Here is a 68,157-nt window from a genome sequence, read left to right on the forward strand (position 1 = left end):
AATAAGACCCAGAGTCTCATAACATAGTATTAAAAAGTATGCAGCCCAAAATTATTTGAAATACAATTAACTAGGAAAGTCTGACAAATTGTCAAGTGAACAGACAACTCATAGACTTCAACCCTGAGATGATCCAGACATTAAAGTAACAAACAATGGCATTAAGGCAGATATTATAAACATGCTCCAAGAATTAAGGACCAACACTTTTGAAACGAATGGAAAGATAAAGGTCTCAAAAGAGAAATGGAATCTACAAAAAAGAACTAAGTGGAAATCTTAGAGGGTAAAAATAACTGAAATAAAAAATTCAGCGGATAGGCTCAGCAACACAGTAGAGATGAAAGAGGAAATAGTCAATTAACTTGAAGGTAAATCAATAGAAGTTATCCAATCTGAATAAGAGGAAGAAGAAAAGGGCGAAAGAAATGAAGAGAGCCTCAGTGACCAGAGGGACTATAACAAAAAGGCTTCATTCATGTCATCAGAGTCCCAGAATGAGAGGAGAAAAGGAGTGGTTGCAGAAAATAAATTTGAAGAAATAATGGCTAACAACTTCCAGAGAAGTCTCACTTTCAGAATGGCAGTATGGGGGACACTGGGGGCCCATCCTCTAGCGAAACGAAACTAACTGGTGAAAACTATGGCAAACTCAGACTTCTAACTTCAGCTCTCACACATACAGAGCTTGGAAGTTGTCACTCCCATCCTCACAACAAGAAAAGGGCTCAGTGAACTGAAAATCCATGCTTAGATCCATCAGAGAATTGAGGTCATAGGGCAAACAGCCATCCTGAAATCTGGAGAGAGAGAAACACATAGAATTATAGTCAAGGTCATCTTCCCTGAAGCAGAGGCTGCTGGAGCCGGTGACTGGCAGGAACATTTAAAAGGTAATTATGACAAGTTCCTGAAGACTGGAATGTGGACTAGCTTGAGAGTTAAAGACTCCTGGGGACCCAGTCTTAAGGCCTGTCTACCATTTTGACAAATGTCCTTGGGGAAAAGATGATTCATACTGACTGGCTGAACTCTGAGTCAGGTCAAGTAAAGACAGCCTTGAGAATGGGGTCCTCCAGGGAGCTAACAGATCGCTCGAACAATGACACTTCTCCGGGAATGAGGCTTTGAAGTTGTTCTAATCAATCCCCTTCTGCCGACCTTCTGTGGCTGCCAGGCTAACGGTTTTCACCAAGATTATGGGCTTTTGGTTTTCAAGTCTACTGTGGAGCTGGAAAGTGGGAGATGTGTAAGTAAAATGTCACAAAGCTGGGCTTCCCTGGTGGCACAGTGGTTGAGAGTCCGCCTGCCGATGCGGGGAGCGCGGGTTCGTGCCCCGGTCCGGGAGGATCCCGCGTGCCACGGAGTGGCTGGGCCCGTGAGCCATGGCTGCTGAGCCTGTGCGTCTGGAGCCTGTGCTCCGCAATGGGAGAGGCCGCAGCAGTGGGAGGCCCGCGAAACACAAAACAAAACAAAACAAACCAAAAATGTCACAAAGCTTGCTGTTCTGACCAAGATTCAGCCATTTTTTATTGAATAAACACACCCCCAATCCCAGCCCCGGATTGCTGCAAGCCTTTGGTTAATTTCCAGAGTTCTGAAAAAATTGGTTCGGACAATTTTTGCCGGTTTTCTGATTGCTTTTATGTAGGAGAGAATTTTTGGAGGTCTTTAATCTGCCATTGCCACTGACATCCTTCTGAAGAGCTTTTAAAATGTGAAAATGTCCTATTATAAGTCATAAATGTGTTCTGATTAACCAGGTCACTTGTATCCAGGGGAATCTTAGACCAGTTAATTAGGAATTGAAATTGTTAGGGGAGGGGAGGACCCATCAGTGGGCTATAGGAAGAAGTCCAGGGAGCGGTAGGAAGAAAATAATATCCAGAGATGGACGGTGGGTGTGTGTCCAGGCAGGAATGCAGTTTGGAGCCATGGTCAGAGGGCAGCAGGACCAGTGTTGAGAGTCCCAGGTGTGTGCATGTGCCCGTCTTTATCCACCTTGATTCTTGGGGCCTCAGCCCTGGGGCACTCTCAGTCCCGACCTAATGCTTGCCCAGAGAGGACATGAAGGTAGTTAATGCCTGGGTTCTCTGCAAGTCAGATCCTAATTGCCGGTTTCCAGTCTGGAAGGTCCTTTCTGTATTTCAGGTCTTTCACAGTCATAGCAATCATTCAGCTGCTTACAGAATTTAACCACTCATCCTGAGCTCAAAGATCTTCTACTTCTGTGAGTGTGGAAGACGTTTCCCCTCTTAAATCCTCACCAGAAGACGCATGCTGGTTTCCTACAGTAAGCCTTCTTGCAGTTCTGAACCACGGGACTGTCGTCCCCTGACGCCATGTTGGTTGGTGGCAATGGCAAGTGGAGATAGTGGTGGGTCCGGACACGATGGCAGGTGTTTGGCAGGAGCTGAGAAACACTAGCCTGAATCTGTTCATTCTCACAGGGTCAGTGGGGTCTCTCGATGTCTATGATGTTTCCGTCCTTGATTTGCCTTTTTGTTACTCTGTGACCTTGTGCAAGTCATTCACATACAACTCAAGGCCTCAGCTGTGGAGTGAAAGGGTGGGGCTGATCCTCTAAGGACCTCAAACAGTGAAAGCACATTTATTTATTATTTATTTATTACTTATTTAAAATGAAACAGTGATTTTTAAAAAAAATTATTTTTTTTATTTATTTATTTTTATTTTTGGCTGTGTTGGGTCTTCGTTTCTGTACGAGGGCTTTGTCTAGTTGCGGCAAGCAGGGGCCACTCTTCATCGCGGTGCGCAGGCCTCTCACTATCCCGGCCTCTCTTGTTGCAGAGCACAGGCTCCAGACGCGCAGGCTCAGTAGTTGTGGCTCACGGGCCTAGCTGCTCCGCGGCATGTGGGATCTTCCCAGACCAGGGATCGAACCTGTGTCCCCTGCATTGGCAGGTAGATTCTCAACCACTTCGCCACCAGGGAAGCCCGCATATTTATTTTTTATTTGAAGGGACAATGTCCCCCAGCCTGGGTAGCCCTTCTTCTTCCTTCTTGCATCCAAGTTTTCATAAATCTAATCTGTATTCACAGTCTCAACTTCCTTACATCCCTTTCTTCTCAGTTCCTTAAAATCAGGTTTCTTCCTCTAAAAATATGATTCTCACCCAGGGCATCAATAATCGTTTTGTATGCAACTCAAATGACCCTTCTCTGTGCTTATCTTTCCCAAGCCTTTCAGCAATGAACATTCTGGACCAGTTTGTCCTTCCTCCTATACTTCCTCCTTGTCATCTTCATCACCCTCTTGCTGAGAGAGCAGAGAAGAGGCCAGTATGACTGGGTGCAAGTAGGCAAAAGAGAGGTGGTAGAGGACGTGTATCTATCAGCCTCCTGGATGTCTCCCTCGAGGTCCCCCAGGCACTTTCACATAGCAAGGCCACAGCTAAAAGGCATAATATTCCTGCTGAAATCAACTCGTCCTCCCATATTTCCAGTTACCTTTGGGATTCCCCACCTGAGACACGGACGGGAGCCTCACCTGCTCCCTCACCTCCACCCTTCCAGGTCCACCTCCTGAACATCTCTCTAATCTACCATTTTCACTTCTTGCGTGGTATCTTGTGTATCATCACTTTTGCCTGGAGTGTTACATCTACCCAACACCCTGTCCACCCATCCTAGGAACCCCAGAGCAGTCTCTCTGAAATCCACACCCATCTGAACATCTTCCCATCCTGCCTAAGACCATTAAGATTTCCAATGTAAGGTCCAAACTCTGTTCTACAGCTCCAACCACTCAGGCCAGGGCACTTTCCCAACTATGAGCCCTCCAGCGATGGTGAAGGATGACAAGGCACCTTGTGCAGAGAAAGGACAGCTTTATTTGGTGACGAACGTGGAATGTGACATATGCTTGGTGGGAAAGAAGGGGAAGAAGTTTCCTTGGAGAGGAGGCTGCTCTGGTTTCCAAACATGGCCGTGTCATGGTCCAGGACACGGGCCAGCCTTCTGTGAGCCCTCAGGTGCTGGGCAGGGCGTGGATCGAGCAGCAGGAAATGGTTCTGTTGGGACAAGACCCCAGCCGGAATGGAGACTCGAAGTCCCTGAGTCTTGCTGGTATTGGCCCATCCTCAACCCCCCCCTCCAGAGGGTGGGGAGGAGGCTGAGACCCTAAGGCTGTGGTGATCTTGACCCTGAGGCCCGGGGTCAGGGGGCTTCTTGTGCATGTGCTTGAGTGAGTGTGTGTCTGTGTGTCCATTAGTGCGTGGCACGTTTGCATGTGTGTGTACATGTGTGCGTGTGCTGACATGAGAGTGTGTGCCTCTGTGTGTCTGTCTGAGTGACCATATGTGTGTTCGGGCATTTGTGTGTGTGTGTGTGTGCACGTATCCACGACCATGTGTGTTTCTCTTTGTAGCTGTGTTGCGGTGCCGCCTGTGTCTCTCCACCTCTGTCAGCATTTCTGTGGACTTCTCTGTGCATCTTGGTGTATGTCTATGTGGCTGTTTGTCTCTCTCTTTGGATGTCACTGTCCCAAGCCCCCTGCTGCCCCCACCAGGAGAAGAACAGCCAGCTCCCAAATCCTGCAGAGTGGGTTGCAATACTCACTCAGCTCAGCACAGGCCAGGTCCCTTCCTGGAGGGCTGAGACTTTGATTCCAGCCCGTACATCAGTGCGTCTGGAAAATGAAGAAACAATAACCACAGACCAGAGTGAAGGAGCCCAGGGACCTCCACAGTCCTCCGGAGGCCTGGGACTAGGGAATGGGAACTCTGAGATCCAACCACGCTCAGGCAGGGCTTGGAGGGGACCGTACCGCCTCCACCAAGCAGCCCAGCTGTTCTCAGCGTCAGGGCTGATGTGGGGAGATATAGTCTATGCCTCAACATGATCTGGATAATTCAAGGCAAAGAAGAAATCGGAAATGGGGAGAGTTGAGGCTGGAGGGACCTAGCTGTCCCACATGTGCAGGGACAGAGCTCCCTGGGGGAAATCCCTGCTCCTGCAGTGGGGAGAGAGGGCTTGGAAGCAGGTACTTACTGACAGTGGAATGTACTAGAGTGGCGTCCAAGTGATCGAGAGCCTCACTGACCAGAGGGCACACCTGACCCAGGGGCAGAGAGGAGAGTTAGGCAAAGTGGCACCTTAGGGAGAGCCTGGCAGCAACAGCATCCCCAGTATGCATTCTCTGGGGAGATCGTCCATCATTTTTCTGTATCTGAGAGTGTCTGATTCGAAGCAGTCCCACGGATGAATGTTCACACATCCACACGGGGTGGAAGGAGGAACTGAAGGCATGGGTGAGGCGCCCAATCACGCAGTGAACTGTTGTTCGCTCTGTGATCTGGCACCTGCTTCTGAACAGGGTGGACTACCCTGGGAGGGTGAGTTTCTGGTTATAGGAGGCATCGAAGCATAGGCTGGGTGGGCCTGGTCTGCAGCCATAGTGGGGGTGGCCTGGGAGCTTCTTGGGGCAGAAACCCTTCTGTTTCAGCTGTAGTGTGGACACACACAGGGCCTGGCCCAGAGCAGAAACCAATCAATACATTTGGAAGGATGAAAGGAAGAAACGTGGACAGATGGATCAATGGACAGATAGACTGATGGATGGAATTTACTTATTAAACTGAGAGGCTCAGAAAAGCTCACCCCAGGGGCTTCTTTTAGCCTGAGAAGCTCTAAAAGCCAAAGGTCAGGAGCCCCCTCTTGTACTCACTTACCTTGCCCTGCACCAGCCCAGGAAGGACATTATTCAAGATCCCAGTGATGTTGTCAATAAGGCTTTCACTGGGGAGGGCGCCCAATCTGAAAGAGAAAAGCCACGGGCAGTGCAGGGGCCTGAGGCTGGTATGGAGAAGCACTTGTATGTGCCCACTGCAGACTCAGCACCGAGTAATGGAACCTGGCCTCATGCATCCACACCCACACGATCCACAACAAGGGGCACACCCAAAGGGAGTGCTACACTGCACAGCAGCGCACATACCACGTACGTGTAGAATAAACCCACAGTTCCAGGACACAGTAGGTGTTCAATAAGGCTTTGCAGAATCCATAGATGAATGAACAGTGGTTAGTATTTAGTTGCCATGAGGACTCAATGAGATGATACGTGTGATGCACAACACATGTGTTCAGTAAACGTGAGCCATGATGGGGACGACTCCTGTATATTATCCCTGCCTCCATCTCCCTTGCAGCAGTAACTGAAATAGTAACCCAGGCAGGCTCCATAGCTATTTTGCCCTTTACTGGCACAAAGCATGTCACATCTATTATTTTAGAGGATTCTGTCAATAATGCCAAAGTAGCTCCATATTGCAGTTATCTGAGAAAGCTGAGACTCAGGTTGGGGAAGCACTGTTCAAGTTCACACAGGAAGCCCTCCATCTCTTGCCACACCCCTCAGGTAGATGGGGCTTGAACTCAGATTTCTTGTTGCCTAATCCAGTACAGAATTGGTCAGCCTGGCCTAAGAAGGGATAAGTGACCATTTACCTACTCATCCATCCTTCCATGCATCCATCCATCCATCCGCCTATCCACCTTCTCACCCTTCCACCCTCCCACTCATCCATTCTCCCATTGTTCTATCTTCCCAACCATCCATCCATCATCCCATCCTATTGTTTCTGGACAGGAGTAGCCACCCCTCTGGCCTCACCCATCAAGCAGGGAGATTTGCAGGATGCCAGGGGAGAAAGTGCAGTTGCAATGGACGAGGTGGAACTTCTCCTGTTCATCTTTCACAGCTAAGAGTTCTGAAGTGATGTTTAGCTTCACAGCCAGCTTCAATGGACTTCCAACCAAGGGCCTGTAGAGAAGACACTCTGTTGCAGCTGGTCTCACCACATCCCAAGGCAGAGGAGGCTTTTCTCCTTGACAGAAATGCCAGCCGTCTTGCCCACAGCTGTACTCATCTCATTTCCCAACAGAGGAAACCAAGGCTCACAGAGGTTAAATGAGTTTCCCAAGTGACTCAAGATCACTCAGCATGGCAGCAAATGAGCTGAAGTTGGAGGCTCAGGTCTGTTAGACAGACTCCAACACCTTTTTTCTTTTTGACTACCCAAGATCATCAGGGTCTCCTCTGGTGAGCCATCCTCCCATTCCCCCTTGGGACACACTCACATTTTCACATGGAGGACCATGGCCAGAGGGATGGTGACATAGAGACAATGGCCATCAGGGCTCTTCAGGAGGACAGGTTCCAGCAGCTGGGGATCAGTGATCTTCAAACTGCCCAGGGAGCAACATTGGGGGGAGAAACATTAACTCCTCTAGTTCTAAATCTAGAAACCACACCTAACTCCACCTTACCCGTCCCAGAGTGGGAGCTACCCATGAGATGGGATGGAGGAGATAGGAGGGGAGTCTTGCAGCAAAAGCCACATGGGTTTCCAGTCTCACATCAATTTTTCCCAAACTCTGCCCTGGGTCAGATCCAGACACACACATGGCCCTCTCCTCATCTCAAGTCTATAAGGTATTCCAGGATAGAGACCGTGTCTGGGTTATATTTTCATCCTGTATGCCAGCTCAGAGCCTTACAAAGAAAGGGCCCACTCTATATTGGTTGACTTTGTAGGCTGATGAGCCGGGGGGTAGATGGATATGTGGGTGGATGCATGGAAGAGTAAGTGGTTAGATGGAGGGAGGATGGACAAATAGATGGATGGATGGGTAAGTGGCTATTGGAGTCTGGGCAATTGGAGTAAGTCCTTCACAAACATTTATGGTAGGAATCACTCATCCTGCCAAGTTCTTCAATGGCAGGTCAATCAACAATGTTTATCATGGAGATGGAGAAGCAGGAAGTCAGGGAGAATGGAGAGAGGGTGGAAGTAAGTCTCTTCTCTGAGCCAGCCACTGAGCCAGGTGATCTACATCTTTTCAGTCCTCCCAACAGTTTTTCTCTGTGGGTACCATAATCTTCGTTTTACAGATGAAGAAACCAAGCCCAGAGAGACTGATTGCCTTGCCCCAGGTCACCTAGCAAGTACGTGGTGAATATAAAAATCAAACTCAAGCCTACCTATCTGTCTTCTAGTCAGGGGCAAGCACCTGGGTGGGTAGGAATCATGGGAATAGCTCTGACCCAGTCCTATGAAGGATCTAGGCTTTGCCAGCTCACTGGCATCAAACTTTCTACTATTGCTCCTTGCTTAGAGAGCTCTCAGGTGGCTCCTGGATTGTTCATCTTGGATTGTTCCACGGACATCACATAATGATGTCACTGAGGAGAGTAGCTTACACTTTCTTGCTTACATCAAAGGCCACAGTGTTCTAAGGGATTTCACAGGTGAGGAGAACAAAATTACTATAATATAGTGGAAAAGACCTTGGCTTTGGACTTAAGTCAGTTAGAGTTAGAACCCTCACTCTGCATCACTCCTGTGGTGTGATCACAGGCACCTTTCTGTGCCTCAGTTTTTCCATCTGTAAACTAGGGATTATTAAATTGACCTCAGAGGACTATGGTGAGGATTATAGATGATGCTGGGGACTCAGGACGCGCTTTAGGACTGGGGGCAATTGCTAGTTCAAGAGGGCTGGTGTTCCCTGCCAGACTGTGAGGAAGGTCTCAGCCTGAGTCCTGGCCTCATGTTCAGATCACCCCCCACCCCCCTTCAGGGCCACTGCCTGGGGCTGTTAGATCTCCAACAGGGGTTCTCCGGTGGGGTCCAAGGCCCTATTTTAGAGCTACTCACTCAACGATGTTGTTCAGGAGAGGAGTCAGTAAGGGCACTTTCCCAAGCAGGCCCCCCCGCAGGCGACTGGGAGAGTTCCCTCCAGTCTTCAGGATGTCCGAGAGCGGAAGGTTTTCGAGAATGTCCAATAGATCCTTGGAGAGCAGGCCATCGCTGAGAGCTGGAAATGGGTATGGGGCCCTTGGGGGTCAGATCTGACAATTATGGGTCCTCAGTCCTTGCCCCCTTTTATCTCTCTTCCCAACCAACCAACCACACACACACACACACACACACACAAACACAGACATACACACACACCCCTGAAGGAGGTTATCACAGACTCTCACTTACCGCTTGTCAAGCTTCCAGCAAGATCTGTGGGACTCAAGGCCAGGGATGGAGTCATAGGCAAGGGCAGTGTCTGGTCCGGGGGCAAGGTCAGGGCTTCCAGCAGGACCATGGTCTGGGCCAGCAGCCCACAGAAGACAACAAGGCGCCCAGTTTGAAACATCTTCTCATTCAGTATCTGTGGAAAGAATGACAGGTCTACTGTGGCACGAATACAAGTGAGGAACCCATCCACCACCTGCCCCTGCCCCTGCACACCAGGGAGTGAATAGCAATAACTAACACGTTTCCTCTGAGCCAGGCTTTGGGTTGAGTCCTCCACACTCAGGCAGTGGAGGGGCGGGGGACGGAATGGGCAGATCTCACCTGGCTTCTCAGACGTCCCAGCAGATGTCTTGGTCTCCTCTTCCCTGCTGGCTACTGCTGAGGAGGCAGCCTCTTTTATAGTGTGGGAATCCGGAAACGAGCAGTTGAATGATGGGTTTCGAGATAACTCAGAATTCTGCAATCTGGTGGTGTCTTTCAAAGTAAGACACCAAAGTAATAATTACTCTCCAAAGTAAATAATTGCCAATCACATTAGTAGGTGGGACAGTTAAGCCGTTTGATTGACAAGTTAAACAGAAGAAAACTTGAGATGGGGATGTTACTCAAGACTTCATGGTTTCACGTGTGGGACTGAGGCTGGGGACCCACGCTCTGAGGTGGCCTGAAGATCACATTTGGAAACACTGGGAGAGGCAGCCGGTGGAGCCCAGGAAGGGACCTCAATCTCATATCCAGGCCTTTTCCATTCCTGGTCCAATTATTCTTCTCCGGTTGGAGGGCTCTTGCTCCCAAAATGTCAAAAAAGAGTCAAACTGTCTCTGATTTCCCTATATCTGGGGCACCCCTCAGTTCCAGGGCAGGGGTGTCCTGGTTTCTGAACCCTAATTGCGTGACAGTCACATGCTGGGGGCCACACATCCTCACAGAAGCCTGGAGGGAGGGGTTGCTGTTCCTCCTTTGCAGAGGAGAAAACTGAGACCCAGTGTGGACAGGTGCCCAAGGACACAGAGAGGATGGGGCAGAGTTAATGAGACAGGCTGGGGCCTGGGACCTGGGACTCTTTGCTGCAGTGCTTGCGCCTGGACAAATGTCTCCTCAAGCAACAAAATACAAACAAACTATAAGGGACTAAACATAACCACGTGCATGGGCAGTTGGGGCAAATTATGGACAACAAGATACAAAAGGACCTAAAACCCATCTGCCACTTCTGAAGAGCCAGGAGCAAAAACAGAGTACTGCGCATGCCCCCTGAACTCAACACCACCAGAGGGGTGGGCAAACTACGTAAGCCACCCCTCTAGCCTGACCCCTGGACGCACCCCTACCCTCACCCCATAGAAGGAACCAGGTTGCCCTGCCTCCCGGGGGGGGTGAGCAAGGGAACCTGTTACTAGTTTTCACTACCCCGTGCTGCAGCAGGGGCCCCCATAAAGGCTTGCCTGAATTTCTTGTCTGGCCTCTAGTCAATTTCTGTTGATTAAGGAAGGCCAAAAACCCTGGTCAGTATCATTAGGACTCAACCCATTGGATAATAATAACAATAAAACCAGTGTCAACAGCTAATACTTGCCAAGCTCTTGCTGAATGCCAGGTGCGGCATCGTTTTTCACCTCCAGCCCCTCACAACCCTGTGTGGGATGGGAATGAGTACGTCCATTCTACAAGGGGGAAACTGAGGCTCGTAGTGTGAGGTGACATGTCCAGAGTCTCACAGTGGGCATGGGGCCTAGGCGTTCACGCTCTAGTCCTTTCTCTTAATCACTGGGCTGAGAGATGAGGATGCCTTGGGCACGCTCTGACCGTTTTGCATCCCCATGTCTGTGAATGTCATGCCTCCCACTTTTATAACCTGGAAAATGCTTTCCAGTTTCCCAGGCCTGAGGGATTGTGTGACATCCTGGTCTCTACCCTTACCCTTTCTTCTTCCCTTCCCCAAATGAAGTAATGAGGCATTTGTTACCACCACTTGGGCCTTTGGAGTCTATTTTACAGGTGAAAAAACGAGGCACAGGGAGGTCCAGGCCCTAGTCCAGTGAGAGCATATTAAAAGCAAAAGCGGAGAGAGAAGGGCGAAATGCACATTTATGGACTACCTACTCTGTGCCAGGTGCTTTCCATACTTGAACTTCATCTTTGTCATGAGTGCTTGATATTGTTGAACCTCAAATGTCAGATAAGGAGACTAAGGTTCAGAGAAGGTGATTACTTCCCAGGGATACACAGCGAGTGAGTGGTGTCAGAATTCTCCCCTGTGTCTGATGCCCCTGTAATCAGTGAGCCACGCTGCCTTCCCCTCATGTCAGACCTTCACTGGAGCTGCTCCCACTTCCTGTGAGAGTCTGGCCGATGCCTCCAAGGGGCTGGGCCATGGCCTTGAACTCAATCATCCATTCAAGCGCTCACCAGACTCTTCCCACAGCTTGTATGTTGTCAGTCATCCTCAAAGGGGTCCCCTTTTATGTTATCTTGGTACAACTCTTGTGGTTTGGGTCAGGTTGCCACTATTTTGGGGGGAAATGGAAGCAGATAAGCCAAAGAATGGATTCAAGTCTGTTACTGGACAGCTAACAGCTGCTGGTTTGAAGCTAGGAGGCTGCATTTGTGTTACGGCAGAAAGGGGATGGATATGGGCGCATATTGCCCTGGTTCAAATCCTGTGACCCTGGGCAAGTCCCTCCAAACCTTTGAACTTCGGTTTCCTCATCTGTAAAATGGGAGGATAATATCTACCTCACAGGGTTGTGGGGGATAATGTCTGGGGATGGGGTATGAACTTCAGTTCATAAACTCATGTGTCTACATTTTTTTTTGAAGATTTTTTCTGATGTGGACCATTTTCTAAAGTCCTTATTGAATTTGTTACAATATTGCTTATATTTTATGTTTTGTTTTTTTGGCCGCAAGGCCTCTGGGATCTTAGCTCCCCAACCAGGGATCGAACCCGCACCCCCTTCATTGAAAGGCAAAGTCTTAACCATTGGACTGCCAGGGAGGTCCCTACATTTTTTTTTTTAATACATAATCCCTTCATTTATTTATTTATTTGCTTATTGGCTGCGCCATGCCACGCAGCATGTGGGATGGTTCCCTGACCAGGGATCTAGCCTGGGCCTCCGCAGTGAAAGCTCTGAATCCTAACCACTAGGCCACCAGCGAACTCCCCTACATATTTTTTTTCTAATGTATGTATAGTTTAGCATTTCACATGCCATTTTGCTGAGTAACAAAAACTTCCCCATTTCCCCCTGGGATTTTATTTCTGTTCCAGGGGCTTTATTTGTGCCAAGGCATCTGAAGAAGGCTGTCCTGTCCCTGTTTTGACTGGAAATATAGAAGCAGCCATATGCCATCTGACCCCTTGATGCCAAGATGCTGTGCTTCCCTCCCGTCCAAAAGGCCCCTTCGAATTTAGTCTTTACTTTTTTTTTTTGCGGTACGCGGGGCTCTCACTGTTGTGGCCTCTCCCGTTGCGGAGCACAGGCTCCGGACGCGCAGGCTCAGCGGCCATGGCTCACGGGCCCAGCCGCTCCGCGGCATGTGGGATCTTCCCGGACCGGGGCACGAGCCCGTGTCCCCGGCATCGGCAGGCGGACTCTCAACCCCTGCGCCACCAGGGAAGCCCTAGCCTTTACTTTTTACTGGACACCCTTGCTGGACACCCAAAATTGTTCTGTGTCTCGATTCCTTGGGTCTCAGGCAGGATCCCGGGGGACTGCCGCAGCCCATCGGCCTGGGACTACTGAGACCTGCCAGTTAACTTTCTCTCCCTGGGGTCCTGCCACCTCTCCTGGTTCTGGAAGGGAATGTGGACACAGAACCCCTCTGTTCTGGAATCCCGCACGTTGACTTGGGGTTTCTGTTGTCCTCCTCCCACGTCAAGGTTTGCCTGGGGAGAAGCAAGGCCATGAGACACTTCTCAGAACCCACTAGAACTATTTTCTCTTCAATTTCTCTTGGACCCTCGCACTCCACCAACCCAACATGGGAAATTTTCTAGTCCTGAGGGCAGGAAACCTTGCTTCAATTCATCATGTATATGCTATTCTTAATGTCTCCTATGCCCCAAATTTTGAAATTGAAAAACCCAGGCTTTAGGAATTCCCTGACAGTTCAGTGGTTAGGATTCAGCACTTTCACTGCCGTGGCCTGGGTTCAATCCCTGGTGGGGGAACTAAGATACTGTAAGCCGCAGGGTATGGCCGATAAAAAAGGGAGAGAGAGTGAAAAGAGAAATAGTATCTTATAACTAAAACAAACAAACAAACAAAACAACTCAGTCTTTAAAAAAATTTAACCTACAGTAAAATTGACTTTTTTTGGGTGTATAATTCAATGAGTTTAACACATGAATAGTTGTTGTTTTTTTTGCGGTACGTGGGCCTCTCACTGTTGTGGCCTCTCCCGCTGCGGAGCACAGGCTCCGGACGCGCAGGCTCAGCGGCCATGGCTCACGGGCCCAGCCGCTCCGCGGCATGTGGGATCCTCCCGGACCGGGGCACGAACCCGTGTCCCCTGCATCGGCAGGCAGACTCTCAACCACTGCACCACCAGGGAAGCCCACATGAATAGTTTTATGTAGCCACAATAATACAATAATACAGAACAGTTCCATCACCCCCAAAATACACTCATGCTGCCCTTTCATAGTTACCCCCTCCCTCTTCCCCTGCAACTGGCAACCACTGATCTGTTCTCTGTCACTGCTGTTTTGTCAGAGACCCAGGCTTTGTAGACTCGAAAGCCTTCTCTCTGCTTCTGCTGAAGTTGCCCTTCCTTGAAACACAGGTACTGTTTGTTCCAGTGCCCTGAGCAGGGCAAGGGTCATGGGGCATCAGGAAGCATGGACGGACACCCAGCTAACATTTCAAGACAGTGTTTTCCGCATTGGCGACATCAATGCCTCCCCAACGTGTTTGTCAGAAACTGGAGGTCATGCCCTTTTCTTCCTACGTATCAGATTATGACTGTGTCTGGAAGCCTTTACTGGTATCATTTTGCGAATCAAGGGATCCTTTTTTAGGTACTGAATTGAACTATGGTTTAAAATAGACTGAAAATGTAGTGTTTCCCCTCTAATAAGTGGTTACTGTAAAGAAGAATGGGTTAGTTACAGATCGAATAAGGAAGCTACCTCTTCTCTGTATATCCAGTGTTTGTGGTTCTCTGTATATCCATTTTATATTATTGCTAATGAACATGGGTTCACTGGTGAAAAATCGAGAAAATACAGATGAACTAAAAGGAAAAATTAACATCTAGAGTCCTGCCACTTCCCTTTTTATTTTAATAAATATCCATCCAGTCCGGTCAGAAAAACCATGAGATCCATTTCTAAAGGGCAGAGTTCATTTTATTTTTCAAGGGACTCTGAACTATGCAAGGTCGTTTTTCCAGAACTTGGGGGTGGGATGCTGGTTCTCTTCCCTGGGAGTCAGAACTCTGTACGGAAGGGCTTGGAAGTTACAAGCACAGGTGAGCAGGGCCTGGAGCAAGCTTCTGAGTATTTGGGGCTGAATTTCTGCTTCAATTACCGCCCCCAACCCCAGACCCCAGTATCATAATAGAGGTCCATTGTGAAACAAGCTCCTCCAGGAGAAAACACAATGAGTCCACAGCTCTGTGAACCTCAAAATGAAAAGAAAACAGAATGCGAGAAACCCAAGGAGGCCCCTTGAGAAAGGCACCCCTGGAAGGATCAGGAAGAGGACAGACAAAAGCTGCCTTCACAAGGGAGCAGGCAACCTCGCTGGAGGATGGGGCCCAGCCCTCCCATGTTTGCTCTTTGAATCATGAGCCGGAAAACCCCTGTAAACTCAAGGCTGTCAGGGGGAATCATTCGTGTGAACATGGGTGTTTAGGGTTGCAGATCCCCAGTGAAGCATTTCGGATTAGGGAGTCTGAATTGAAAGATGGAGACATGAGTATCTCTTGCCCCATTCTCATCTTTGAGCTGTTGACACTTCTTTGTTTGAGCTTGTCAATCTAGCAGAACGCAGATTTCAACATTTTTCTCCCAGTGTGGGGTTGTGGGTGGGATAGGGGTGTTAGAAGGAAGGGATGGAAGACTGAAGTGGGGATTCAGAGTGGTCAAGGCTGTGGGCTCTGGAGTCTGGCTGCTTGAGTGCAGTCGGCTTGGTCATTTCCTGGCTCTGTGACCTTGGGCAAGTGGCTTGCCCTCTCTGAGCCTCAGTGTCCTCATGCATGAATAGGATAGCAGTTTTGGACTTCATGGGGTTTCTGTGAGGATTTGATGAGATGCTGGATGCAAGCTCCTAACACCAAGATTGGCACATGCAGAGTGCTTAGATGTATGTGCTACTATTATTGTGTGTGTGTGTGTGTGTGTGTGTGTGTGTGTGTGTGTGTGTGTATTTCCCCTTGATTTCTCAGTATGCTCTCCCTTTCCTTGGGTGGAGGAGGGCAGGAATCTATATTTAAGAAGTGAGTAGTCATTAATCAAATAATTAACCATGAATTAAATGACTTTTAATAAGTATTGCCCATGGACCTAGCAGATGCTAAACATATTGCAAATGTCTTTTCATGTACTCCTACAAACATCCTGCATGGTAAATAGTTTTTATTTTCAAAAAAAAATTTTTTATTAAAGCATAACATACATAAGAAAAATGCACATAAGTGAACCGCTCAATGAATTTTCACAAACTGAACACCCTCCCCATAACCAGCACCCAGATCAAGAAACAGACTGTTACCAGCCCTCCAGAAGGCCCTCCTACTACGTCCAGTCACTAACCCTCTCCCTGAGGGGTAGCCACCATCATGACCTCTGACAGCACGGGTTAGGTTTGCTGTGTTTGAGCCTCATATAGATGGGAGACGTGTGTTTCAGGGCCTGGCTTTGTTAGGTGTGTGAGATCCATCCACGTGGTTGTGTGGGTGTAGGTTATTTTCATTACTGTAGAGCATTCCGCTGGTGACGATCCCACAAGGTATTTACCAATTCTATTTACCCATTCTTTTGATGGGCATTTAGGGAGTTTTCGCTCTGGGGCTATTATGACTATGGATGCTATGAGCAATGTTGGACATGTCTTGCGGTGCCCATGTGCATGTATTTCTGTACCTAGGATCGGGACTGTGGGTCAGAGGGAGGAATATGTTGCCCTTCAGGGGATGTTGCCACGAGTTTTACAAAGTGGAGATGCGACTCATCTCCCTCCAGCAGTGTGAGGTCCCCGCTGCTCCACATCGTGTAAGATTTCTATTCCCACTTTGCAGGGGAGGGAGACCAAAAGGTAAAATGCCTTGTCCCCGATACAGCTAGGGAGTCATAAGACGAGGACTCACCCATTATTTAACCATGGGTATTTGCTGAGCACACATTTGGTGTCAGGCCTGTGCTGGGGGCTGGAGGGTCATTGGTCACCCTGACGCACATGTTTATACCCTCCTGGAACTTCTCGTTGGGCTGAATCAAATTTGAACTCAGATCTGTTTGGTGCCAGTGTTTATACTTTACCACTCTGTCACCGTTCTTCTTCACCCCCTTGGAGCCCAGCAAGGTTCTGGGCACATATTAGGTGCTCAATAAACATGGGTTGAATGAACAAGGGGATGGGAACTCTCAACAGGGCCCTCCCCACACTGATGAGCACATCCATGGATGGGCGATTGGCTGCAAATTACAGGAAAAGAAAGAGTGTTTTCTCTGGCATTTCTGGGCTGATGAGCAAACTCAGGCATATCCTGGGTTTGGGATGGACTTTATCAGCCATCAGCCAAGTCTCAGGATGGACCTTCATCAGGTCTGACTTTTGGAACTCAAACCTCAGGGCCCAGGCAGAAGGACCTCTGTACCCTTCAGAGCTAGCATTTATTGTGGAAGAGGACAGGATGTCCACAGGGCCTGTGGTAAAAGTGGGACATCAGAAGCCCCACTCTGAGGGCGACTTGTAGTCTCCAAATCTGGAATCTCCTTCTGATTATCAGTGGGCAGCTAGGGGGCGCTCAAGTCTGGCTTGTGGAAGTCTGGCTGGACTCAAAGTTGGTTGAGTTCATGAGCAATGGCCTGTTCTGTAAGGAGAAGAGGCAGAATCAGTCACCAGGTGTCTGCCCTCTGACCCCCAGGTCCACACCGAAGGGGTCTCTCATCCATCCATGCTGACCAAGGCCTGGTGCCGGGAACATTCACATTAAAACTCTTCAAATGATATCTAATTATTCAGTTCTTGTGTCTTCCACTCACTGTGAGCTCCCTGAAGGCAGGGGCTATATCTGTTTATCTGCAACTGGGATGGGGGAGGGCTTGGGTGTGTGGGAGGGCAGTGCTCCCTAAAGGATTGAGTGGAGATCTTGGGAGAAGCTCTGGTAACCTGGAGGTTTGGGTGAATTGGCGGGGCACAGCCTGCTTGGTAGGGGTGCCCTCTGCTGTCCCAGCTCTCTCGGGGGATAGTGAAGGTCATGGTCATATGGTCACCTCTGAGTGTCCTCAGAGCACATGCAGACACCCCTCAGCAGGCCTCAATGAGAGCTGCAGCGGGGACACCTCTTCTGGCCATTTGCCCGTCCTGAGTCCTCGCCCCGGAGGGACACAGGTGCTCACTCACCCATGAGGCTTTTCAACAGTTTCACATCCAGCTGCCTGAGGATTTCATCGATCAGAGGACATTCCTGGGCCACCAACACAGAGAGAAGGGTCAGACCAGGGAGTGGGAAAAGAAAACTGGAGGGGCTGTGGCTGGAAGCCACGGAATTTCCACAAGGAATCATGGCAAGTGGCTCCCTTGTACTGAACGCCAACTACCCACCAGGTGCTATGCACAGCACTTCCGTGCTTTGCCCCCCTGAATCCTTGTGGCTCTCTGTGAAATGGGGACTGTGATGGTTCCCATGTTACAGATGGGGAAACTGAGGCTCAGGGAGGCTAAGTCACTTGTCCAAGGACACACAGTCAGTAGATGGCAAAATTTAACATCTTAATTTGAGATTTCTCAGGTTCTAAAGCCCAATTCTTTGCTGAAATGCCAGTATATATGCCCTGACCCTCGGACTCAAGGATGCCCAAGGTGAAACTACTTTTCTGAAACTTACCTGACTTTCTATCAGGTGTGGGATAACTTTTTCCAGGTTGTCTCTGAGGTTGTGGAAAAAATGTTTCATCTTTGGTGGGATATCTCTAGAAAGAGAGATAGATATACAGAACAGAACAGATAAATATAGACAATACTAATGTCAGGTGCCGTGTGTGGAGAACATCTCACACAGCCATTTAATCCTCAGAGAGCCCTACGTGAGAGGCATCATTGTAAGCAATAGTCAAAGGCGCAGCTCAGAGAGGTGATGTGCCTTCCCCAAGGTCACACAGCTAGTTAAGTGCTGATTAGATTAGAACCAGGTCAGTAACTACAGTCCACAGTTTTCTTCGTGGATGTCTGGCATGATCTAGGCATTCAGTGAATCTCTGATGAATAAATGAATGGATATCCACTGATGACCTAGTTGCTTTCAGCATTCTGGAATTACAGAGAGAGATCAGACACAAATCTTGCCCTTGAGGGACTCAGTCTGTTGGGGTTGACACACTTGGTCAGCTAGTCTACAGATGTTTATTTAAGTCTATTTTTTTCTGTCTTGTTCACTACTGTATCCCTAGCATCAAGCATGTTGTGCCTAGCACATAGTAGGTTCTCGGCAAATATTTGTTGAATGAATGAGTGATGAGGAAGAGCTTTAAAGAAGGAAGGAGGGGCATCCAAGCATAAGGATCAGCATATGCAAAGGCACGGTGGTATGAAAATGTATGGCATATTGATGGAGGGGGTTCTTCAGAGAGATTTGAGGGCAAAGGGCTGCAGAGTGGGGTAGGGGACAGGACAAGTAGGGCCTTGAGTGACATCCAGGAGTTTGCTCTTCATCCAGAGGGCACTGGAGAACCATTGGAGTGTCTGGAGCAGGGGCTGGCTGACATGGCTAGATTTCTGGGCTAGAAAGTGATTTCTGCTGCAGGGGGAGAACAGAGTGAAAGCGGTGAGGTCTGAGTCAGAGAAAGTTGGAGGAGACTCCCACAGTGGTCCAGGAAGTGGACTGCGAGCCCAGTCAGTGGCTGTGGGGATGGACAGAAAGGGAGCAGGTGAGGGTTGCCAGGAGGTCATTGATGGGACCTGTGGAAGATGGGCTGTGGGGGGTGAGGCGGAGGAGGAGTCTGGCTTCTGGGAGGGTGGCAGGGCCACCTCTGGGATGGGGATGCAGGAGGAGGAACAGATCCTGGGGAAGATCCTGGGTGAGATCTCTTTGGGGCTCACCCAGGAGGTGGTGGAGACCTGTGGCTGCAGCCAGGGCCAGTCAGGAAGGGGCCCAGCCCTGGGGAGGGGTGGCTGGGATCTTACTCATCGAGGACGGTCATGCGGACGCTGCTGGGCTCCACGCGGCAGTTGCCTATCACCAGATCCCTCCGGCCAAACTCATCTTTCTCCAGCCAGAACTCCACAGCGAGGTTCATGCGCGCGTGTGTCTTTATGATCTGGTTATTGAAGGGCCTGGGGACGAGAGAGAGGAGGAGGGGGGAGGGGCAGGAGACAGAGAAAGAATAGAAGGAGGAGGAAGCAGCCAACACGGAGAGTGGCTCTTTCAACACATCAGCACAGTGGGGCTCCACGTTGCCTGGATGTTAAATTCTGTGGTCAGCGATTAAGGAGAAAAACATTACTAGCCAGAGCGCCCTCTGAAAATCCTTTAAATAGACCAGATTAGGGGGCCTTCGGAAATTCAAAAATTGAGAGTTAATCTTATTCTAAAATCTTTACAATTTAGTGGAGCCCTCCCAGAGGCAGTAGATGTTAAAGGGTAGTCTAAACCGGAGGAGGGAAGGGTGATGCGATCATTAAACTCTCTTTTTTTTTTTTTTTTTGGCGGTACGCGGGCCTCTCACTGCCGTGACCTCTTCCGTTGCGGAGCACAGGCTCCGGACGCGCAGGCTCAGCGGCCATGGCTCACGGGCTCAGCCGCTCCGCGGCATATGGGATCTTCCCGGACTGGGGCACGAATCCATGTCCCCTGCATCGACAGGCGGACCCTCAACCACTGCGCCACCAGGGAAGCCCCCTGTTTCTCTTTTTAAAAATCGTTGTAGGGAACTCACATAGGTTTAAATGAGCATATGATTTGCCTCCACTGACCTGTGATCACCATCCATACTTCAGCTGAAGAAACCAAGGCTCAGAGATGTGAAGTGACTTGCCCAAGGTCACACAGCAAGTGAGTTCGGAAACCAGGAATTGAAACCAGTTTGCAGCAGAAAGATCTGGGTTCCCCAAATTGCCGAAATCCACCCCCTCCCCCCACTCCCAGGTTCCCAGTGAAGAGGAACAGTGCCCTTCAGGCCCCGCTTCTGTATGACTTACAGTCTTGAGTCAATGTCAAATTCAAGTGAGATGTTTGCCAAGAACCACTCCTTATGGAAAGACATCCGGATCCCACCATAGTCCAGCTGAATGTTGGTGATGTTGGCGCTGCACAAGGAAAGAGCAAAGACCCCTGCAAGGGTGAAGGGTCTCAGACCTCAAGGCCTTGGGCGTTACAGACAAGGCTGGCCTGTCTCCTAGCAGTCGGATTTGGAGTCAGATCCTTTTACAGATGCTCTGAGGGCAAGAGCTCCCTGCAGGAGCCCTGGGGTTACAAGCTGTCCCTGAGCGCCCCCCAACAGCTCCACACAACTGACTTGTGAAACCCATAGCCAACTGCGGACCCAGCCCCTGGGCCTGTTCTCAGAGCCAGCCTCCCGCTCTCAGTGGATAGCCCCACCACTTTCCCAGGGGCCCAGACCCAAACCGTGGGAGCTGTCTTCGACTTCTCTCCATCCCTCACGGCCACATTCCACTCATTAGCAAATCATATTGGTTCTGCTTGCAAAATATATCCTGAAATGGGCCACTTCCCGTTACTCTGTTGCTTTCATCTGGTCCAGGTCACCATCACTTCTTGCCTGGAGATGCTCTAGTTTCTCTCTGGGCTCCAGGCTACGATCTTGGCCTCTCCACAAACGATCTCCATGTGGCAGCCAGAGGGGCCTTAACACTCCCCTATCACTCAGTGTTCTCCACTGGTTTCTCACTGCTCTTGCAATAAAATCTGAACTCCGCATCACAGCCCCTCAGATCTGCAGGGTCTGGCCTCACCTGCCTCTGCAGCCCTATCTCCTACCACCCTCCCCTTGCTCACCCAGCCACACAGGACTTTTCCTCCTCCTCAAATGCATCAATCTCCTTCCTACCTCAGGGCCTTTGCACTCACTGTGCCCCCATGACCTCATGTCACTCACCTCCTTCTCTTCATTCATATTTCTACTTAAGGGTTAGGAAGGTCCCCCGATCAACCCTCTCACTCTCACCCCTGACCTGGCTAAATTTGTCTTCATGTTATATCCCTCCATCTGAAATCAGTTATTTACTTTTGTGTCCTATCTCACTAACTAGGATGTACGATCCAAAAGGGCAGGAACTGTAGGTCTATGTAGAGCTGTATTCCCAGTACCCAGCCCAGGTGCTGGTACACAGTAGGCGCTCAATGAATAACTGTAACACTTGTTAAAGGAATGAATGAAGGGAAGTGACTGTGACTGCACACAGCAAGGGAAACCCTGCTGGTGAGTACTGGAGCTCATTCAAATGGAGGGAATGAGGGATTCAAATCAGAGAGAAGGTAGGTCAAGGCTGGGATCATGGTGTTACATTTGAGCAGCTTTGAGACCAGGCAGCTGGGGAGGCCTGCCTCCATTGAGAGGAAGGGGGGAAAATGGAGGTGGAGGACAGGCCCAGTTCTGCGAGGCTAATTATACCAATGGCTACGCATCCACTACGTGCCACAGGGAAAGCTCCTAACAGCTCCAGGACGCAGGGATAATTACGCCCATTTCATTGAGGAGGTCTCAAGGCTGGAGCTCAGGGAGCTCAAATGCCTTGCCCAGAGTCACACAGCTTTCAAGCAAGAGTGGGGTTCAAATGTCTGACTCTAGTCCTGGGTTCCTTTGGCACCCCAGATGTTTATCCAGGCTGTGCTCTGGGTACCCATTTTATAGATGAGACCAGAGTAGCCCAGCAATTTCCCCAAAGTTGGTGGCAGAGTCAGGATTTATTTATTATTTATTATTTTATTTTATTTTTTTTGCGGTATGCGGGCCTCTCACTGCTGTGGCCTCTCCCGTTGCGGAGCACAGGCTCCGGACGCGCAGGCTCAGTGGCCATGGCTCACGGGCCCAGCCGCTCCGCGGAATGTGGGATCATCCCGGACTGGGGCACAAACCCGTGTCCCCTGCATTGGTAGGCGGACTCTCAACCACTGCGCCACCAGGGAAGCCCCAGAGTCAGGAGTTAAATGCAGAAACTTTTGCTCCCAAACCTTCACCTTTAATTATTCTGCTGTGCTGCCTCTCCCAGTGACCCTTTGTGCTGGGCCCCTACTCATCCTTGTGCTGGGTGTGACATCTCCTTCCAATCTTCCCTCCTTTCCTCTTCACAGGCCTCGTACTGCCATGCCCTCAAGCTCTGCCCTCTTAGAGCTTTATCAGGAGTCCCAGGGCCAGTGACGGGGTTCAAGATCTCACCTGCCTTCTTGATGCTGCTGAAGGCTCATGCTGCCAATTAGCCAGGCCACCATCCCCGAGGCCGTCTGCCTGGAGGCATTCAGACTGTCCAGGAAGCGGATGTTCTGGATTCGGCGCTCTGTATTGCACTTCATGAGGCCCTGCGCAATAACTGGAAATGGATATGGGACCAGTGACATTGCACGATGTCCTGGCAAAGGTGGGGGGTTTGGAGCCAGGAGGCCCAGGTTGCAGGCTGGCACACCGGCTTCTTGCTGAGTGATTGGTGTGTCATCCCCCTGCCCCCAACACTGAGATCCACATTCTTCATCCGTGAAATGATGCTTTGCAGTGCTGGTGTGACACACCTGCAGAGGGTCTGGCAGGCAATAGCTGCTAAAGAGAGATATTATGGTTGAAATTTTGCCCAGTGCTGTATCTCTGAATGTGAAACACAGAGCCTAACGTACAGGACCTGGATCACAGTAAATGTTGGTTGAAGAGAAAAAGAGGTGGGCAAATAAGGAGAGAATAAATGGAAATCCTCCCCCACCATGCTCGGAATAAACTGCAAGGCTGGGTGGAGCTACCAGTGGAAAAGAATGAATTCCAAAAAGGAGGGAAATTTGAAAAGCTATTGACTTGTGTGAAGTCCTAGCTCTCTGGACCCTAGACCCCAGCTGCCCAGGTTGGGGGCCCAGTTCTGACAAACCTCAGAGCTCACCTCAAGACACATTTATTGCACTGACTCAACCCTCTAGGTGTTCAGGCCCCACACTGAGAACTATGTATTACTGCAGAGCCACAGAAGCCATTGTCACACCTCACCAGTATCCTCCAGGGCCAGCCCCCAGACCCCCTTTCAGCACCCCATGTTTCTGCTGCAGGTGTCTCTGGGGCTTCCCTGGTGGCGCAGTGGTTGGGAGTCCGCCCACCAATGCAGGGGACACGGGTTCGAGACCCGGTCCAGGAAGATCCCACATGCCTCCGAGCAGCTAGGCCTGTGCACCACAAGTACTGAAGCCCGTGCACCCAGAGCCCGTGCTCCGCAACAGGGGAAGCCACCGAAATGAGAAGCCCGCACACCGGGACAAAGGGTAGCCCCGGCTCGCCACAACTAGAGAAAGCCCACACACAGCAACAAAGACCCAATGCAGCCAAAAATAAATAAATAAAATAAAATAATTTAAAAAAAAAAAAGAAAATGTCTCTGGAGTCATAGATCTGGGTTCAAATCCTAGCTCTGCTACCTCCCTGAATCTTGATTTCCTCATCTGTGTAATAGGGCAGTAATAATACCCATCTCATAGGATACTTACTAGGAATATTGAGACATTTAGCCAAAGGATATTTACTGAGCATCTACTGGGTATCAGGCTCAGTACTGGGCACTAAACACACAAACCATTTTTCTATCTAGTAGGAGAACATACAGTAAAGAAATAGTTTCAAGGATGGAGTGAAACTATAGGTATGCCTAGAACTCTTAGTGGTTCTTGGTTAATGATGATAGTAACACCTGGGAATTGGTGAGCAGTAGACACTAGTAGTTGTCAGTCCAGTATCCATCCATCCATCCATCCTCCCATCTATTCTCCATCTACCTGTCTATCCAATATCCATCCATCCATCCTCCCATCTATTCTCCATCTACCTGTCTATCCAATATCCATCCATCCATCCTCCCATCTATTCTCCATCTACCTGTCTATCCAATATCCATCCATCGATCCATCCATCTACCCATCCATCCACTCATCCATACATCCTCCCATCCATCCTCTTATCTACCCACTCTCCCATCCACCCATCCGTCCTATTCTTCCCATCTGACCCCTCTTTTGATTCAGACACTCTTTTCAATTCTTGGTCCAGATGAGGCTGTTGATTATCATTGCATGGTGACTCTTACAGGTACAAAGTTCGCATATGATCCAAGTTGGTTCTATCAGACTAAACAGACCCTATGCTTCATGTTTGAAGGGAAGGTTTCTTTCTCTTTCTCCTACTGGAAAGGAACAAGACAGCCTATAGCTCCAATGGCCACTGGCCACCATTTTCCTATCACACTGTGAACCAACAGCCTGTGGATGAAACCATGACGATAACAGAGCTAAAAAAGGATGAAATTCAGTTCTGGTTGGCAGCTTTGAGCTGCTGATTGAACCAAACCTGGAGCTTGCCCTACCTATGACTTTCAGTTGTGTGAAATACTTTTTTTTTTTTTATTGTTTAAACCAGATTGACCTGAGTTTTCTGTAACACCCTAACAGATACGTGAGAAGTGGTTGTAGAGATAAACATTTTCACAGTTGAAAAACACTTTGCACATACTTGCCTTCATTTAAGTCTCAAAAGCAGCCCAATGAAACAGCATTCTAACTGCACCTACTGTACAGATGAGGATACCTGGAGCCACAACCACATGTGAATATATTTGATAACCTAAATGCAATGCATACATTTATGGCAAACCATAAAATGCCAAGTCATGATGAGGGGAAATGGGAAACATCGATAACTTAAAACCATTAAGAAATAGAAACAGGGCTTCCCTGGTGGCGCAGTGGTTGAGAGTCTGCCTGCCGATGCAGGGGACACGGGTTCGTGCCCCGGTCAGGGAGTATCCCACATACCGCGAAGCGGCTGGGCCCGTGAGCCATGGCCGCTGAGCCTGCGTGTCCGGAGCCTGTGCTCCGCAACGGGAGAGGCACGCGTACCGCAAAAAAAAAAAAAAAAAAAAGAAATAGAAACAGGTGATCTCATTCCCCAAAAGTTTTGATCTAGATGGTTTTATGGAAGACTTTTACCCAACTTTATGAAAAGGTAATTGTGAAAGAAAATAGAAAAAGAAGATGCAAAATTCATTTTATGAGGCTAGTACAACTTGCTTCAAGAACAGTACAAGGAAAAGATATTACACATCAATTTTATGTATGAAAAATTTGCTAAGATCCTAAATAAATTACTAGCTAACAAATCTAATAGCTAATAGTACATTATAAAAATATCATATTACATTATAAAATATAAATTTTAGTTTGATACATTATAAATACATTAATGTATATTATAAAAATAATACATGATAAAAATAATAAAGTACATTATAAAAATAATATAATAGCAGATTATAAATAGATAATTATAGTATGTTATAAAAATATCATATTTATTCCAGAAATGCTAGGATGGGTTCAACATAAGAAAATCTATTAATACAGTTTATCACATTAACAGAGTAGAAGAAAAAGATGGATTAATTTTTAGATGCAGAAAAACATTTGTTAAGGACCAATACTGATTTATGATTAAGAAAAATTTAGGAAACTAGAAATATAAGGGGACTTTCTTAACATGATAAAAACTATATCCCAAAAACCTACAGAAATATACTAAGTGGAGAATTCTAGATATATTCCCATTCCTATAGGAGGCCTTGGCTATAGTGCAAGATAAGAAAAAGGCGCAAGAAGTATAAGGTTTAGAAGAGAAAAGATAAGACTGTCACTATTTGCAAATGATATAATCCTCTAGATAGAAAATTGAACAGAATAAGTAAGACAAATTATTAGAACTAATAAGTGGTCAGTAAGACTTTTGGATAACAGATTAAGTTTTAAAAATCAACCGCTTTCCTCTCATCTGTACCAGCAATACCAACTAGAAAATATAATAGAAAATTAGGCAATATTTACTGTGGCAACAAAACCCATAAATTCTCTAAGAATCAATTTAACAAAACATACTTAAGACATTTACATAAATTTAAAATTCTATTAAGGGATCTAAAATATAATCTGAATAAATTGAAAGATATATTACTTTTGTAATTGCCTAACATAATACTGCAAAAATGTCAATTGTCATTAAATTAATAAACAAATTCAGTGAAACCCTAATTAAATTTCCAGAAGATTTTTTCTCTTTTTTAAGGAACTCAACACAGTCTAAGATTCATTTGGAAGAAGAAAGTTCTATCAGATAAAATGGTATTTTACAAAGATGTAGTATTTAAAATATTATGTTTTGGGTACAGAAACAGTTACACAGACACAGAACACAGAACTCAAAAGGGAATCCATGTGTTTGGAAAGTTGACCATTTAGTAGGTGGGTTGAATGGACTCATAAGGAGGAAGTGAAGCTGAATCTCTAATTTACAGATGTAAACATACATAAAGATAGCCTCCAAATGGATTAAAATCCTATATGTGAAAAGTGAAACTGTAAAGCTGTTAGAAAAAACAGGCTGGAGACAAGGGCTTAAGACTCATCAAATATAAACCATAAGATGAAATGTTGATGAGTTTGAAAATATTCCTGTTCAATGAAGTGTCTACAAACAAAGTTAATAGGTGACAGTTTGGGAGAGATGTTAGCAATGCTTAGACCTGACAAGGGACTAATGTCAAGAATAAATTAACATCTTCTCAAATCAAAGAGGATTAAAAAAATTGGAAAGCAAATAGAAAAATGGGCAAAAGATAAGAACAGGGAATTCAAAGAAGTCAAAATGGCTAACAGAATTAAGACGTGTTGCTCAAACTTCTCACTAATCAAACTAATCTCACTAATCAAGCTAAAACAATTAGATATCACTCAAACACACATCAGACTGGCAAACAATTAGAAAGATGCTGTTATGTACTGAATTGTGCTCCCCCCACCCCAAATCAATATAGTGAAGCCTTAATCTCCAATGTGACTGTATTTGGAGATGGGGCCTTGAGGGAGGAGTTAACGTTGAATCAGGTCATAAGGGTGGGGCCTTAATCCGATGGGACTAGCGTCCTTAAAAGAAGAGGAAGAGACACCAGAACATGCTCGCTCACCCTCTGTACACACACAGAGGAAAGACCCTGTGAGGACACAGTGAGAAGGTGGCCATCTACAAGCCAGGAAGAGAGGTTTCACCAGAAACCAACCCTGTGGGCAACTTGATCTTGAACTTGCAGCCTCCAGAGCTGTGAGAAAATAAATGTCTGTTGTTCAAGCCACCTGGTCTGTGGTATATTGCTGTGGCAGCTCAAGGAGGCTGATACCAGTGGATTCTCTCCAGTGTTGGGAAACAAGGGATACAGGTATGCTTGTTTGTTATTGGAATGAGTGTAGACCGGCACAGCCATCCTAGAAAGCAATCTGGCAGTCTTTAGTTAAATTCAGTTTGCACCTGCCTTAGAGCCCAGCCATCTCCCTTCAGGGTATATCCCAGGGAAATTCTCCCGTAGGTTCTAAGAAGGACACGTGAGAATGTTCATTGCTGTGTAGTTTATAATAGTGGGAAGTTAGAGACAACTCAAGTGCTCATCCCTAGGGAAATGGCCAAGTGATGATGAAGTGCATGTATTTCATGGACTTTTCTGTACAAGTCTGAAGCAACAGATGTCAACAGCACGGTGTCCAGTGAAAACAGTAAAAAAAAAAAAAGAAATCTATATAGCTTTACCATTTATGTAAATCAAAACACTGTATGTTTTACAAGGATATGGGCATTTAAAAACACATATATTAGGGAATTTCCTGGCTTTCCAGTGGTTAGGACTCTGTGCTTTCACTGCGGGGGCCCGACTTCAATTCTTGGTCAGGGCACTAAGATCCCACAAGCTGCGCAGCACCACCCCAAAAAAGCCAACACCTATATTAAACAAGCTGCAATGCCTGCCAAGGAAGAGGGGAATGGGAGTGAGAAAAAGAGGTCGAGAGGAAAATAACATAAAATGAAACACAAGAGGGGTCTTGCCATGGTCCATGATAATGATGATGTGCTAGGAACAGGCATATGATCAACTCAAACTCAATTTTGTGCACTTCAGGTCTAAGAAGAAAGGAAGAGAAGAGGGTAAGTGACCAACTCCAGGTCATCTAGCAAGTCAGTGGTGGGGTCAAGTTAATGCTTTCCCTACCCTCCCTGTGACAGTGGGCAGAGCATGGGCTTAGCTTACTTCTCGCCAGACCCGATTTGCTGTCTCTGTGGGTCTTGGCCAGGCCAGGCCAGGGCTGCTTATGGAGTGCCAAGGGCAAGGCCAGTGAGCTGAGGAGGACCAGGAGCCTCCAGAGTGAATGCATCTTGGGTTCTTGGACCTGTGGGTATTAAGAAAGGTCAGATGGTACCCACGTGGATGGCTGCAAGGGTGGCCACCTGGATGGATGGACTTATGGTTTTCTGTAAGAAGACGACACTGAAGTTAGCCCCCAGCATGCTGTGGGGAGGTGTCGTGATGGGCTCTGTCAGCTGCCACTGGGGCTTGCTCACATGGTGAGGGCAGCAGGTGGAACCCTGTGGGGAGGCCAGGGATCCAGACGGAAGTCTTGTTGCTTAGAGACACCCGGTAGACCCCACTGTTGGGTCATCCAGTGGGAAACCTCTCCCAGACCAGCACAAGGTGGATGTTGGTGACTCTTCAGTGAATGAATGAATGAATGAATGGGCAAGGATGGTTAATCTCAGGCTTTCCAACTGGACTAGGACTTTCTTAAGGGCAGGGGCATCTGCAATGCCTATCGCAATGCTTGCTTGTGAGAAGTTAAGTGCTGGTGATCGTTGAGGGACCAGATGACTGAATACATAAAACAGGATGGCTGGTCTCTGAATCCCCCGCTAAAATATATGTTTCTGGAGCGCAGGGTGTGAATTTAATTAATCCTCCTGTGTCCAGTGCCTCCCATGTTTACCACATGGTAGTTACCAGTGATGTTTATTAAGTGATACAAATGAATGAATGAATAATTGGATGGATGGATGGTTTGTGGATAAGATTTACAGGGAGGGGACAGAGAGCCTTGAAGCCAAAGCATTAGGTTTATCTTGTTGCTCTGGGTTGGAGGGTCATTAAGAATTCAGTTCAAATCCCCTCTCCTCACCATCTCAAGACGTGGCATCCCAATCCATCCAGTTGCTCCAGCCACAGCCCTTGGAGTCCCCCTCGACTCACTCCTCTTTCCTCATCTCCCATGACCCATCTGTCAGGAAGTCCTGTCAACACTTCCAGGATCTGACCACATCTAACCACTCCTCCTCAGCTGCCATCATCTTGGCCTGAGTTATTGCAGGGGTGTCCTACCTGGTGTCCCAGCTTCTTCCCTGGCCCAACTACAATCTCTTTTGCATATGGCTGCCTGAGAAATCATTTTAAGACATAAATCAGACCATGGCACTCCTCCACTCAAAACCCTCCAAAATTTCCCATCACACACAGAGCGAAAGCTGAAATCTGTGCAATGCCTCTCAGAGCCTGCAGGGTCTCTGGTGTCCTCTGTGATCTCACCTCCTACCACTCTGTCCCTCCTCTGCTCTCCTGCAGCTGCACAGACCTTGGAAGTCTGGGCCCGACAATTCAGCTGCCGTGAGCTCTGAGACAAAGGCTCTTTCCCCTTCTTTTCCTCTCCCCCCAAGATGCGGGGGACATGCAGGGTCCTGTGCGAATTTCCCAGAAGCCCCGGGCCATCCTTGGACACTTCACTTCTGGTCTCGTAAATCAAAAGCATTAGTTCAGTGTGATGGCTTTCCCGATCTGAGGTCCTCTCTTAGTGTTCATGCCCCCCTTGGGAATGTTTGTAGAATATCAGTTACTTTAAATGTACTTTTCTAGTCTTCCTGGTCTTGTGTAACCAGTAGGGATTTTGTTATTTTTTTTGTCAAGAAAATTGGAGAAGAGTGGTCACTGTTGTCCTTGGCTCTTTGGAGAGCTGAACTGGGGGTGGGGGGGTTGTCAGCCCCACCTCATCACAGGCTGTGGTTCTCAGGGCCACTGAGTGTAAAGAAACGATGACGTGTAGGGTGTAGATTTATGGTTCTGGTGCATGACAAGGGAGCAGGAAGCACGGCTCATGGGTGAGCCCCGGATTTGAAGCCAGCTTAATGTATAATCGCACGCGGTTAAGAGCGTGGGATTCCGAGTCACACAGACCAGGGTGGAGGGAAAGCCAGGATTTGCACCCTGAGTCTGGATAATAGTGTGGGGCTGTAGTGAGACTTAAAGAGAATCATGCATAGCAATGCTCAAAAACCTTGTTGCTATGATTGCTGTCATCGTCACTCTCACCTCTCTGAGCCTCAGCTTCGTTACCTGTAAACCAGGGAAGCTGGTGGAGTGAACGACACCAAGTATGATTAGCCTAGAGATGGTGCCCAGGACACTGAAAGTGCACAACCTGTCAAGGAGCCACCTCTCCCGAGCACATCCGCAAATGAGTGTACGGCTCTTTTGGCAATTCTAGCAGGAATTACAACTGGGGGTGCTGTGATGGTTTTAGTGCCTGGAGGGAGCTTGCAGACGTCCAATCCGATGGTGGGCTTTGCTCTTGTTCATTCAACAAACAAATAAAGTGGGACTTCCCTGGTGGCCCAGTGGTGAAGAATCCGCCTGCCAAGGCAGGGGACACGGGTTCGAGCCCTGGTCTGGGAAGATCCTGCATGTCGTGGAGCAGCTAAGCCCGTGCGCCATAACTACTGAGGCTGCGGTCTAGAGCCCACGAGCCACAACTACCGAGCCCACGTGCCACAACTACTGAAGCCCGTGCGCCCAGAGCCCGTGCTCCACAACAAGAGAAACCACTGCAGTGAGAAGCCCGCGCACCGCAACGAAGACCCCACGCAGCCCAAAACAAAAAAAAAGCGAAAAAAACAAATAAAGCAGCTAAAGACAGTGAGTGCTAAGTGTCAGGCACCATGGGCTCTGAGCAGCCAGGCAGGTTCCTCGTCCTCCTGGAGCTCACACGCGTCTGCATCTCTCCCTGCCAGGAGCATGCGGTTATGAAGCATGGCTCTGCTGTGGAGCAGAGGTGGGCGGCAGGGGGAGCTAAGCAAGGGCGCAGTGAGGGGAGACCTGATAGTTGGGGATCAGGGTAAGCAGAGAAAAGACGTCCCTGAGGAGGTAGAGCTTGAGCAGCTATTTAAAAGAAAGGCTATAAATTAGCTGGGCGTTTTCCCGGCCCTGTCCGTCACTGGTGCTCCCAGAGAGGAGCGCCCTGGAGGGATGCTCTGCTCCTGTCTAAGCAGCTACTTCTCAGGTTGGCGATGCTGATATTTACCTGGTGGCCTCCTTCACTGTGCTAAGCCTGCTCCGTGTGGGATCTCATTGCACCCTCCAGCCACACATGAGGGGACATGAGCCTGAGGGGCTGCCACCCCAGAGTGGTGAGATGCTATTTCCTTTGGGAGAGGCAGATGCTAGACACCCCAGACCTCACCCATTAGCAATCTCCTGTACTATTTCAAAGAACTTACCTTAGAACAAGCTTCTTTACATTTTTGGGAGGCATTTTGAAAATGTGATGAAAACTCAGGTTTGTGATGATAAACATATATGTACCTGGTTTAAAAATGGTGCACACAGTAGCAGGATTTCTGTGGTCTTCTTAAGGTGTGCCCGCTCACACTGGCTAAAACCCCTGCTCCTCTGGGTAATTGGCTTTCCAGGAGTTTGACTTGGAGGAGCATTCACTTGTCCAGTCAACCAATATCCCCTGTGGGCCCACTATGTGCCAGGCACTGTGCTTGGCTCTGGGCAACAACAGAATCCCTGCTTCTGCAGCAGCTTATGGTCTGGTAAGAGAACGAGAACAATACGTGAAATAATTAAAAATTGTATTGAGGGGGGGCAAGTGAGGTGAAATTGGGAATTGCAGGGAGGCCACTTCAGAAAAGGGTTAGAGAAGGTCTCCAGAGAGGCGACATCTGAGCTGGGCCCAGGAGGAGATGCAGCTGGCCTTGGGTGCAGGTGTAGGAGGGCACACCTGGCAGGTGGAACCGCAGGGAAAGTCCCTGTCTTGGGCAAAGGCTCAGCAGGTTGGAGGAACAAAGGAACTAGGTGTGGATGGGACCGGGGGTGAGAAGTCAGCGGCCATGTGCCCCGAAGAGGCCCTGGCTCACGTCCATGGCTCCAGGGAGGGACACCCAGGGGTGTAAGGAGACAGCCACCTCCCCTGGCAGAACGAGGGCTGTGCAGGCTTTTGTTCATGAGCGTCCTCCCATGGCCGTTGGGAGTGGCCACTTCCTCCTCTCCTTGGGCTCTAAGGCAGCTCTAGGTTCCCCAAAGCAGAGGTCCTCACACTCCAGGGGGCAGTAGAGTGGGTGAGTAACATGCAGATTCCTGCACCTAAATCAGGAGGGTCTGGAATAGCCCGGCTTAGTCCATTCACTGAGAATCACTCGTCTAAGGAACAGGATCTATTATTCATGTATCCCATTCTTTGTAGAAATGTATACATTTTACAGTCATGGAAGACTAGATACTGGAACTTTAACCCAAAGTCAAATTTCCCTAAAAGTGGGGGTAGGGCCCTTTCTGAGTGGAATATTAGGTTTGACAAAAGATGATGATGGTGACTCTTCTGGGTTCTGGGGTGGCCTGGAGAGGGGGACGGGAAAGTGGAAGAGCTTGGGTTTCTGGGAGCATTGTAGTACTTTTGGGAGGAATGGGTGAAGCTTGTAAAAAAGCAGATTCCTAGGCCACCCCTGAGCAATGAAGTCAGAGTCTTCCTGGAAGTGGGACCTGGGGATAAGCTTCTGCGCAATCTCGCTGTACATGGAGCACGAGGCCCCCTTAGCTGAAATAAGAGTGATGATACTAGTAAACATTTGTTGAGCGCTAACTGTGCTTGAGGGGCAGTCTAAGCGCTTTGCTTGTAATCGCCTATTTAATCCTCCACACAGCCCTCTGAGCTAGGTACCGTTATTATTGGCCTCCCTTTGCAGAGGCACAGAGAGGTTGAGTAAAATCCCTGAAGTCACCCAGCTGGGTGAGGTGGGGCTGGGGCAGGAGCCAGGCAGCCAGGCCCACAGGAGGGACATCAGAGGAGCTGTGACACATTCCCCATCAACGTCCCCATCCCACACCCCACTCTGCCCCCCAACACCAGCCCACAGCTCCCACAGGCATTGCAAGGAGAGGCAGGAAGAGTAACAAGAGCAGACTCATCGAGCCTGACTGTGGGCCGGCCTCTGCTCTAAGCATTCTTTGTAGGTTCATTAAATTAATTAATCAATCCTCCCAATAACCCTCGAGGCTTGCATTGTTACTGCCCCATTTCACAGATGCAAAGCCTGAGACACAGAGAGATGGGGTCACTTGCCCAAGGACGCACACTTGTAGGTGTGGAGGTGTCTGGCTCTAGTAGGCTCTATCTTGTCTCTGGATAAATTCACTCACAGTCCTCGCCCTTTGTCCCAGGCCCTGTGAGCCAGCCTTGTCCAGTGGCATTTCCTCTTGTAATTCTACAGAAGCCGCTAAAGACTCCATAGGACACGCATGGCAAATATCAAAGATTTTCAATGAGCTGGAGTTGATGCTCCAGGGGAGTGAAGACTGCAGGTCTCACCACAACCGTGAACACTCTGGACCACAAGGGGGCAGAAGCTGGCTCCATCCAGCTCAGGGTCCTGCCTAGCAGAGGTGTTCTCAGGAGGAAACGGGGAAGGCGGGTCATCCACAAGGACCAGCCATTCAGGGCCACAATGTCAGCCTTAAATGTCAGCCAGTGGAAAGGAGGGAATTTGCTTGGGTCCTTAACACACACATCAGACTTCGCATCCTTGTAAGAAATTAGAAAAAAGTCAACTAAACCCAAAGCAATTAGAAGCAAGGAAGTAATAAAGATCAAAGTAGAAACTAATGAAATAAACATGGAATAACAATAGAGAAAACCAACAAAATCAAAACCTGTTTCTCTTAGAAGATAAATAAAATTGAAAAAACTCTAGGTAGGGAGATTAGGAAAGAGAGAGAGAAGACACAAATGACCAATATCAGGAATGAGAGGGGTGACAGCATTACAGACTTTACAGGTATTGAAAGGATAATAAGGAAATATTATGAGTAACTTTATGGCAATAAGTTCTATAACTTAGACAAAAGGAACAAATTCCTTGAAAGACACAAACTACCAAAGCTTCTTAAGAAGAAATAGATGATCTGAAAAGCTCTGTATCTGTTACAGAAATTGGATTTGTAGAAAAATCCTTATCACACAGAAAGATCTAGGCTGATATGGTGTCATCACCAAACACCACATTATACCAAAGCTATTCCAGAAAGTTGAAGAGAAGGGAATACTTATCAAGTTCTTCTGTGAGGCCAGCCTTACCCTACTACCAAAACCAAACTAAGACCAATACAGACCAATACTCATTATGAACACAGTGACAAACACCCTCAAAATTTCAGTGATTTAAATATGGCAATGTATAAAAAGGATAATACATCATGACTATATGGGGGTTTATCTCAAGAATGAAAAGTTGGTTTAGCATTTGAAAATTATCATATTAACAAACTAAAAAAAATTGCTTGATCATCTCAATAGATGCAGAAAAAGCATTTGATAGATCTCCAACATCTAACTTTGATTAAAAACTTTCATCAAGCTAGGAATAGAAGGGAGCTTCCTCAACCTGATAAAGGGCATCTACACAAAACCTACAACTAACATCATAGTTAATAGTAAAAGACTGAATGTTTGCCCTCTAGTTTCAGGAGCAAGACAAGGATGTCTGCTCTCACTTCTATTCAACATTGTTCTGGAGGTTCTACCTAGATAAGAAAAGGAAATTAAAATCTGGATTGGAAAGACAGACATAAACTATCTTCATTCACAGATGATATGACCATCTACACAGAAAGTTTGATGAACTCTACAAAAAGTTACTAGAACTAACATGTGAGTTTAGCAAAATTACAGGATACAAGATCGAGAAACAAAGTCAATTATATTTCTATATACTAGCCATGAACAATTGGAATTAAAACAATGCCATATTGATAACATAAAAAATATTAAATACTTTGGAATAATATGACAAAGGATGTATAAGATCTGTACACTGAAAACTACAAAATATTGCTGAGAGGAATTTTTAAAGATATAAATAAATGGAGAGATATATTCTGTTGGAAGACTCAGTATTGTTAAGAAGTCTTTTCTCCTCCAAATTGATCTATAGACTCAATGAAATACCAATAAAAATCCCTGCAAGATTTTGTAGAAATTGATACAGTGATTCTTAAAATTCACATGGAAATATTAAGGGCTTAGAATAGCTAAAATAACTGTGAAACAAAACAAAGCAAAACCAAAGCAAAGTTGTAAATTCCGTGCATTTGTGATAGGAAGCATTTGTGATAGGAAATAGTAACATGTGGAGCCTTTGTCAAGCCCCAGTAGAAAAATCACAGCACATACCCCTTGGAGTTCTAGAACAAAGCCATGCCATCTGCTGCAGAGAACTATACATCATTTGGAAAATAGCACCTAGCTTGATACCAGCACCTGGTAGGTAGACACTTGTGTCTGACCATGGCTATCAAATAACCATGAGGCCAGAACTACTTCTCATGAGTTGGGTACAGCCAGACCCAGAAAATAAGCCCAAAAGTCAGGTGGGCCCAGGAGCAACCCAGCATACATTGGAAATGTCATATCCAGGATTAGGCCTGAGCAGTTCAGAGGGCACAAATAAGGTGCACAAGCAGGTGGCCCAGACGCCATGTCATCCTTCACTGTTGCACTGACACCTCTTCCTCAACTAACTTCTATGGCCTCATGGAGGTTTCCTCTGACCAGCCGACAGAGGAGAAAAAGTCTGGAATTTGATTCATGGATAGATCAGCTTGGTATGCTGGTATAAGAGGAAAATGGCCTGCTGCGGCACTACAGCTCCACTCGTGAGGGGCCCAAAAAGGGGACCAAGTCATCTCTCTGGGCAGAGCTTTGGGTAGCGCACCTGTCATCTACTCTGTGCAGAGAGAGAAGTGGCCTGAGGTGAGGCTAGACATGGGCTTGTGGGCAGTGATGAAGGGCTCCTTGGTCAAAAGGACTGGAAGGAACAATATTGGATGATCAGGGATATTGGATGGGTCTGGGGAAAAGGCACATGCATGGACAATGTGAGTGAATACTGCTATAAATGGAATTTTTGTGTCCCCCTGAAATTCATATGTTGAAACCTAACCCTCAATGTGATGGCATTTGGACGTGGGGCCTTTGGGAGTTGATTAGATCATGAAGTTTGCAGGATGAGTGCCCTTATAAAGGAGACCCCAGAGCAAAAGATGGCCATCTATGAACCAGGAAGCAAACCCTCAGCAGACACTGAATCTGCCGTTTCCTTGATCTCGGGCTACCCAGTCTGCAGAACTGTGAGAAATAAATTTCTGTTATTTACAAGCCACCCAGTCTATGGTATCTTTTTATAGTGGCCCGAATGGACTGAGACATATACAAAGGGTATGAATCTTTTTTTTTAGCATCTTTATTGGAATATAATTGCTTTACAGTGTTGTGTTAGTTTCTGCTGTACAACAAAGTGAATCAGCTATATCCATACATATATCCTCATATCCCCTCCCTCTTGCGTCTCCCTCCCACCCTCCTTATCCCACCCCTCTAGGTGGTCGCAAAGCACCGAGCTGATCTCCCTGTGCTATGCGGCTGCTTCCCACTAGCTATCTGTTTTACATTTGGTAGTGTATGTATGTCAATGTTACTCTCTCACTTCGTCCCAGCTTACCCTTCCCCCTCCCTGTGTCCTCAAGTCCATTCTCCACGTCTGTGTCTTTATTCCTGTCCCATCCCTAGGTTCATTAGAACCATTTTTTTTTTTTTTTAGATTCCATATATATGTGTTAGCGTACAGCATTGGTTTTTCTCTTTCTGACTTACTTCACTCTGTATGACAGACTCTAGGCCCATCCACCTCACTACAAATAACTCAATTTCGTTTCTTTTTATGGCTGAGTAATAGTCCATTGTATATATGTGCCACATCTTTATCCACTCACCTGTCGATGGACACTTAGGTTGCTTCCATGTCCTGCCTATTGGAAATAGTGCTGCAGTAAACACTGTGGTACATGACTCTTTTTGAGTACCACACTGTTATGGTTTTCTCAGGGTTTATGCCCAGTAGTGGGATTGCTGGGTCATGTGGTAGATCTACTTTTAGTTAGTTTTTGTTTTGTTTTGTTTTGTTTTGGCAGTACACGGGCCTCTCACTGTTGTGGCCCCTCCCGCTGCGGAGCACAGGCTCCAGACGCGCAGGCCCAGCAGCCATGGCCCATGGGCCCAGCCGCTCTGCGGCATGCGGGATCCTCCCGGACCGGGGCACGAACCTGCGTCCCCTGCATTGGCAGGCGGACCCTCAACCACTGCGCCACCAGGAAAGCCCTATTTTTAGTTTTTTAAGGAAACTCCATAGTGGCTGTATTAATTTACATTCCCACCAACAGTGCGAGAGGGTTCCCTTTTCTCTGCACCCTCTCCAGCATTTATTGTTTGTAGATTTTTTGATGATGGCCATTCTGACTGGTGTGAGGTGATACCTCATTGTAGTTTTGATTTGCATTTCTCTAATGATTAGTGATGTCAAGCATCCTTGCATGTGTTTGTTGGCCATCTGTGTATCTTCTTTGGAGAAATGTCTATTTAGGTCTTCTGCCCATTTTTGGATTTGGTTGTTTGTTTTTTTGATATTGAGCTGCATGAGCTGCTTGTATATTTTGGAGGTTAATCCTTTGTCAATTGCTTCATTTGTAAATATTTTCTCCCATGCTGAGGGTTGTCTTTTTGTCTTGTTTATGGTTTCCTTTGCTGTGCAAAAGCTTTTAAGTTTCATTAGGTCCCATTTATTTTTTTATTTTTATTTTTATTTTTTTTAACATCTTTATTGGGGTATAATTGCTTTACAATGGTGTGTTAGTTTCTGCTTTCCATTTCTCTAGGAGGTGGGTCAAAAAGGATCTTGCTGTGATTTATGTCATGGAGTGTTCTGCCTATGTTTTCCTCTAAGAGTTTGATAGCGTCTGACCTTACATTTAGGTCTTTAATCCATTTTGAGTTTATTTTTGTGTATGGTGTTAGGAAGTGTTCTAATTTCATTGTTTTACATGTAGCTGTCCAGTTTTCCCAGCACCACTTATTGAAGAGGCTGTCTTTTCTCCATTGTATACTCTTGCCTCCTTTATCAAAGGTAAGGTGACCATATGTGCGTGGGCTTTCTATCCTGTTCCATTGATCTATATTTCTGTTTTTGTGCCAGTACCATACTGTCTTAATTATTGTAGCTTTGTTGTATAGTCTTAAGTCCAGGAGTCTGATTCCTCCAGCTCTGTTTTCCTCTCTCAAGATTGCTTTGGCTATTTGGGATCTTTTGTGTTTCCATACAAATTGTGCAATTTTTTGTTCTAGTTCTGTGAAAAATGCCATTGGTAGTTTGATAGGGACTGCATTGAACCTGTATATTGCTTTGGGTAGTATAGTCATTTTCACAATGTTGATTCTTCCAATCCAAGGACATGGTATATCTCGCCATCTGTTTGTATCATCTTTAATTTCTTTCATCAGTGTCTTATAGTTTTCTGCATACAGGTCTTTTGTCTCTTTAGGTAGGTTTATTCCTAGGTATTTTATTCTTTTTGTTGCAATGGTAAATGGGAGTGTTTCCTTAATTTCTCTTTCAGATTTTTCATCATTAGTTTATAGGAATACAAGAGATTTCTGTGCATTAATTTTGTATCCTGCTACTCTACCAAATTCATTGATTAGCTCTAGTAGTTTTCTGGTAGCATCTTTAAGATTCTCTATGTATAGCATCATGTCATCTGCAAACAGTGACAGTTTCACTTCTTCTGTGCTTATTTCTTAATTATATGATGTGATATTAATTTCTATTTATGATAGTGATATAAAGTTTCCTTTTAAAAATAAATGTATTTCAATAAATTTAAGTAAAATTGTGTTGATTAAAGAAAATATTAGCTAGAAGGCCTACTGGCAGTACATGGGTATGGCAAATGGTTCAAATGTGGGACCCAGTGATTTCAGCTAATGTCAGGCCCCTGCTCCCCTCCTCCCGCTGCCAGGCCAGGGAATGTCACACCTATCCCCCAGCAGGCCTGGCTCTGGGCCCGCAGGAGTTGGGGACTCACCTCTTACTGCACCACAAGGGACACTGTCTTTCTCATGAGTTTGACCACAGTGTTCATGGCTTCATTGACCAGTCCAACGGGGCTGGAAAAGGGAGGAAACTGATAAAACTCAGTGAAGTTGGCAGAGCAGCCAAGCAGGAGAAGTGGGAAGAGGGTGGAAGATGGTGGAGCACGTTGAAGTCAGGTGACTTGAGTCTCTATCCAGGGGTATCATCACTTAGAACCCCATGTCTGACCAGCAGCTCACCCCAATACCCCATGAGTCTCATCACAACCCTGAGACCTTATCCATCCATCCATCCATCCATCCATCTATCCATCTATCCATTCATTCATTCATTCAACACATATTTATAGAGCACCAACTATGTGCCAGAAACCAAGTGAGACTGGGGACACAGGGATGAGCAAAGCACAAGCACCTCCTAAACTGGTACCTAAATAGTATATTAAACAAGTTTGGCTAAGTCTGGCTCCTTCCCACCTGCAGCTCTCAGCATAACTGTCACCTCCTCAGAGCAGCCCTCCGTGACTGCTTGTCGAAGGGAGGGCTTTGTATCATAGTGCCCTGTTAAGTGTGCTGCTCTGCCCAGGGATCATTGCAATGTGACACTTTCCTTGTGGGCTCTTTATTAGTGTACTGAATGCTCATCTGTCTGCCTTTCCCTCCAGAGAATAAGCTCCATGAGAAAAGTTCCTTGTCTGCTGTCACCAGTACATTCTCCAGAGCTCAGAATGGTGGCTGCCTGGTACGTAGCAGATGTGTAATACATTTTTGGCTAAAGGAATAAATGAAGTAAACATACAATTAAATATATAATGAAAACTTGTGACAAGAACTCAGAAGGGCAAGAGTAGATTCTTATAAGAGAGAATAAGAGAAACTTTGTTTTAGACCCTGAAGAATGAGACGTACATTGAGATGGCTTGGGGGAAAAGGTGTTCTATGTAGCCAGAGCAGCCCGTGCACAGGTTTTGAGGTGGAAAGAAGTTTGTCTGAGGCACAGAGCAAAAGCTAGCATGTCCAGGGCAGAGTGGGCAAAGGGGAGAGCACAGGGACATGAGGGTCGATGCAGACCAAGCAGCGCCTAGATGGCCCTGAGGAGGGCTTGGGATTCCACCCAAAGTGGAGAGAAAAGCCCTTAGAGAATTTGGAGCAGCGGAGTGGAATGCCATTTTACAGCTATGGACACTGGGACCCAGAGGGCAGGATGAATTCCCTGGGACTATGGGCAAGGGTGTATCCACCAGGGCTCAGGCATTCGGACTTACATCTCAGTCTTTCCAAGCAATAATAGGATGTGGAGACTTTCTTTGGTTTTGGGGGGTCTTCAGGCAACCTGTGATCAGATTCCTTGTTGGGGTAGGATGGATTGACTTCCGCTCATGGCTCAGCCTTGTTCCCTGCCAGAGGCAACCTTCCCCTTTCCCCCTGAAGGCAACCTTCAGTTCCAGACCACTTTTCCTCTCTCAGCCATGACCAGAGTCAGCCTTTCTCCCTCCACCCTCTTCCCTGGGCTACACATGCTCTTTGAAGCACACAGTTTAAGATGTAGATTTTGTGGGTTACCAGAGATCAGTGATTTAAATGGAGAGGATTATGTTTTCAAGATCACATTTTGGGAATTTTCCAGTGGGTTGAGGATGATTCGGGGAAATCTGAGATTAGAGCCCATGGTAGGTATTTACTCCTCTTTCTCCCTCCTAACTGGAGGCAAGAAGGTAAACACAGTTTATTATTATTATTGTTATTATTATTATTATTAAGGGACATTATATAATAACAAAAGGGTCAGTTTTTCAAGAAGATATAGCAATGCTAAATGTGCATGCACCTAACAACAGAGCTTCAAAAAGTATAAAGCAAAAACGGATAAAGCCGAAAGGTGAAATAGGCAAATTCACAGTTATGTTTGGAGAGGTCAACACTTGTGTCTCAGTAATGGGAAGAACAAAGAGACAGAAAGTCAGCATGGGTATTATTATTACTGAGAGCTTAGTATGTGCCAGGCTGAATGCTAAACACTTGCATTTTCTCATTTGGTCAGCACAGTACCTATGAATTAGGTATTATCATCGTCCTCAGTTTACAGATGTGAAAACTGAAGCTTAGAGAGGCTAAATTGGTTACAAAGTCACGAGTTAGTGGCAAAGCAAACTTGACACAAGAGTCTGAACTCCTTTTCACCATACTATGCTCCCTCCCAGGTACAGGAATAAGGTTGAAATTAGGGGTCCCAACTCCTCTGGGAGCCCTGCTCTGCTGAGATGGGTGGGCCTGACCTGTCCGGTAAGGTGAGTGAGATGTTGGCTGGGTCGTTTGTGCATTATTCCATGATCACTGTGGAGACACCAGTCTTGGCATCAGTTTCAATGCTGACACTAGTCTGGAGGTCCAAGTTGAGGCCCAGGTCGACAAGCTCATCCAACAGAGGCCTGCAGGAGATGAGATTCACAGTGAACAGAGATCTAGAAGTCCATTCACATTGCCCACTTGAGTTCATCCATCTGGGTGGACATTATATGGGATGTCTATGGATAATGTCAATATGGTCTATTTTCTTTATGGAATCTACTTTTTTACATTAGGAGTTTATTCACCTGGCCACATGGGTTTGGTTCATGTGATATTTCTATACAGTATCACACTGATAATTAAAATAAAAATAATAGTTAACATTTATTGAGCACAAATTCTGTGTTAGGTGTTTCAAAAAAACTATTTTACATGGATTGATCCTTTGAATCATTACACCAATACCATGAGGGAAAAGTATTATTATTGGTACTGGTACCTGGTATAGAGAAGTTAAGTAACTATCCCAAGACCTCACAGGTAATGAATGATGAAATCATAGTGCAGTTAATTTATAAAGACTCTTCTACACATCCTCATTTTCCTGTCTCTGTATCTGATTCCAGATTGGAGCTCCATCGGCCATGCCGCACTGCCTCTCCCAAACCTCAGATTCTAATGCCTACTCATAGGGTCAGGGTGACGTTAGTGGTGATGGGGATACTCAGGCTAGCGCCTTTGCCATCAAGAGTCACTTCGAATTTGATATCCAGGATGTGGACGTTACTGATTTTCAACCTGTGCAAAAACCACAGTTCACCCTTGCCACTCCTCATGACAGCCATTGCTGGGCGCTTCTCACGATGCCAGCATCGTGATGCGCATATGAACCTCACTGACCTTGCCTGATTTGGTCTTCATGAGAGCCCTGTTCAGAGGTTTGAATCTCTCCATTGGATGGCGTGACATACTGAGATTCAGACAAATGTGGTTTCCCCCAAGACTCCAAGGGTAAATATGTGCCACAGCCAGAATTTTTTTTTAATTGAAGTATAGTTGCTTTACAATGTTGTCTTAGTTTCATGTGTACCGCAAAGTGATTCAGATATAGATACAGAGATAGATAGAGGTAGATAGAGATATATATTTTATTTCAGATTCTTTCCCCTTATAGGTAATTACAAAATATTGAGTATAGTTCCCTATGCTATGCAGTAGGTGCTTGTAGGTTATCTATTTTATATATAGTAGTGTGTATATGTTAATCCCAAATTCCTAATTTATCCCCCCACAGCACTTTCCCCTTTGGTAACCATAAGTTTGTTTTCGAGGTCGGTGAGTCTGTTTCTGTTTTGTAAATAAGTTCATTTCTGTCATATTTTAGATTCCACATATAAGTGATATCATATGACATTTGCCTTTCTCTGACTTACTTCACTTAGTATGTTCATCTCTAGGTCCATCCACGTTGCTGCAAGTGGCATTATTTCATTCTCTTTTATGTACAGTCAGAATTTGAACCCAGAACTGGTGGACTCCAGAACTTCATGTGTGGAGCCACCTATGTATTGTGAATTCTGGTTTCCTCTCTCCTGACGGCATTCAGGCTATATATACTCAGCTATTTTCAGAGAAGACAAGTCTTATTCCTTGGAAAAGTGGCTTTAGGCACCAGCAAACAGGTAGAGGTAAGGGTAAAGAGAAGCTTCATCCTGACCCTGAAATCACAGAATGAGAAAGCCCAAACCCATGAGATGCCCAGATAGGTCCTGCAGCCCTGCCTGTAATTTACCCAAACTCTGGTAGAGCTGGCCTCAGATGACTTCTACTCTGCAGGGACACACAAGGTTTATTCACCTTTCTGTCTTTGACCTTAATCTTACGTCCCCTAAAGATATGTATTCTCTTTTCCTGGAACAAAGATTTCTACCATGAAGCAGTGACTCACCCCATAACCTTTTCCACTACTTGAAAAATTTTAGAAAGGACTTTGTCCAACAAGTTCTCAGCTTTCTGGATCTTCTGCTGGGCCTCCTGCCAAGATGTGGATTCCTGGAGCGCCTCCAAGTCAGCCTTCAATTTCTGAAGGATAGCTGTAGAAACAATCTCCATTTAGTGTGATACACAACTTATGAAGCAGCTACTATGCACCAGATACTAAATGAGACCATTTGCCTATGTTATTTCATTTAATCTTTATAACAACCCCATAAAGTAGATATTATTATTGTCTGCACTTTCAGATGAGGAAATAAAGGATCAAAAGGTTAAGAAATGGGCCTAAAGTCACACAGCTACGGAGACCTTGTTCCTTCCATGCTGCCTTCACACTAAGATATACTCATCATTCGTCAACAAAGCAATCGATCCAGTGACCCGGCAATAGATATTGATTGCACATCAGCTTCTAGTAGTGAAGCTCTAATGAGATGCTCACACAAACAAAATAAACTTAGAATAAACTAAGAAATGGAAAATCTAGAATCGAGGAAAATATATGGCTCCAACTCATGAAAGTGGCAAATAGGAGTCCCTGGATGACAGCTTCGCAGCAGGCCTAGAAAGCAATAATTCATACAGGAGCAGGAGGACAGAGTGTCCTAAAGGGGGATCTTCAGGGAAAAGAGGGATTTGATAGAGCAAATGGCATGGCAGAAGTAGGATGGCACATTTGAAAAGAAAATAATTCAAATAAGAATCAACAAGGCGACAACTCGCTCAAGGAGAAAAAAAAGGCTACAAGACAAGATATGTAATCATAGTACAGCAACATGGCTCTGCAATGGACAGTATCTATCTACCTAGTTATAATGACGCAAACAGAGATGGAAACTACATCTGGTCCTGTAACTAACTAGGTGACCTTGATCCAGACACTTCTGTTTCTGAGCTCAGTTTTATCGGCAATGAAATTGGAGAGTGGATCCCTTCTGTATCTTTGAAAGTTGCCTAAGCCCTGGCAAGGTTTGAAGGGCAGTCATGTACAGAAGTTAGTTTCTCCTATAAAGAATGTTTGTCAGTGTGCTGCTAATGTTTCCAGAAAATGAAAAGCAGGCCAAGTTCTTTTAAGAAATCATAATTATAAGGAGATATATTTAAGTAGAAAGGTAGGTAGTTTTACTAAGCTAATTGAATGACCCAACAGAAGAATATTCTAAAAATATAAATAAAATATTTGAGTTAAAATATGTAGATTCTTTCATAATTAGAGAAATGGTAAGTGAAATGAATTATAACCTTTCATCTGTGAGACTGGCAAAATATTTAAGTTTTCCATACCAGTGCTGTCAAGGGAGTAGAAAAAAAGACTATTGGAGAAAATGTTAACATAGGGGATTATTTGTCAATATCCAATATAATTGAAAATGTGCGTACCTTTTGAACTTTTGAAATGTCACTTTTAGGAATTTATCCTATGCATGTATTAGAAAATTTACCGTGATATAATATGTAAAGTTTTATATATTTAAGCATTGCTTGTTTCTAGAAAAATTAAAAATGAATGAACCAGGAACCAAATCACCACCTCTCTCAGGAAACCACCCATAAAGAGCAGCGCCTAAGGAAGAAAAAAGGAGTGATCAGAAGAGCCTGGGGGCAGGACGGGAGTGGGGATGCGGACCTGCTGGAGGGTGGGCTTGGGGATGCGGGGTGGGGGGGTAGGCTGGGACGAGGTGGGACAGTGGCGTGGACATATATGCACTGCCGGGCATGGAGTGGATGGCTGGTGGGGGACAGCCGCGTGGCGCAGGGGGATCGGCTTGGTGCTTTGTGGCAGCCTATAGGGGTGGGATGGGGGGGTGGGAGAGGGGGAGATGCGGGAGGGAGGAGATGTGGGGACATGTGTATATGTGTGGCTGATTCACTTTGTTGTGGACCAGAGGCTGGCATGCCGTTGTGGGGCAATTGTGCTCCAATGGAGATGTTAAAAAAAAAAAAAGAAGAAGAAAGAACCAACAAATCACAGTGAAAATGAAAACAGCAGGAAAAGTATTTGTCTCAAATGTTAGAGCAATGGATTATTATGTATAATATATAAAAAGTTTATCCTAATGTATAAAAATATTATAAATGCCCCCTTTATGGCAAATGAAATAAACAACAAAATGTAGATAGTAAGCAAACAGGGGAAAATGTTCAGGCTACAGCAAACTTCAAATTGAACAACAAAGTATATTTTTATATCAATTAACTTGGCATAGAAGATGTAATAATAGTACCATTGTTTAAAGTGAAATTGATGAATACCTTTGACAGTGGATACAAAGTAGGAACATGGCAGTATGTATTGAGAGTCATTAAAGTGTTCATACCCTTTGACCCAGCAAAAAATAATAATAATAATAATTTACCCTAGATATACAAAATTGTGAGAATGGGTAACATTTTTTACCACTTAAATGACTTCTTTTAAATGAATAGATTGTACACTTTTAAAAAAGAGCAGCCCCTGGTGGCAGCCTTTGGTAATACAGGCATAGTGTTTAGGAGGCAAGCTCCTAGTTGCCACTGATCATCCCTCTTGCTGACTCACGTCCAAGTGTACTGTCAACGGTCTCAAGTCCTTTATCAAGAACAGGTTTCAGCTTGCTCACAACATCATTGCCGAGATCCTCAAGAAGAGACGCTGAGGTCCCAGTGAGCAGGCCACACAAGAGAATAAGTTTCCAAAGCTGAAACATCTTGTCCTGACACCTGGACAGTCATGGGAGGAACAGGAGTGAGAATTACCTGTAGAGAAAAGGGATCTTTGATGAGCACCTATCACTCTTACACTCAACAGTCCTTTAAGATAGATGTGGTTATCTCCTCTCTTACAGATGGCCAGCACAGGTCAGAAATCTAGAGGAACTTGCCCAGACATACACAGCCAGTGAGTGGAGGAGCTGCTATATGACAAGTCACACTTGACTCCAAGTCAATGCTCTTTACACAGAGGTCCTTTGCACATACTGTCTTCTCTGCCTGGAACATTTCCCTCTTCTTTGCCTTTTTACCTAAGTCACTTCCTACTGACTCTCTAGCTTTAGTAAGACATCATCATGTCCTCTATGAAACCCAATCTAGGCCCCTCCCCAGAGTCTAGGTTTAGGGGGCCCCACTCCACCATTTTGCTGCCTTCATTCTCTGATTGGAGTCCTGGGTACCAATTAGTGATGACTTGTCTGTCTTTCCCACCATGCTGTGAACTCCTTAGAGGAGGGATTGTGACTTATTTCACTGTTGAATTCTCAACCCATAGCAAAACGCCTGTGCCTAGTACAGTACAACAAAATAAAGGTTTGCCAAATAAAAGCATGAACAAATAAAAGGGTGCCACATCATGACACTGCATTGCTCATCAGTTTGACACTTCTAATATAATCTATCTATTTCTTAATTTCGTATTTTGAAAATAGTAGCTAATTCAAGTGGCCCTTCCCTTTGCCTCTTGCCCCCAACACCTTCTGAAGGCCTCCATGTGGGGAGACATTAATGGGGAAGTCCACCATTCACAGGTTTGGAGGAAAATACCAAATCCTTGCTCCCCTGCACAGTCTCCTGGAATTGTGCTGGGTGGTGATGGCCCTTATATGGTGGTGATGGGATGGGAGGCTGCCCATGGAAGCAAGCCCTGGTTTCAGAGCTATCCAAGGAGACTCCAAAGAAAATAACCCCTGTCCAGAGTGAACACAGAGACTTCCAACCCAAAGGTCACTGAGGATGCTTGAACTGGAATGGATGGATATGGAGAGGACTTTGTGCCAAGACTAAGATCAGGTTCTCATAGAGCCTCCAGCTGCCAAGACGGTTGCCATTGTGGGTGGGGGCTGGGGTAAAGACTGAGAATGGATAGAATTGATGAGTTGGAGAATGTTCTGGCAGGAGGACCCACAGGGATCATCCAGCCTAATTCTGTCTTCATTTGGAAGCTCAGGCATAGAGAGGGAAAGCAACCAGCTTGAGGTCACCCAGTAAGATAGGGACAGAGATGGGGCTAGAATTGTGACCCATAGAGTCAGGGTCAGAGACCAGTGGGGTCATTCTTCCCAACCTTCCTCTGGTGTCTGAGTGCTCTCCACAACATCCCGCACGGTGGAGCCAGCCTCCGGGCAAGTGTTTGCAATGACGGGTTGCTCACTACAATCCTCCCAAGCCTGCCTACTCCATTTATTCAGTAGCGTTCCTCCTGGAAGTGAACAAAATCTGCCTCCATATTAACCCCCAATATTCGGTCTCCTTCTGCACACTTGCCCCCAACCCCGCTACCTTCAATGCAGCAGCCAGAGGGGTCTCTCAGCTTAAACCCAAAGTGCTAACCATGGCCCACAAGGGCCTGTGTCATCTGCTCACTGCCTCTCCAAACTCATCTACCCCTCCCTCCCTGGCCCCTACTGTCTTCCTTCTGTTCCAGAAAGGTGACAGCCTCTTTGCTGCCTTGGGCCTTTGCACAGACCATTCCGTCTTCCCAGAACTTTCCTCCCCAGCTGTCTCTGGCTCTCGACATCACCTCAGAACTTCCGTGACTGCCTGTCAGAGGTGGTCCCTCCCCTCCTTCCCCGATCTCAGCTCCTTGCTGGCTTCTTTTATGGCAAATCATCATAATTTGACTTTTTTCCTTTGTTCTCTGCCCTCAGCCAGTTGTTACCACACTCACTCTGGGGCTTTCCTCTCACATGGGTCCCCTAGACCCTGACCTGTCTGTAGAATGCTCCAAGCCTCTCTCTGGGGCATCCTATAAGGCCATCTACTATGTGGGAAGGTGGCGAAGGCCCCATCACCAGAGATGCTCAAGAATTTGATCAGATGACTGCTAAGGTCCTGTGTGACTTCATGCGACTGTGAGTGTGCGTCATTCTAAATTTCCTCAGTCTGTTGTTCAAAGACCATTGTTGCATGTTTGTATGATTCTTCCCCCAGATTTTCTTTCTACCTGAGTCTGGATGCCTCATGGGGATATGGTTCCCTCAGGCTTCCTGCCTCTTTCTTTTTCTCATCCTCCCTCCTCCCAAGACCCCACCTCCACCTGGCCGTGGCCTCCTGGGGTCACAGTGGCTGCTGTGGGTGCTGTTTCTCATCATGGACCACACCCCGGACAAAGCCAGCTTCTCCCACTGATGTCGGCCGCCTCTCATGGCTGAGCTTTGAGGTGAAATTAACTAGACACTCCTGTCCCCTGGGGGTGGGCCTGGAGGTGGGCACACATGCACCTCAAAGGTCCTGCTTTCTAAGAGCCATATTCTCAGGGTCGTTCACTCCTCTGCAGGTTCACTGGCTCCAACCCACATGAGGATAGGACTTTACCACACCCTCAAGGGCCCCCTTCTGCTAAAGGCTTAGTGTATACCAAGTCTGATGTACACTAGACTAAATCTACCAAAGTGGAGAGAAACAATGCCCCCCCCTTTTTCTGAGGTCCTCTGGATCCTAATCCCAACAGTGTGTGTGGGACTCTTGAACAAGCACATACATACTTACACATGTGAACATGTGCACATTCACACATGCATGTACGCACACATGCAAGAACAAGACAGCATAAGCTAGACTCATATGAAGAAAACACATACATTTCCGTCCCTACACAAGGGGTACATTTACAGTATCATGGAGACCATATAACTACTGTTCTGGATAAAAGGGCTCACTACCAGCAAAGGGGGCTTTGGGTCTGCACAGATTGCCTGGGTCTGTTTTTGTCCTTAAAAAATTTAGATACAATTATCTGACAAGTTTCACTAGAGAATGAAGCCATATAAAGGGAATGAGAAAATGTATCCTTTTAGTGCCTGGATTCAGCTGTGCCTGAAGTCCTCTATGCCCAGGACTTTCCAGTTCAAACACATTTCTCCCTTCCTCTTTTATATTTGTTGAAGCCAGTGTGAGTTGGATCATGCCATTCAAACCCACAGTAAATCCTGACTTAACACATTTGTAGATACACATCTGCTTCCTCCCTTCTGATGACTACTCAAGGGTCACATGACCACATTGGAAACATAACAGACATCAAAGCCACAGGAGAGCTTCGAGTTCATCAATTTAACCTCGTTTCTGGGAAGTCTGTGGAGGCTGTGCCCCAGAGAAGGAGAAGGACTCATCCAAGGCTACCCAGGGACTTGAACCCCACTTATTTTCCTCTTTCATTTCATATCTTTTAGGTTTGTTGAAATTTTCTATTCTGGGCAATAGCCTTTTAAAAAAAGATTAAACAAAAATCACCTAATAAGTTTGTTTAAACCATAGATGCCTGATGCCCTCCCTAGATACTTAGGGTCAGGGGCTCCGGGATGGAGCTGCCTGGGGATGGCTGGCTAGAAATGGAAACAACTGGACTAGATGGCTGAAAGGTACTTTCTACCTGAATTCTATGAGCTGTGACCTCCACCCCATCCTCTGGAGCCCCAGCTCAGCCCAGACATGACCCTCACAACCCTAGGTGCTTATCCTGGTTCATCTTGTTTCATCCCCTCAGCAACCACGCAGGGGGTGTTACTGCCCCCATTTCCCAGCTGAGGAGTGTGAGGCTCAGAAGTGGAGGATGACTTGCTCAAGGCCACACAGATGGGAAAGGGCAAGGCTGGAGAGTGCACGCAGCTCTGCATCCTCTCCCATTGAGATCAGCTGTTCCAGCTCGCAGCCTCTGGGGGCAGCAGCGAGTCGCATTCTTTGGCCCCAGTGCCCAGCACCCAGTAGGTGCGGGTCAGTGCCTGGCCCTGGGCTTCTTACTGCAGGTCCACTTTCACCATTGGTGCCCACGACAACCCCGTGAGGAGGTTTGGCAAGCGCCATTTTCCAGTTGAGGAAACAGGTTCAGGGAAGGGAGGTGGCTCGCCCAGGACTCACAAGGACAGGAATTTGGGTCCCCAGGGAAGGACCTTTCTGCCATGTCACTTGAGGCCAGCTGGTGGAGCGGGAGAGTCCTTGGGCTAGAATATCCTGTTTATTCCTCAGCCTCTGCTTTTTGAGTTGTTTGTAACGCCTGGTGCATTGGGCCCGTGTCAACCTGGAATATGGTCCAGGAAGCACAGATGAGTGCCCACTTGGCATCAGGCTGGGAGCACCAGCAGAGAGCTCCAGGTCACCCAGTGTCCATCTCCTCTGGTCGCTCACCTGCAGCTCAGTAGGGACCTGTAAGCCTGTCCTCCACATGAACGCGTCCAGAGGGAGGTAGGGGTAGGGCTGGAGGCTTCGGGAGCTAGTTTTCCTCACGCTGACTGTGGTTCCACCATCAGAGCACAGAGCAGGGAGAAGGTGGCAGCCCAGGTGCCCAAGCCTGGGCCTGGGACGTGGAAGATGCCGTCCAGCAGAGCCTTGGGCCGATCAGCAGATGCCCCTCCCTGGCTGTCTGTGCCCAGTTCTGCAAACACATGAGGTTCCTCTTTCCCTGGTTGTGGGCACAGAGCTGAGGGCTGTGCTGAAATCTTGTGAAGAGTTTTTCCCACCTCAGGAACGCAACCCAGGGGGCCAAGTGTGATGTAGTGACCTCAGACCCGGTGTTCACCCCAGGCCTTAGCTGTCTCGTCGTAAAATGGGTAAACACCCCCCACGCCTGGATCCAGGTTGCAAAATGGAAATTAAAAGGGTACCGAGGGGGTGGTAGTCAGACCCCGGCTCTGGAGTTGGGCAGGCTGGGATCGAATCCTCTCTCGTTGCCTGTTGCTGGCTGTGCTGCCTGGACAAGGGGCTTCATCACCCTGAGCCTCAGGTCCCCTACCTGTGAAATGGGACTAATGATGGGACTTTCCTCCCAGGCATATTGTGAGGACGCGGTGGGATAACGTGTGGTAGGCCCCCGATACATGGTGACAACAGTGATGACGATGATTATAATTATTGCTGGTTTCTGGTCACTTCACTCCCCTCCAACTCAGGTCTCCCATCTGTATGTGGCCCCGCCCCACAGGGTTATGGAGAAGATTAAATGAGAAGATTAAGCATCCAGTATGCTTAATGCTTAATCAACGGCAACAGCATTTCTTCTTTTTGTGTGCAGTAAAGACCAGATGAGCTAAAATGGTCTCAGGCCTCCAGTATACCAGTGTCTGGAAATTCTGACTCCCTTAGGTGCTGGTGTATAGCCCTTGGCAGGTGTCATTCCTCACTGAGCCTCAGTTTCCCTTCCGGGACCAAGTAAGGGAACTCTAAGAACTATGTTCTCAATTACAAGTCTGATTGATGGTAGGGACTGGATGGAGCGTTCTGCTGAGAAGCCCTCCCAGGCAGCTCCTGGGCTGAGAGGGCATCATTGATTAGTAATGTCTGCCACAAGTTCAGGAGGGGAGAGTGGAGCAACCGCACATTTGGCGGTGCGGGACCAGGTCATCTCTAAAGGTCCCTCCAGCTGGTGATGGGCACATTGACACCACATGTTCATGGAGGGTGGGACTCTGGGACCTGCCTGGTGCTGGGGTATGGAGGAGGAGGCTCCGATCTGGGTTCTAGTCTTGGCTCTGTTAATAACCTGCTTTGTGACCTGGAGCCAAGACACTCATTTCCTCCTAGGGTCTCCATTTCCTCTAACTACAAAATGAGCAGAGGTTCCCTGCTAGACAGCTGAGCTCTCAGGACTCTGAGAGGTGGTCAGGAACATCTGGGGGCTACTTGCTACACTCCCACCAGCTGGAGCACCCCACACCCTTGCTCTGAGCAGGAATCTCACCAGCTCCTAGGGCACAGTGATAATCATCCCTGCTCTGAGGCCATGAGGGCCAGGACCACAGGGCATCATCCCCAGGGCCTGACACACAGTAGATGTTCAATAAATATTTATTACAGTCTGCAGAAGCATTTTTCTTTATTGCTGATTAATTAAAATATACACATTTTAAAATTCATGCATTTTATTTATAACAGCGCAATAAGCTTGCTCTTAGTGTCAGCCTTGGCTGTGCATTCCGGACTTTTCCCTTGTTGCCTGTGTGACAGCAGCCAAGTACCCTAACCTCTCTGAGGTCTGGGGTTTTTAACCATAAAATGAGAACGAGAATGTCCTCTACCTTAGAAGAGCTGCTGGGGGAACTAAATGAGGAAATGTCAGTAGAGAGCCCAGCCCAGCCCTGGCTGCTGAAGGTGCTCCATGAATAATTGCGATCATCATCATTACTATTATTACAATAAATAGTAGTGAGTGGTGACCTATCACAGCATTTAGGAGCCCAGGAAAACAGGAGGGTGACAAGGGGCAGTGTGCGCAGTTCTCAAAAGCACGCTAGGCCTGGGTTCAAATCCTGACTCTGTCACTTACTAGCTTTGTGACCTTTCCCTCTCAGAGACTCAGCTTACACACCTGTAAAGTGGGCACAATGGGTCTACCTACCTCACTGAACCAGTCTGAAGGGTGCACAAGTTAACATGTATAAACCTGGACACAATCTCTAAAGATGTGCTCCTCTTGCTCTTCCACTGGAATGGGGGCCCTATGAGGCAGGGATTTTGTCTGTTTTGTTCCCCGATGCATCCCCAGTGCCATAACAATGTCCTGTAATAGTAGCTGTTGAATACATGTTCCCTGACTTGTCATTGTTGTTGTTGTTGTTATAATACACAGCTCAGGGACCTTGCCCACGGGTGACTTCCTGAGGGAGAGCCATGGTTGCTCTGTCTTCAAGTACTTTGCTTGCACATCTGCCTCTCCCCAGACACTTGGCACGTTTGCTGCATTACGACCCATTGCTCCTTTCTCTCAGGCCCCTCCATGTTATGGTGACCCCAAGTCTGTGTAGTGGCTGAGAGCGTGAGCTTGGTTGGCCGGGGGCTTCTCCCCTCAGCTGTGGGCCCCTCTGAGCCTGTTGTTTCTCTGCTCTGGGCGCTAATGCCAGGCTGAGTGCTTCTCCAGCTGTCTGTGACGTGCAACAAGAGGATGACAGTCGGGTGGGCACAACTCGGGGTGCATCAGTGCCCCTTCCCGCCCAAACACTCTCCAAACCCTGCAGGGCCTGGGTATGGGGGGGCACGCAAAGGGTGCTGGCGGTGGGTAGGGAGGTTGGTACCTTCTGAGGACATCTGAGGTCCAGACAGGCTGGTCCAGGTCATCCCAGAAAGAGAAGTGATGACAGCTCCTTGCACCGAAGGTATTTGTCTTTCAGGGACAAAGGTCCCAGCCACGAGGGTCGTGAGATGAATTTCTTATTGAAAATCTTCAGCGAGGCATTACGGGTTAGCCTTCCCAGGACTAGGACATCCTACTCACCGCGTGACTGCAAATCCTCTGCCATGGCGGCTTCCTGATCCCACTGACTCAGCCCTTAAGCTCCGAGCTGGTATCTCTTTCCAACCACGGCTCAGCCCCGAGTCGAGAAGGGTCCTAGGAGGTCATCCAGGCTACTGAGATCAGAGAGGACGTGGGTGTGGCTGAGGTTGCACAGAGGCAGGGGCAGGGCTGGCTGAGTCTGTGCGCTCCCACTCAGCTCCCCGGTTCCGCCCACAGGCTCCCCTCCCCCACCACTTCCCTCACAATGGCAGACATGTGGAAGGGCACCCACGTCCCATCCACCGAATGTAATTTCTTCATGTTGCTATAAAGAAAGCTGAAAGAATTGTCATTTTGCTTTAGAAATCAGTCAGGCAGGAATAATTCATCCAACTTATAATAGGCTCGCGTTTCTCAGACTTGAATTGCTTCCTCGGGAATTCTTGCCAAATAGGAAAAGATCAAAGTAACAACTGTTTTCAAACAGTCATTTTCATGACTGCTAAATATAACAATTAACAAAGTTGTTATAATGTTACAGTCTGAAGACCTTTAATTTAAACTTCAAGATTTTGACATTTTTCTGATTTTGAAGGTGACACATTTTGTTTTTTTTCAGCTTGCAAACATTTTCCCAAGCCCTGGGCTCTGTGTCTGGACCACCTATTGGGTTAAACAGCTCCCCCAGGTGCCGGCCCCTAGAAAATGAAGAACTGCTTCTCATGGACTGACCAATGGACAGGCGGGCTCGTCCCACACCCCTCCCAGGTTCAGGTCTTCTTCCTCCTGCCCCATGAAATGTCCCCTGAACACTTTGCCCAAATCTCCCAGAGAAGATTCAACACACAGTTGAAAGGAATGTTCAGCAGGTCTGGCTCCTTCCCTGAGTCCCTTGAAGTCTGGACACCTTATCTTTTTTCACCTTGGGTCCCTCAGAACAAGATCTGATTAGAGTAGGAATCAAATGATGTTTGTGGGAGGGAAGAAGGGAGAGAGGATGGGAAGAGAGGGGAAGGGAGGAAAGGAAGGAGGAAAGAAGAAAGAGGGGGGTTGGGAAAGGGAGGTCAGCTATGTCCTATGAGATCAGATCTCTGAGGTGAGGGATTGCATCAGCTCCGAGGTCCCAGTGACCAGCACAGGACCTAGCTTGGCTAACTGGCATTGGCTGACTGTCTGAATGAATGAATGGGCCAAAGAATGAGGCCAGCAGCCTATTGACATGAGTGAGCTCTGAATCCCTCCCTAGTCTTAGCTGACCTCCCAGAATTTGACCTCTTGTCTGTCTTCACCCTGTGTCATCTTCCAGATCCTTCCTGCTAAAGTGAACTGGGCCCCTCATCCATCTATCTATCCCTTCATTCATTCATTCATTTAACAAATGTTAATAGTTTTGTGCTGGGATCACTCATCCATTTGATAACTGTTTATTGGCTCTTCCTGAGGTCCAAGTCCTATGTCAAATATGAATGAATCTTTGTCCTTGTCCCAGAGATGGGCCACCCTCCAGGGCAGTAGATAAGCCACTGAGATCAGCTCATGACTACTGAAGGAAAGTGTAATCTCATTGTTTACTCCTCCAAACAACCAGAGGCAGGTAATATATTTATCCCCATTTTATAGACAAGGAAACTGAGGCACAGAGAGGGAAAGTGAATTGTTCAGGGTCACTCACCTAGTAAGTGGCTGAGCTGGGATTAAAACCTAGGTAACCTGATCCCAGAGCCCATGCTCTGAGCCACTTACATCACACTGTCCTTTACATGTTAAACACTGACATCCCTCTTGGACTGTCTGAGCCCTTCAAGGGCAGGAAGCACGCTGATCCATCTCCGTTTCCCTAGCATCACTCTGTGTCAGAGGGGGCACTCCATAAAAGTTTGTTGGTTGAAGGAATGTGTGTTAGCCCTTTCCCCTCTGCTAGACTGGGTCTCCTTCAGGTCAGGGACCACGGTTCTGCCATCTTTGTGTCCCCAGGAGCCAGCTAGGGCCTGGCTTGTGGTAAGTCCCAATAAGCACTACATCGAATTAAAGTGAAAAGAGCAACTTAATTAAGTTTGACCAACTGGCTGAATAGATGAATGTAGGGGATGAGACCCAGAATCTAGCAAGAAGAATCCAGAATTCCATCCATCCATCCATCCATCCATCCATCCATCCTCCCATCCTTCCATCCATCCACTCATCCCATCATCCATTCATTCATCACATTTGTTTGGAACTTCTATTCTGGCCCTGCCCCATGCCAGGCTCTGGGGTCCCAAAGAGCACCCGTGTGTGCCACCTTCAGTGCCCACCAGCAGTGGGTGGAGGCAAACATACATACTGACAACTATTTTCCCCAAGGCAGGTAATGTTCTTGAAAATGTTCTGTACATTGAAAACTTCATGCAAATGGTCAGAAATTTCCCTCTTCCTGCCTTGGCTTCTGTCCCTGGCACAGAGCCTGGTCCTGAGGAAGGCCTTTCATAAACACTGAATTGGGTTGAATTGAGCACTTTGGGACGTGAAAGAAGAAGCAATACGACATTATGGTGTAGCTGGAGATAATACAGATAATACAAAAGACCGATGTTGGCAGAATCCCAAAACTTGGGGTAGCTTTGAGTGTGTTTGTCTCACAGGGCTTTCGATAATCAGCCAGACTTCAGCTGGAGCCCTAACCCTGCTGCTGACCAGCTGTGTGACCTTGGGCGAATTACATAGCCTCTCTGAACCTCCTCTCTAAAATCAGATGCTGATCCTGGCTGGGAGGCACTGGGGATGCACTGAATAAAAAGGAGGATAAAACGTCCTGGAGCCTTACCTGGTGGCCACTGAATTAAAGGGGAGGAAATGCAGAGAAAATAGCAGAACTCTTTGCCTTTCCTCACGGGACACATGTCTTGTTCGGTCTCTCTCACTATCATTCTCAGGCTTCTTGTCTCTCTGGACGATCCCCAGGGCCTCCTCTCTGGCTTCCTGGACCTGCTTTGCACCAACTCCTCCCTGTGCCCAGAGCCAGGCCTGACGATGTCACACCCTGCAAATCTCTCCCATCTGGCAGGACAGGAATAAAGGCGCAGACGTATAGAATGCACTTGAGGACACGGGGACGGGGAAGGGTATGCTGGGATGAAGTGAGAGAGTTGCATGGACATATATACACTACCAAATGTAAAATAGATAGCTAGTGGGAAGCAACCACATAGCACAGGGAGATCAGCTCGGTGCTTTGTGACCACCTAGAAGGGTGGGATAGGGACAGTGGGAGGGAGACACAAGAGGGAGGGGATATGGGGATATATATGTATACATATAGCTGATTCACTTTGCTATACAGCAGAAACTAACAAAACATTGTAAAGCAATTATACTCCAATAAAGATGTTAAAAAAAAAAATCTCCCCCACCCTTCAGGGAACATCCCCTACGAGACCCTCAATGATCCACCCCGCTGGCCCTTCTTACTTTCCTGCCTTGTGGTTTTTGAATAGGTCTCTTCCTTTTACACACACACACACGCGCGCGCGCGCGCGCGCGCGCACACACACACACACACACACACACACACACACGATTGTCAACTCTGAGAGGCCAAGGTCTGCCTGAGATTCATCTCTTGTTTCCCAGGATGGTTTACACAGAATGAGCTGAAATATGTTTGTCAATTGCATCTGTCAGGATTATTTGTGTTATTTGTAATGGAAAACACTACCCAAACTGACTTAAGTGTAAAAGGGAGGCATTGGCTCCCGTTAACTCAAAGGTCAATGGATTTCAGGCATGGCTGAATCCAAGTGCTCAAAGGAAAGTTTCAGGACAGTTTCTGTCTGTGACTTGGCTCTACCTTCTTCACTGGCTTCATTTTCAAACCGACTCTCCCCAAGGGGTAGCAGAGATGACACCAGGCTCACGTTCTCTCTTAACAACGCTAGCAGAAAGAGCATTATCTCTCTCCTAATACCTCTTCCAAAGTCTAGGGCTGATCTGCATTGGTCCGGCTGGGGTTACATGCTGAGCTCTGAGCCAATCACAGTGGCTGGGGTGAAGGAATACACTGATTGGCCAATATGAAAACATTATGCCTGCAAAGGCGGCAGAGATGGAATGGTGGGAAGGGCAGGAGGACAGGCAGGGGAGGATGGCCAAGGAATAGCTGGTTTCAAGGAGGAGGAAGTGATGTCTGTGCTGCCATCAAGTAAGATGAGGCTGAAAAGGGCCCGCTGGTTTCTTCCACATGGAGATTGTTGACATCCTGGTGAGCACTGAGCTGGTAGGGTGACCAGTGAAGCTGGGTGGGCAAAGGAGTAAACGTGTCCCAAGCAAGTGTGCTGCTCAAGGGGTGGCCTGTGGGTCAGTAGCATCAGCGTCTCCAGGGAGCTTTGAGGAAATGCAGAATCTCAGGCCCTGGCCCAGACCAACCCGCCAGAACCTGCATTTTAACAAGAGCCCCAAGCGTTTTGCACCTGTTCCAGGCTGAGAAGCCCAGCTCTGTGGAAACTTGGCTGTGAAGGGGGAGAGGAAGGGGAGGAGGGAACTGGAGGGAATGTGGCATTATGAGAGGAACCTTGATTCTTCCTTAGGAGGGAGAGCCTGAGACGTGTTCAGCTGTGCATTCTTAACAATGAGAAAAAGTAACTTTCTGTTCCCAACATGAAACTTCATTTGTATTTTGCAAGACGCTGTTTCAGATTTGCATAAATCAGATTCACATAGATGTGACCTGAATGTATTTGCTGCCTGAAGGAAGGAACGTCGTGGTGGGGGTGTATCCTGAGAGTCTCCCACGGCAGGTCCTTTGGTGCCTGGAGGCCTCCCCGGGATCATTGATTCTGGACCAGGGACACCTGGCCCCGTAGAGACTTGGGGAAGAACCAAAGGCCACTCCAATTCCCTCTTCTCTCCCTTCTTTGTCCCCGCATCTGGCTCCACGTGACTCTTCTCCAGGCCCGTGGAAACCCTCGGGGTGTTCACAGAGATGGTGCTGGCAAAAGGAGGTTGACAAAACAAATGCTGTCACATGTGTCACTGGGCCAGAAGGGCACATGAGCCACCACAGTCAGGGTGTCTTCAGGCCAGGGCCCAAGGGGCACGAGGGAGGCCTAGAGAGGACTGGGCTCTGGGGTCACTTTGTGTGGGGTGTGGGGAGAGCCCTGGGGGCTTGGGCCCCTCCCGTCACTGCGGGTTCCCAATGGCCCGACCTGTGGTCTCTTGGCTGCCACCCCATGAGTCCCCCCACCCCCAGGATAGAGTTGTAGAACCAGGCAGTGAAGAGGCCCAGCTTCATGAATCCCAATTCCCTGTGGTACCAGTGGGGAAACTGAGGCCAGAGCAACACGGGGGACTCAGCAAGGATGTGGCAGGGTAGTGCTGGGCCAGAACGAGAACCTAGGGCATCCCTCCTCCCTGAGGCCCTGGACATCCTCCCTCTTCCAGCCTCCTGCTCTGCCAGAAGGCCTGGGTCCTAATTCACTCTACCTCCTTCCAGCTGTGTGCGAGTCGGCTAGGCAGCGAGCCTCTCTGAGCCTCAATTTCCTCATCTGCAAAACAGGGTCAGGGTTACTCCCTAAGATGGTTGTGAGAACCACATGGATGGCCCAGGTAAGGAGAACAGCACAAGGCTGGGCAGAGACTAAGACTAAACAAAGCTAAGGTCTATTACCTACCGTAATGGTATTGCTATTATTATCCCGATTTTTCAGATGGGGAGACTGAGGTTAGGTGTCTCAGTAGACTGAAGAATTGGCATCTGAGCCCAAGAGTTCTGACTCCCAACCCACACGTTTAGTAGCATCACTTCTCTGAGCCTCAGTTTCCCATCTTTAAGATGAAGCTAATTACACTGACCTTGAGAGATGGCTTTGAAAATTAAACGAGATCATGAAAGCCAAGTGCTCAGCACAGTACCCTGCATTAAAAAAAAAAAAAAAAAATGCTGCTTTGTACAAATTATCTTCAGTGTAAGAAACATGAATCTGCAGGGTTATGGCGCCACCTTGTGGTGTCCTATGGGAACTGCAATCTGTCGCCCAACCTGGGCCAACCCCATGGATTCTTCTTACTCCTTCCTCATGGAGCCAGGAGGGTAGGGGGTAGGGGGGTTGAGGGGAGTGGAGAGGAGGGTGACTGAAGCTCATGGAGTCTCCAGCCCCTGTGATTGTGGGAGCTCATCTGTGGGGAGCAGGAGTGAAGCGGGGAGGGGGGTTGACAGTGTGTTCTCACAGCCCTTTGCATTTTCCCTCCACATCTCTGCACCAGTTCTTCCCTCTGCCTCGCAGTTTTTGGACCACCCACTGGCAGACGCAGTTTGTGACACTGTCCCAGGCTCTGCATCTAGGCTTTCCTCATGCATTGTCTCAGGATTATCCTATAAAATAGCCACTATTCTCACTCCCATTTTGCAGAAGAAGAAACTGAGGTTCAGAGTCAGTGGGAAGGGTAGCATTTGAACGTAGGTCTACCTGGCTCCAAAGCTGTGCCCTTCACTGCACACCAAAGTGCCACAACAGGGGTCACCCACTCGCTGAAACACACAACTGCACCATGAAAGTCTCCTGCGAAGAAAGGTTCAGGGCTTCAATTGTGTAAGACCAGCAGGCCCGACATTCCCACCCACTGGGAAGGCCCTGGGATTCCCAGGGCCTTTGAGGCCAGGATTCTGACCTTCTGGAATTCTAAATGTGTATTATCTTACGCTTCTTTTTCATCCTTTCTAAGCAGGTGCTGAAGTGTACCTTATACACTGAAAAAGCAGCTTTGGAGCAATTTTCTTATACAGGAAAGGAAGGCAGAGCACAGAGGAGCAGGATTGGGGGATACAGGATTAGAGGGTTACAGGCAGCTTCGCTAGTAGCACCTATTAATTCTGAGTCCTAAACAGCTTGGAGCCAGTCCTTCAGCCTGGCTCATGCATCTCACTGGAATGCCGTTGCCGTACTGGGTGGAACATCTCCTCGGCCTCAGGGGTCCTCAGAAATACGCAGACCCTAGGCTGCAAATCAGACCAACTGCCTGAAGGGGGAGGATGTTCACTCCTGTCCTTCCCCCATTAGAGCATCACTCTTTTGGTTGGGTTCTTAGAGGCTTTTCTGCCTCAATCAGTACCCACCCTGGAGAGGTGTTTCATCTGATCCGTTTTGAGCAAATGCAAACCCAGGCTCCAACTTGGGACTATTTGCGGTTTGGCTGTGAGAGATCAATGGTGGGTAAACCAAGATGGCAGTTTCTCGAGATGAGGTCAGAGAGCTCCGCAGTGACTCTCCTGGGCTTAACATCCTTACCGTGGTCCTGGCAGGGTTCCCAAGCTGATCCTAGTGATGAGAGGACTGCGGGGTCTCTGCAACTGACAACAAAGAGAGACATTAGAAGATGCCACCACGAGAAGGACCTGTGGCGGCCACAGTTTTGTCAAGGGCCTCTCTGGCCTCTGGTCCTGTCCCGCTCCCGTTTCCCCAGCACTCATCATTGACGGAAAGATCTTTAGAGACTGTGCATGTTTTATAGATGGGAGAAGAGAGGTCCAGAGAGAGGATGGGACTGCTATAGGATCACCAGAGAGCTGGTAGCTGAACTGGGATTTGAACCCAGGTCTCCGGATGCCCAGGCCAGGGCATCTTTCTGGTCATCTTCTCTGGCTTTTGCAATAATCATGGAGAATTCCAGGGAAGCAGCAAGAGGGCTCATGGATAAGTCAGGCCCTCCCTGGCTCCACAGGGAGACTATAGGCTGTCCCTCCTGCTTGGCAGGGATCCCATCTCCTTCCTGCCTCCTGCTTGGGACCCAGTCTCGGTGAGAAGCCCAGAGGAGGTAGAGGCGGCTTGAAAGAGGTTACTGATGACAATCCAGAAGCTTGGCCAGGACAGCTCTCCTTCTTTGTCCAGCCCAGGCCCCCACAGAGGGCATAGGGGGTTTGGGGATGGAATGGAAGCACAATGATTAAACAAATTCCTTTAAGACTCAGAAATCAGTTGGCTCTACTGGAAAGCTCCTCACACTAGATTAGTGGAATATCTCAAGAATTGCACCACAATGCTCTTTACCATAAAGCGGGATAGGCTGGAAACTTAACCATAATATGAAGAACAGCCTCACCAAGGAAAGGGACTGGCCTAGAAACCTAACGGAATGAGATATTCCAATTAACTGACCAGCAGAGTGAAATATTTTAGGAATCCGTCACGTAGTCTTCCCTCCAGGGTGAGATAGCCCAGGAATCCCATAACACGGATCATTATGGAGTAAAAAATTTCAGCAATTTCACTAAAAGATTAATCATTATAGAGTAGGTGATTCCAGGAATGTCATGACAGGACTCTTCGCCATGGAGTAGGTTAGTTAAGGAGCTCCACCTCGACACTGCTGACTCTGGAGTGGGCTGTCCCGGGAACCCACTCTAACACTCATCACTATGGAATGCGCTGCTCCAGACCTCTCTCTCTAGCCAGAGTCACTATGGAATAAGACAGCCTGGACTCCCACCGTCACAGTCATCACTATGGAATGGGCGATCTCAGGAACGCTGCTGTGACACTGGTCCCTGGGGAGCCGGTGTCCACGAAGCCAGCTTCAGTGCTCGATATTGATCAAAGCATGGGATCTGTGTCCGGTGGGCTCTCTGTGGTCCCAAGATTTTACACCTGCTTTCAGGACTCTTGAGGAAGAAGAGTTCAACATGAAGATGGAGTGGGGACTGGGAGACAGTGGGGGTAGGTATGAGAAGAAAAAACTTACGTTCAGTCAGCCAGTTAATGAAAGAGGCCAGGAAGTGTTTGTCCTGGGAAAAACCAGAAAGCCCACGTTAACTGAGCACCTACTACACCAAGTTCTGCGCCTCTCATTTAATCCTCACAACAACCTCGCAATATAGGGACCATAGACAAGGAAGAGAAGACTCAGAGATGTGAATGGCTTTGCCCAGGTCGTACAGGATGCTGGTGGCAGAGCTGTTCCTAAAATCTGGACTTTTGAATTTTATCCTGAACAGCTGAGTGCTGGGAGCACAGGGGCTGTTAGTCCCAAGGTCCCTGAAGTTCTTACTTTGTGGATCAAAGCACATTCCCCATAAATCAGGGCTTCCCATTAGTTAGAGGGGGCTGGCAGTATCATGTTAATGCTTAAAAGAAGCTCAGAGGGGAAGGATGCATTTAAGACCAGCCTGAACCACTCCTCCATTCTGCGGTCCCCATGTACTGTGATGCCAAGTAACTAGTTTGATTGTTTTAATTTTTTTTTTGTTGTTTTTTTTTTTTTTTGCGGTACGCGGGCCTCTCACTGCTGTGGCCTCTCCCGTTGCGGAGCACGGGCTCCGGACGCGCAGGCTCAGCGGCCATGGCTCACGGGCCCAGCCGCTCCGCGGCATGTGGGATCTTCCCGGACTGGGGCACGAACCCGTGTCCCCTGCATCGGCAGGCGGACTCTCAACCACTGCGCCACCAGGGAAGCCCTACCCTCCATCCATCTCTATAATTTCCTTTTTTCTTCCTTCACCCATTCAATTAATACATATATTGTCTATACAAACCTCTCCACCATCCATCTTCCCACACAAGAGTAATAGACCCTTCTTTCCTTCCATTCATCCACCACCCACCTGTCTATATATGTACCCTTTCACCCATTCATCCTTTTATCCAACCATCCTCTCTTCCTTCTTTCATGATTTTATCCATTCTTCTTTCCATCCATTCATCCATCTATCCCTCCATCCCTCCATCATCTTTCATCTTTCCAGTTTCTCTTATATCCATCAGTCATTTTATCTCTTTCCTTTGTCTTTCCATCTATCCATAAATCCACTTATATTCCCTTTCTTCCATTTTTCCCTCCTTCCATCATATTCTGTTCACACTTCCTTGTATTTATCCATCCACGCATCCATCCATCTATCCACCTACTCTTCCATACATATTTCCACTTATTTATATTTATACTTTTGTCCTTTGTTCCATTCATCGATGTTCTTCTCTTTCATCTCCAGTTCATATTCCAACAAAGTAGATTTGGAGTGCCTCCTCTGTGCCTAACCAGGGACTATGAGACAAACACAAGAAAGAATATAATACAGAGTCCCTTCTCTCAAGGAGCTTCTGTTCTAGTGGAAGAAACAGCCAAGAAGCAGACAAGTACTACACAGCCTGGTACAAGTGATGGATAGGTGTGCGTGGGAGTCCTGAGGAGGGAGTCATTCTACCTGGAGAGGTCTGCAAAGGCTTTGGGGGGGAACTAACCATTGGAGTCACACCTTGAAGGGGTGCAGGAATTTTCCAGGTGCAGAAGGAGGATGTGGGAAGTCATTTGGAGCAAAGCTATAATGTCTCAAAAGGGCCTGGAGCATATGGGATGATTGAGATCAGCTGGCTGAAGCAGCATGAGGGGGACAGAGCAGAATAAGGCTGGGGAAGTTGCAGGAAAGACCTTGACTGCCAACCTTGGGGGTTTGAACTTGATCCTCCTACAGAAGACTCTGAGCAGAGGTGTGATTCAGAAATACCTCTCTGGGAGCCATGAAAGCGAGAAAACAGGAGTGGGTGTGTGGCTACTGCAATAGTCCAAGCCAGAGAGCAAGTCTCAGGTCCATAACACAACTTACTTTTCAGGATGCTCAACTGTTGATTGATGATGTGGAACCAGAATCGGACCACCGAGCACAGCTGAAATACAGATGAGCAGAGGTCTCCCGCCTTCCAGCCCAGCCCAACCTCTGACTGGTTGTATAAAACTGAGTGGTTCTATCAGAGGCTTTTATAAACACAATAGAAATCATCCTCTCCCACAGGTGTAAACTACTTAGCACACATTAGTCCCTCAGTAAATGTCCCTTCCCCAGGAGCAGGGACCTGGACAAAGGACAGGACAGCAAAGCTCTGGGAGGCTGGAGAGTCCAAAGACAAAATCGCCTGCCCTGGCTGCCTCTCTCTACCTTGGTTGCATCTCTGTGCCTCCAGCTGCAAAGCCTTTCCAGCTAATCTCTAGGGTCTGCCTGGGACCCACTTTGTCAAACTCACCATGTTGGGTAGAGAGCTCTGCAGGATCTATTTCAGCATGGCTTCTATCACTGCAGAGAGCAGGCTGGGGAAGGGAACAGGGACATTTGAAATAATGACAATTATGGCTAATGGTTACAAAATGTTTCCTCCACTCTAGGGACTAGCCTAAGTACTTGGCATATACTAACTCAAATTACTATAATATTAAAAACACAGATTGCTTGAATCCCAGCACCGCTGCTTCCTGGCTGTGTGACCTTGCCTAATTTACATAAGGTCTCTGTGCCTCTCATGTGTAATATGTAAAATAGAGTTGCTGTGAGGATGCAGTGAGTGAAAGAAAGAGATGGGCTAGAGGACATTCAACCCCCTCACCAGCAGGGCTTCTGCCACCTCACAAAGAGGTGGTGTTTTTCACATTCTTTGTGACGATTTAAGGCACGTAGAGGGCATTTCCTCTTAGAAATCAGCTTCCAAGATAGAGGTTGCAGAATAGTAGGTTGCAGCCCAAATGAGGTCCATAGGTGTGTTTTCTTTTTCAAGGACAGTCTTTTAAAACTTTACAGTTTTAAAAATTCAAATTTCCATTTTCTCTTTAAAATACAGAAAATTGACAAGACTGGGCCCACCTTCCCACATGGCCACAGTCAACTGGAGCTGAAGAGGAGCTGCCCTCTTCAGATGAGGCGTATGCTGTCCAGTTTGCCACAGACCCCACCACTCTCTATTGCCTCCCTAAAAATGAAATTGAACTTGTATGCTGTACTTCTCTTAAACCGGGCTCCCTTACTAATTAATTTATCCTAAATTCTTACCGCAATAGGCATTTAAGTTTGTGATCTCTATGGTAAGTTGTTGAATTCAGAATCTGAGAACTACAAAGGATCTCAGATACCAGGCAGTTGGGTTCTCAGGCTAGCCTGCCTATCTTTTAAAACTCATAATGAAATTTAACTGTAGCACTCCTGAGTTATAGCACCTGTCTGTGACTTACAGCATCCTTCTCAACCATGAAATAATGACATCAGAGATCATCTTTAAGGTGGTGATTGGGTGCAGCCCAGGCTCTGGACATCTTTTTAGAGAATGGCCTGTTTGAAATATAGTGCTACGGAATCTGATTAACCCTTAGCTCATTGCTCTTAAATTATGTAGGCATGCATTTTCAGACTTCATCTAGTGAAACAAGCTTAGGTTTTCAGGGTAGTCCACAAAAGTCTTTTTGTCAGTTTATCTTTTCACCCTTCAATCCATTCCTCCATCCATATGTCCATCCATCCTTGCATCCATCCAACTATCCATCCACTCATCATCCATCCATCCTCCCAGCTACCCATCCTCCCACTCATCTATCCGTGCAACCATCCACTCATCCTTCTCTGTCTTGTTCCCCAGTGTATCTCCAGGAGCAACTCTGTACTGGCTGGCTCAATATTTGTTGAATAGGACTTCCCTGGTGATCCAGTTGTTAAGGATCCGCCTGCCAATGCAGGGGACACAGATTCGAGCCGGGCTCCGGGAAGATCCCACATGCCACGGAGCAACTAAGTCCGTGCGCCACAGCTACTGAGCCTGCGCTCTAGAGCCCGCGCACTGCAGCTACTGAGCCCACGTGCTGCAATTACTGAAGCCCACACGCCTAGAGCCCGTGCTCCGCAACAAGAGAAGCCACCACAATGAGAAGCCCGCGCACCACAACGAAGAGTAGCCCCCGCTCACCGCAAACAGAGAAAGCCCGCACACAGCAACGAAGAACCAGCGCAGCCACACACACAAAAAAATTGTTGAATAAATAAAAGAACTACGAATCCATGTGTGTGTGCCTGAGTGTCTGTATGTGTGTGCCTTGTGTCTGTGTATGTGACTCTGTGTGTGTGTGTGTGTGTGTGTGTGTGTCAGGGGTCTCTGGTGTGATCCTATCTCCATGTGCACATCTGCAAAGTTCTGGGAAGAGGCCACATCTTTCCCCAAGGCAACCTCAGCCCCCCGTAAGTTAGCTCCCTATTCTAAGCTCCCTCTCTGTGAAGTCTCTCAACTTTCTTGGAGAGAATCACTGACTTGGGAAGACTGTCAGCCCTCCTGTGAGTATCTCATTGTTCCTCAGAGACATCTTGAAATTCCTATGGGAACTGAGGGGACACTCCGAATTCCCAAGGAATGCTAACTTTTCCTTGTGAAATCTCTCTTTCTGAGAGCCTTTTTATTTGTTTCTAAAAGAATTCTCAGTGTTTCCTGACAGCTCAGTGTTTCCTCAGAAATACCAGTGTTCCATAAGCATGTCAGAAATAGCAAATGCTGGAGAAGGTGTGGAGAAAACAGAACCCTCCTAGGCTGTTGGTGGGAATGTATGTTGGTGCAGCCACTGTGGAGAACAGCATGGAGGTTCCTTCAAAAACTAAAAATAGAATTGCCGTGTGATCCAGCAATCCCACTCCTGGGCATAATCTGGAGAAAATTATAATTCAAAAAGATCCATGCACCCCAAAGTTCACAGCAGCATTACTTACAATAGCCAAGACATGGAAGCAACCAAAAAGTCCATCGACAGATGAATGGATAAAGAAGATGTGGTATATATATACAATGGAATATTATTCAGCCGTAAAAAGAATGAAATTATGCCATTATGGATGGACCTAGAGATTATCATACTAAGTGAAGTCAGAAAGAGAAAGACAAATACCATGTGATATCACTTACATGTGGAATCTGAAATATGATACCCAGGAGGGTGATCACCTTGTCCCATTAGCCTGGGAATATCCTGGTCTCAGCCCTGAACCACCCTTCTCCCAGAAATCCTCTCAGTCCTGGCCAAACTAAGATAGTTGTTCATGCTATGATGACCTGAACATTTCTTGCAATTTCTTTGAGACCAATGGTAAATTTGATGTCAGAGTAAACACATTGAATAAAATTTTCAACTAAGGAGAAATGAAAAAAAAAAAAGATACAAATTAATTTATTTACAAAACAGAAACAGACTCATAGACATAGAAAACAAACTTATGGTTACCAAAGGGGAAAGGGGGTGGGGAAGGGATAAATTAGGAGTTTGGGATTAGCAGATACAAACTACCATATATAAAATAGATAAACAACAAGGTTCTACTGCATAGTACAGGGACCTATATTCAGTGTCCTGTAATAAACCATGATGGAAAAAAATATGAAAAAGAATATATATGTATAACTG

At 47.3% G+C, this 68,157-nt stretch overlaps 3 protein-coding genes across 3 annotated transcripts; all 3 read right to left on the reverse strand.

The window, feature by feature from the left end:
• Window positions 1-4,586: 4,586 nt before the first annotated feature.
• BPIFA1 (BPI fold containing family A member 1) lies at window positions 4,587-9,177 on the reverse strand. Its single transcript, XM_029220806.1, has 7 exons — window positions 9,018-9,177; window positions 8,685-8,844; window positions 7,105-7,212; window positions 6,638-6,787; window positions 5,694-5,778; window positions 5,014-5,077; window positions 4,587-4,651 (listed from the first exon to the last, which is right to left on the reverse strand). Exons 1-7 carry the CDS (start codon window positions 9,175-9,177, stop codon window positions 4,587-4,589), a joined length of 792 nt encoding a protein of 263 aa, XP_029076639.1.
• A 7,707-nt stretch (window positions 9,178-16,884) lies between these two features.
• On the reverse strand, window positions 16,885-28,894 carry BPIFA3 (BPI fold containing family A member 3). Its single transcript, XM_029222008.1, has 8 exons — window positions 28,861-28,894; window positions 28,550-28,688; window positions 22,627-22,777; window positions 20,429-20,536; window positions 19,415-19,564; window positions 18,120-18,204; window positions 17,636-17,699; window positions 16,885-17,102 (listed from the first exon to the last, which is right to left on the reverse strand). The coding sequence occupies exons 2-8, from the start codon at window positions 28,671-28,673 to the stop codon at window positions 17,068-17,070; spliced, it is 717 nt and encodes a 238-aa protein (XP_029077841.1). The 5' UTR covers window positions 28,674-28,688; window positions 28,861-28,894; the 3' UTR covers window positions 16,885-17,067.
• A 10,527-nt stretch (window positions 28,895-39,421) lies between these two features.
• Window positions 39,422-46,507, reverse strand: BPIFA2 (BPI fold containing family A member 2). The gene is given in 5 exon segments (XM_029220807.1): window positions 39,422-39,611; window positions 41,813-41,965; window positions 42,516-42,623; window positions 43,774-43,918; window positions 46,372-46,507. Coding segments are annotated over 5 exon segments (732 nt in total).
• Window positions 46,508-68,157: the final 21,650 nt, after the last annotated feature.

The sequence above is a fragment of the Monodon monoceros genome, unplaced genomic scaffold, assembly GCF_005190385.1.
Source record: "Monodon monoceros isolate NGI ecotype Baffin Bay Population unplaced genomic scaffold, NGI_Narwhal_1 Super_Scaffold_13, whole genome shotgun sequence".
Classification (NCBI taxonomy): Eukaryota; Metazoa; Chordata; class Mammalia; order Artiodactyla; family Monodontidae; genus Monodon; species Monodon monoceros.

Bases quoted from the DNA above. Each gene is read 5' to 3' on its own strand.
- BPIFA1 (XM_029220806.1), bottom strand. From the start codon at position 9,177: ATGTTTCAAACTGGGCGCCTTGTTGTCTTCTGTGGGCTGCTGGCCCAG. The intron at 7,213-8,684 runs GTGAGTAGCTCT...CTCCCTGGGCAG, and splicing joins CTCCTGAACAACATCGTTGA to TTTGAAGATCACTGATCCCC. The intron at 5,779-6,637 runs GTGAGGCCAGAG...TTTCTCTTTCAG, and splicing joins CAAATCTCCCTGCTTGATGG to ATTGGGCGCCCTCCCCAGTG.
- BPIFA3 (XM_029222008.1), bottom strand. From the start codon at position 28,673: ATGCATTCACTCTGGAGGCTCCTGGTCCTCCTCAGCTCACTGGCCTTG. The intron at 22,778-28,549 runs GTAAGCTAAGCC...ATCCATTTCCAG, and splicing joins CAAATCGGGTCTGGCGAGAA to TTATTGCGCAGGGCCTCATG. The intron at 19,565-20,428 runs GTAAGTCATACA...TCTCGTCCCCAG, and splicing joins TTTGACATTGACTCAAGACT to GCCCTTCAATAACCAGATCA.